This window comes from Haliotis asinina, chromosome 10 (genome assembly GCF_037392515.1).
Source record: "Haliotis asinina isolate JCU_RB_2024 chromosome 10, JCU_Hal_asi_v2, whole genome shotgun sequence".
NCBI classification, from domain to species: Eukaryota; Metazoa; Mollusca; class Gastropoda; order Lepetellida; family Haliotidae; genus Haliotis; species Haliotis asinina.
In genome coordinates, this window is record NC_090289.1 from 16,549,755 (window position 1) to 16,613,385 (window position 63,631).

Sequence of the window (63,631 nt, forward strand, 5' to 3'; positions counted from 1 at the left end):
ATTTTTTAATTTGGCATCTTTACGGAAAGTGTGAGCGAAGAAAATACAGCTTGGTATCTGAACGACATAAATGTATATGAAATGGGTGTATGTGCTAATGCATAACGTCATACTCACAAAATGAAAAATGACCTGCAATAAATGTCAAAAATCGATTTTCTTCTATGACGCCAAACGTCGACAGAGAGGTCATGCACACGTATAAAGATAAGGGGGCATAACTCCGCTATGGTTTACATTAGGTCAATGTAACTCAGATCACATGGAGAGAATTTGCTGTGGATACGGACAGTATATTTCCGTTATGTTTTGTTCACAGTGAACCAAACTATTCCAATACAAAGTTCCCCAATGTGAGAGGATACCTTTTGGTAGTTTCACAATTTATAAGAAAAGATGATAGTGTACTACATGAAAAAGCAGGTAATAGCGATTTGGATGGCCCTATCAGATATATATTTTAGTTCTTAGATTCCTATATTCTCCTGTTTGTGTGGATGTATTTTTGTTAATTTTGCATCATTATTAACGGAGTAACAGCCACATTTTCAAAAGTAATGAAATAACTGAAAATAATGCGCCATTTTAGTTGACGTCATGGTATGTTTCGTGCATTTTGTGACGTCGGAAAAAGACGACACTAGTTTGCTGATTAGTATATACCTAACCTCATATCCACTCAATGTGTAAAAGATCTCGGCTTCTGTGGCAGAACTCAAAACTTTTTAGCCAAAAATTAAAAAAATGCATTTTTTTATCACTGAAATAGGGTCCTGAATATATCAACAATTACACGGTTTTACTACATATCTTATTGTGAGCAACACGCGCACCTGTCTAGCATCAATTTAGCGTAAATTATAATTTCACGACACCTGAATATTTATCGAGTATTCATTTAGGAAATAGACTTTTCTTCTTATGATTATGAAATCATTTCACTTCATAAGTATGCAATGAAAGGTACAAAGAGATCGCTTTTTCAGTACAGAAGTATTAGAATATGGACGTAAGGCTTGTCCAAATTAAGACATGACCTGGTTTATATATTCTTAACAATTTTCGTATAAATATTGTTTAAGTTAGATATTCTGCCATCAGATATATTTTAATCGAATTTGAATTATCGAAAAAAATGATAATGAATCATGAAACGTTTTTGACAAACTTGCACCTGGTCAATCAATATTCATAATTGTTTTGTCTATAAAAACGACACAAACCAATACAATGAACAAGACAGTTCCTTTAAATAGTAGTATGTGTCCCCCTATATTTCATAAAATGTACAAATCATTTTCATTAATATTATCAGTTTTACTTACAAGTTGGAATTAAATCGCTGTTTTCTAACCTGTTCATATGAAACTGCAATATTTGTCCCAACGTACTGAATATTGCACATCACGGGAACTAAAGCACATGTTGCAGTTATGGCTACGTGTGATCTTCCAACACTTGTGTAGAGGTTTAAAATGTGGTATAGTACACTTACTGAGTCAATTTCCCATGTAAATATTATTCAAACAATCAAAAGCTTAAAAAAGAATAAAAACGCATACCTTATATCAATATGTGATATGGTGTTGGACCCGTGAAGGTCACGGGGTAGAATAGGCCTTCAGCAACCCATGCTTGCCATAAAAGGTGACTCAGCTTGTCGTAAGAGGCGACTAACGGGATCGGGTGGTCAGGCTCGCTGACTTGGTTGACGCATGTCATCGGTTCCCAATTGCGCAGATCGATGCTCATGTTGTTGATCATTGGATTGTCTGGTCCAGACTCGATTATTTACAGACCGCCGCCATATAGCTGGAATATTGCTGAGTGCGGCGTAAAACTAAACTCACTCACTCACTCACTCACTGATATGGTGTTGAACATGGATATATAGTCTGGTTCATAATTATTGAGAATTTTTCTTCTTACTTTGAGCTATCCTAACACCTCAACTGATTCACTGATACTTAAAACTAAGTAATGGTATAAGGGAGGTAACTCATCTTGGCCTACTGAGTATAGTACAATTAGAGTTACCTCCCCTGAATTTGTAGCAGACGTCATTTTCCTCAGCTCTGTCAACAATGTCTGCTGAAGATAAAAGAAGGTTGATTTTTGAGTTGTGTAATCAAGGAATTGATGATGTAAATACATTGGCAGAGAGAACAGGAACTCTTCTTTCTACTGTGTATAGGATTAGGAAGAATTTTGAAGAGGGAAAGGATTTTGGGCACCAGAAAAGAGCAGGGAGACCCAGAAAATTGGACTTCTCAGATCGCGTCCGGCTGGGACTTTTAGCGTCTAAAAAGCAAAGGGCAAGCATCTCCAACATCAGGTGTGAAATGATAGAAAGGGGATCAACAGTTGTATCAAAATCTACAGTTAGAAGAAATTTGATTGAAATTTGATGGGAGAAAAAGACTGGAATTCCTTCTCCTCTCATGAACCAAGAACATAAAGACAGGCGTGTTGAGTGGTGTTTGGCACATGAAAACTTTGACTGCGAAAATGTGATTTTTACTGATGAAAGCTCAATGTGGGTATATCCCAATAATGTGAAAATATGGACTAAGTCTGCGTCAGCACCGTTGTATCGATGACCTAAATACAGCCCAAAGTTTCATGTATGGGGAGGGATGTCCTTATTAGGAACGACCCCGCTCTGTGTGTTTGAGGGAAATCTGACAAGTCAACGCTACACTAACATATTAGATAATTTTCTCCTTCCAAGTGCACATGTGTTTTATGGAAATGACTGGATTTTGCAGCAAGATAATGATCCTAAACACACCGCAAAACATGCCAAGCAGTGGTTTCAGGAGAAAAATGTGACTGCATTACCATTTCCTGCATATAGTCCTGACTTAAATCCCATTGAGAACATTTGGGGGATGATGAAGGAATGTGTGAATCAAAAGGGGTTGACAAAAATTGAAGACATTAAGAGAGAAGTGGTCCGATACTGGGACAGCATAACTCACGAGACACTAACCTCTCTGATAGGAAGTATGCCTACCCGTCTTGGACTGTGCCGTGAAGCTCAAGGAGAATTAAATTGTTACCTACACAACATGAAAAGGTCAGTTCACTTTCACAATACATTCAATTTTATCTGATTTGTTCTCGTTTAATAATATGAAATGCTTTAGCTATTCTCAATAATTTTGAACCATACTGTATGTACATACTGAAATCAGTTTCATAAAAAAATATCGGAACGATACGCAAAATATACATCACGATACTGAAAGTGCAATCGGAATGGTATGGGCATTGTGTTTACTCTTGTTCAACCGACCTTCACCTCAAAGAAATTGCCTAATATGTGTAACAATGTTGACGTGTGACATCACTACCGATGACCGATTTCTTTCGCAATGGCGGCTTCGCTGACAAGGGTACACAGGATTTTGCGAGGACGTTTTCCTTGATAAAGGGATCTTTTGTACATAAATGTGAGATGTAAGTAATCAGAATTATTCTGACTATCTGTGTATTGTTATATGTTTTTATGGTTTACATTGTAAATGACGGAAGAAGCCAGAAATGCCGATAAGTACCGTTGTCGTTCTGCGTGATTTTGCGTCGGTCATGGCGTCATGCTGCACTAAAAGTTTGACGGTTTCTTTTGAATTACCAAATTATTTCATTGTAGATCTATCTATTTTTAATTTGCTATTTTTGCTACGGTACTCTTCCCCTGAATATACTAAGCGTATTGGGCCATTATAAGCAATGATTAGACGGCTGGATGTTGGAATATTACCGAAATTGCTTTGCAGTGTAAAATTGGATTTTTTTCTTTGTTTACATTTCAAACAAGCGCTGTCTTTCGAGCACAGCGTTCGTTTTCATACCAATTATCTTTCGTTTCGTTTTACCTAGACAGTTGGTATTGGTGACAAAGGCCATTTGTAATTTGATTCTAAGATGTGTGGGGAATTCAATGATGCATTTGTCGCAGTTGACTATGAAATATACGTGATGTTATAGGCGTCTCAATACCGGCCTTCTCGAAACACTAACCAAAATGGCGGAAAGCGCACTTCGGCGTTCGTGTAAGTGTATTGTCGAAAACATCCCAACCGATTCTGGGTTCATCGGCGACGCTTCAGAATTATCATTACTGGTTACATAAAAACTTGATATCAGTGATCAATAATATGCTATTTTTGAAATTCATTAGTCCCAGTAATTATCCGATTTTCACATTTCAAAAGATACTGCAAATAACGCTGTGAATCTCGATTTCCGTCTCAGTTTGAAAAATGTCTACATTTGCGATGAAACCTATTTTGAAAGGCAATTTTAAGCACTTTAGCTTGGTCTGAGATAGTAGTGGTTGGTATCAAGAAACAGGGAATTTTCCGCAAAATCCAAAACTGTGAAGTGTTTACATATGCGTGGTATATTTTATTGGACTTCAAAGTGAGGGGTGACGAGGAGAGATATATATAAGCAGCATTTACCTGTGTTACCATAATCGTGTCATATCAACTGAACAGGTAAGCGTGTATGATTTGAGCCGCTTTCAGAAAACATCCAATGAACATCACCCAGGGTGACACCAAGGATGAGCTTCACACATTGTACCCAAATGGGGAATTGAACCCGGGTCTTTGTTGGGCGAAGGGCGAACTGTTTGACCACTAGTCTATTCCATGGGCCCACATGTGCAAAAATGTAATATACGTAACAAATGTAATGAACCTAACAAATGTAATATACGTAACAAATATAATGAACGTAACAAATGTAATATATGTAACAAATGTAATGAACATAACAAATGTAATATACGTAACAAATGTAATGAACGTAGCAAATGTAATGAACGTAACAAATGTTATATACGTAACAAATGTAATGAACGTAACACAATGTAATATACGTAACAAATGTAATGAACGTAACAAATGTAATATACGTAACAAATGTAATGAACGTAACAAATGTTATGAACGTAACAAATGTAATGAACGTAACAAAATGTAATATACGTAACAAATGTAATGAACGTAACAAATGTAATATACGTAACAAATGTAATGAACGTAACAAATGTCATTAACGTAACAAATGTTATATACGTAACAAATGTAATGAACGTAACAAAATGTAATATACGCAACAAATGTAATGAACGTAACAATTGTAATGAACGTAACAAAATGTAATATACGTAACAAATGTAATATACGTAACAAATGTAATATACGTAACAACAAATGTAATATACGTAACAACTGTAATGAACGTAACAAATGTAATATACGTAACAAATGTAATGAACGTAACAAATGTAATATACGTAACAAATGTAATGAACATAACAAATGTAATATACGTAACAAATGTAATGAACGTAACAAATGTAATATACGTAACAAATGTAATGAACGTAACAAATGTAATGAACGTAACAAAGGTAATATACGTAACAAATGTAATGAACGTAACAAATGTAATGAACGTAACAAATGTAATATACGTAACAAATGTAATATACGTAACAAATGAATGAACGTAACAAATGTAATATACGTAACAAATGTCATGAACGTAACAAATGTAATGAACGTAGCAAATGTAATGAACGTAACAAATGTTATATACCTAACAAATGTAATGAACGTAACAAATGTTATATACGTAAGAAATGTAATGAACGTAACAAATGTAATATACGTAAGAAATGTAATGAACGTAACAAATGTAATATAAGTAACAAATGTAATATACGTAACAAATGTCATTAACGTAACAAATGTTATACACGTAACAAATGTAATGAACGTAACAAAATGTAATATACGTAACAAATGTAATACAAGTAACAAATGTAATGAACGTAACAAAATGTAATATACGTAACAAATGTAATATACGTAACAAATGTAATATACGTAACAACAAATGTAATATACGTAACAACTGTAATGAACGTAACAAATGTAATATACGTAACAAATGTAATGAACGTAACAAATGTAATATACGTAACAAACGTAATGAACATAACAAATGTAATATACGTAACAAATGTAATGAACGTAACAAATGTAATATACGTAACAAATGTAATGAACGTAACAAATGTAATGAACGTAACAAAGGTAATATACGTAACAAATGTAATGAACGTAACAAATGTAATGAACGTAACAAATGTAATATACGTAACAAATGTAATATACGTAACAAATGTAATGAACGTAACAAAGGTAATATACGTAACAAATGTAATGAACGTAACAAATGTAATTAACGTAACAAATGTAATATACGTAACAAATGTAATGAACGTAACAAATGTAATGAACGTAACAAATGTAATATCCGTAACAAATGTAATATACGTAACAAATGAATGAACGTAACAAATGTAATGAACGTAACAAAGGTAATATACGTAGCAAATGTAATGAACGTAACAAATGTAATAAACGTAACAAATGTAATATACGTAACAAATGTAATATACGTAACAAATGTAATGAACGTAACAAAGGTAATATACGTAACAAATGTAATGAACGTAACAAATGTAATATACGTAACAAATGTAATGAACGTAACAAATGTAATATACGTAACAAATGTAATATACGTAACAAATGTAATGAACGTAACAAAGGTAATATACGTAACAAATGTAATGAACGTAACAAATGTAATATACGTAACAAATGTAATGAACGTAACAAATGTAATATACGTAACAAATGTAATATACGTAACAAATGAATGAACGTAACAAATGTAATATACGTAACAAATGTCATGAACGTAACAAATGAAATGAACGCAGCAAATGTAATGAACGTAACAAATGTAATGAACGTAACAAATGTTATATACGTAAGAAATGTAATATACGTAACAAATGTAATATACGTAACAAATGTAATGAACGTAACAAATGTAATATACGTAACAAATGTAATATACGTAACAAATGAATGAACGTAACAAATGTAATAGACGTAACAAATGTCATGAACGTAACAAATGAAATGAACGTAGCAAATGTAATGAACGTAACAAATGTTATGTACGTAACAAATGTAATGAATGTAACAAATGTTATATACGTAAGAAATGTAATGAACGTAACAAATGTAATATACGTAACAAATGTAATGAACGTAACAACCCACGGGGAAAAGACGTGAGGAGAAAATGGAAGAATGGACAGACCACAATGAAGAACACACGAAGGGGAAATCGTTAAAGAATACTACAGGCAACCATATAAGGAGGAATTGCTTGTTGATGTTATTTTGTTTATTGCTTTTTAGACTCTATACTGAATTGTAGCCCACCCAGTGAGAGTGGTATAATTAATCGACTCTTCATCAGACCACCCATTAGTTGATCAATGAAACCTTTGGGGTTTGATGACACAAAATGAACAAAGACACCGTTTTATTTTAAAATATTCTGACCCGATAGCCCGAAAGTCATTACAAGAAAGCTCTTTGTACAATCCCGCGAGTTTCTAAGTAAAACAGATCATCCCACTTCATTTCCTGGTGTTTTGGGGGGAAGAGGGTGTTCTTGTCAAAGACACTACTTCAAAACATACACAAAGCTAAAACGTCTGCGTAATTTCTTGTGTCAGACCATTTGGCTTAGCGAACATATAAAACGTGTGGCCACTCAGCGGACATGGCGAAAAGATGAACGAACTAAAACGTTTTAATCCAGTTTACAATGCAGACATGACGAGATGGGTCAGAATTGTCCCTGAGTGCGACAGGGTATGGTTTTATCAGCAATGTTTTTTTATGTCTAGTTTATCTCCTCAATAAGATATCTGCGCTGAAGAAAGTTGCAGAGAATTTACACTAGAACAAAACACCTGGTGTCCAATTCAAGAAGGTGACACCACCGAAACCAGCTTAAGATCATCTTTCATGTACAGATTAATGCTTGAACTATGTAAGACACTTTGCCACACATGTGGTGTTCTGCAGCCAACAAATAAGTCAATTATATGTCGCCAATGCCTAATATTCCTTGATACCAATGATATATAATTACAATGTTTTACTGCATTTCCTCCCAGGCAGATGTAGATATCACCAACAGAACCTATGCCAGATGTTGGGGAGAGCTGAAATGGATTTTTAATGTACACAACCAGGGACTGTTGCCATTCCTTTTCTCGCTGCAATCCAAATGATTTCAGTGTGTTAACATATTCTGCGCACTAGTCAAAATTGCAACCCTTGCAACTGAATCGCAGTGCAAATTTCCTGAATGTATGGATAGTAGTAAGTGTTATGACTAGTATATAAATTCACGACACAGATTCAAATGACCACACAGTCACAAATCAGGTATGAACTCTACGGTGTTACTGCACACAGATTTCTACCACCTTTGTGTGTAGTATACAGTACAAAATATACACTACTTTAATCTTTGTTGGTTACAATACTGAAATATTCAAAGGTTGTTCAAATGATATTGTCAGATGTAAGCAGTGTAATATGATTTCCAGTTTTTCACCTAAACGTATATTTATTAAATTTATGCGATATTTCACGGACATTTCAGATAAAAACCTTTGCTCCATGCCATGTAAATAGGGTAACACAGTATGATAATACGTATGGGTCAAGAACCGTGACCCATTTGCTGGTGCACAACTGAAATAGATACTACTAATGTAGCGGCCACAAAATGTCCGAGTAACGTGCTTGGATTCGAAGGACGGACCTTCTAACCCGAAGTCGGACGGCTTGTCCACATGACCACAGAGGTTAACCCCGTCAACATGCTGACAAGGTAATAATGCCCTGCTACATACTCTCCCGTCAATCGAAGGCACGTCCCGACCGCATAGTTAGGTACTGAGGCTTATTTTGTTCACATTTCATATGAATGTGCTCAGCTCCACGTTGGGAGCCAAGGTAGTCGCCGTAAATCCCGTGCTGGGATTCGAACGACCTACCTTCTGATCCCAAGTCGGACGCCTTGTCCACATGACCAATGAGGTTGACCCCCTTAACAAGCTGGCAAGGTAAGGATGTCATCTGTGGGATGACTCCACGCAAAGACAAAACTTGCAAACGAACGGTCTTGGCGAGACTGGGTGGTTGGTTCGAGCCGGCAGATATCTCAAATATATAACGGCGGCCTGTAAATATTCGAATCTGGACCGCACAATCTAACGATTGACATAGTGTGCATCCATCTATTGATTGGAATGTTGTGCATCGAACTATGGATCAAGAAAGCCTTACTATATCCTATCCCCTGGGACTCTTTTTAAAGGGCGGTGGGGTAGCATAGAGGTTAAAGCGTCCTCTCGTCACACCGAAGCCCCGTGTTCAATTCCTCACATGGATACAAAATGTGAAGCCCATTTCTGGTGTCCCCCGCCGTGATATTGCTGGAATATTGCTAAAAGCGGCGGAAAACTATACTCACGCACTCTTACGACAAGCGGACCCATGAAGGTCCCGGGGAAGAATAGGCCTTCAGCAACCCATGCTTGCTATTAAAGGCGACCCAGCTTGTCGTAAGAGGCGACTAACGGGATCGGGTGGTCAGGCTAGCTGAATTGGTTGACACATGTCATCGGTTCCCAAGTACGCAGATCGATGCTCATGTTGTTGACCACTGGATTGTCTGGTCCAGACTCGATTATTTACAGACCGCCGCCATATAGCTGGAATATTGCTGAGTGCGGCGTAAAACTAGAACTCACTCACTCACTCACGACATGCGTGGGAGTCTAAAGACTGGTGCCGGGTCGGATGTTCATGGGTGCGGGGAACCCAGGTTGATGAGTGAATCTGGACGTAAGTAGAAAGGCCACTGACCGTGAATGTTAATCTGTAAAACAGGCATGGTTGTTGTTCGCCTGAATTCACAGGTGATGACGCAAGACCATCGGTAGCCATCACTATAACTTACGTTGCTTTGCAGCATCACTGTGTAAGTACGTCGGTTGTGGACTCGCCACTTGCTGGAAACCCGCAAGTGTGTTAATGTGTGTTAATTGATGTAACACTATGCTGTATGTGATATCTGATGATTTGTTTTATGTTTAATTATATGTTTCGCACATGAGTGGATTTCGAAACACACCTTTTTCGTGTCGGGTTCACACACACACACACACACACACACACACACACACACACACACACACAAAAAAAACAAAAAACAAAAAAACCACAAAAACTAAACAAACAAAAAAACACACACAAAAAAAACAACCAAAAAAACCCCAAAAAACAAGTATTTTCTGAAATAATTCCACTGAAATAATTTTTACCTTCAGGGATCGAGAAGTGATCACAGTGATCACTCCTTGAAGATAAAAGTGAAACATGTTGGAGAAGATCCGTCTCGTGTAATTATTTCAGAAACTAATTGTTATATACTACTGAATGCTCGGTATTCTAATCACGTTCTTCATACTATATATGTGTCTCGATTTGAACAATATAACACCATAACGTGTTGGTCAGTGATGGGTGATGATGACATGGTGCCTTCGATTGCCTCATGAATACGCGTTATGACTAAAACATACCAGGAATATCTAACTTTCAGATCGTGTCCATTTGTCTGAGATAGTAACAGTCCAGATGTAAACAAACAAGAGTTGCTCCCCGTTTCGACCTCTTATTGGGCAAGAACATTTCCGGGTTAGACAATCACGTGCGGTTTCGTAAATTGTTGATTTCATATAGAGTTTTCCACACAACTATTCAGATATGTACTTGGTGGCAGCTGCTGACTTTGCGTGGTCTGTGACAGTATTGGACAAATGACAGATTAAGATGGTCGGTGTACATGACGAACATGTTTATATCTGTTCTAATTTGAGAACAATTTTCCCAAGTATAATAAGTTTCCTAAGAAATGTGAAAAAACATACCACAAAATACGTGAAAGAAAGCAAAACTTACGTTGCAGGGTGTGGTAAACACTTGTGGATAACAACAAATCTAGTATGTAGTTATCAACCCCCAAATATTAATAACTTTATAAGATAATCCCAACATCGACAATGTTAACTGCTTCCTCCTTTCCGTTCACTCCACACATCAGCCTTTCACGAAAGCTCCTCACGTCTGTTGGCATATTCCAAGAAGTGAGTAGTGTGTATATGGTACATCACTACGTTGATTAGCTTTGAGTTCCTAAGTTTAACAATGCAACAGCACAGAAACATATCACAAATCCATAGATATACTTTCATATGAACACACTGACTTTTAATATAAGCTATATCTCATATTTACCGTTACCCCTCAAATTCAGCAGAGGAATTAGAAGGAACGATTTGCCGAAGGATAGTAGTATATACAAAAATCAAGATGGAGGCAGTGCCTAGGCTGCCGATGTTATCCTTCGAATTAAAACACAGCCCAGAATACGTAGAATTTGGACCATCACTGAAACAGGTAAACTCACATATGTGAATACAGAGTGTGTGTAACATTTTCGATCTACTGCCATTAGCGCCACGATCAATTTATCAGTCGGCCTGCATTGGTAATCAAAACACTGACATTTCCGCATTTATTTGACCATCGCACGTTTGTTTTGTTAATGTTATCGTTTGGATACGGAAGCATTGGGTATGGAATAAACCACGCTAGTTACACATAATTATGATATTGTTCCTAAATAATATAATGTTGTTGCACACGTAATAAGAGTACTTTGGCGTGATGACGTGACATAAATATATCCCTTACTGTCGTAGATCACAAAATGACAAATGTCAATGTGATTGTATGATCGATATTCATTTTAAAGTTCTACTATCGGCAAGGCATTACTTTGGTAATAGGCCCGGGACTGCAAGTTATGATCCTCCCCCAACTAAACCGTGTAGATACGGGTTAGAATTGGTCTTCAGTAACCCATGGGGCGACTTTCTCAGGTGGTCAGGCACGATGACATGGTGGACACATGTCATCGTATCCAAGATGCATAGATAGATGGATCATGCTGTCGATAGATCGATTGTCTGGTTCAGACTTGATTATTTACTGACTGCTGCCATGTAGCCTTGATATTGTGGAGTGTTACTTAAAACTAAACTCAATAATTCTTGCTTCACTGATCTCAACATTTTCATGGCACTTGTGTGGCCTTGTAATGGTTTAGTGCAGTTTACTCTCAAGTCTTATCAGACTTCACCCTCAGGAGTTGACAGTTGTTTTCCTTGGAAATGTTATCATGTTTAGACTTTCTTAAAAGTGTACCTACCTAACAGTAAGTCATTGATAAATGGAATTGCATGGATGTGTAGAATATTACATTTATCATGTGTATTTTTCAGTGGTGTATCTTTGAGTGCAATAGTAAAGTGATGTCAAAAGTAGTCAGTCTTAAGGGTTGACCAACATTTTGTTGTGTGTTAAAAAATGCTCAACACTGGATTATTGTGACTCAGTTTACTAGGAAAGGCTTAGCTATGGACAATTGCAGCAGATTTACATGTTGTTTAGTTTGCTTTTAACAAAACCATTCCATTCAATTTGGTTGTAGTAGAAATTATAAGAAACAGCGATTTGCACAAGCTGACAAAGGATGTAATACTGAAACAGTGAAATAGATGGATCTTGGATTTCTTCTTTCTCTTGCTTGTGTAGATGTATTTTATTACTACTGCTGCACCATCATTAGGAGAGTATCATCATTAACTTCAAATGTAATAAATTATGGAAAAAGCCATACCATTCATTATTATTCAAGCAGGCTTGCAGGATTCACCCAAACCTTGATTCAGTTTGATTTTCACTTATGGACCTTCAATTTGATTGTCAATATTGGACCCTTGATTTGATCATTTTCATTTTGATTCTCCATGCAAGTAAAAAATTAAGTTTTATTTAACTCTCTGAGTCAGCCTTTTTGGCATGAAGTCTATCGTCAACTTGCCAATGTCTGCTAACAACTCATTGGATTTTCATTCTGTCGTCAGCTGATCACGTTTCACCTTATTTCAGCACTCGAGACTGTTTTAGTTGCAGTCAAAATTATCTTCCCGTAGTGTGAAAAACATTTAAATAGGTTTTCAAATATTGAATCAAAATAGTGGTAATGGTCACTGAAAAATAAGGGGTCAGATTCAATTTGTAATGAATCAAACCAAGTCTTTGCAGCCATACCTTGTACATGTCATAGTTGACATCAGAAAAATACAACATTCATGTGTAAATTAGTACATAGTTCACTAATTTCATTGAAAGTTTAAATAAAACTGTGTTTGTTGGTCAGAATTTGAGGCTCATTTGACTACACGTGAAATGACTGGTTTTACCATTTGAATAATGTCCTATAGAGATAAACAAGTAATGTGGACAACACAATCACCTGTTAGGTGTCAGTTGAACGTAAATCAAAAAGTTTATTTGAAATATGCATGTTTTAAAACATGTACCTATTTTGTCAGCATGGTCAGGATAGGACTTTCCTTTAATTGTTATTATGTCATGATGGTATGATATTGACCAAGGCCAAACATTTATAGATGATTAAATTTGTTTGTAATTTGTGTGTTGTTTCTTTTTTATATATTTTTCATTTGAATGTAACCTCGAAAAGTAGTCTGAAATGTGATGGACATAGCATCAAGCAGCATGAAAACTTTTAGCAAATTTCATTGGAATTGATCAAATCTTTGTGTTTCTAATTTCCTAATTCTTGCTACATTCATGGTCTGAAAATACTGAATGAATGTATGAAGTTAATAGATGAATGGACCTCTTAAAATTTGAGAAAAAATTGCTAGACATTGTTGAAACTCAATTTTTTGTTTCTGTTTCAAACAAGTTCAAATGTGATTTTCAAAACAATATCTATATGTCAGAAAGTTCACATTGGTGTTTGTATTCAGGAACATCAGTGGTGACTTGAAGATCAGTGATCACTGAAGTGCTGTTTCTGAAAAAAAGTAAAATCTGGGAGCAAATAGAAACCTCAGATGCGGTTATTCCAGGAAAAGATCCCATGTCTGATATATAGTGAGAAGCACCATTCAGGATTTTATTCACTAAACAAAACTTGTTAACCATGGAAATCCCATATTACTAGGCTAGCACACCTTTAGCGTAGGTAACCACTTACCCTAAAACCTCCTTTACAGTTAATATGAGTTATGAGTTACATTCAATCAAACACCCTTGTACAATTCTTAGGATTAAACAGGAACTGGGCAATCTGAATCCATGGGGATTTCTACCTGAACCTTTTCAGCAGAGGTGTACCCAAGTGTTGAAATTGAATGACCCATACCCACTCGTGCCTAAATGACTGAATGACTCATGTCTGAAAAGGCTGAATTCCCAGATACTCAGCCATCATTAACACAGTGACCATTTTATGAATAAACAATGAATATATGTTTCAAATGTAAAGTGAGTACGAGTGTTTGAACTGTATGAAACTTGGAAAAGTATTAGGAATAGAGGTTTCAGAATCGGGTATGACTCTGAGTCATCCTGATTTAGGTGTGAGTAAACCAAATGTGGATATGAGTCATTTAAACTTGGGTACAGGTCACTCAGATGGTATGAATGGTCCAAACAGGTAATGGTATGAATCTGGATGTTAGCTGGGAGTTTGAGTTAGCTATTTTTTTTGGTACAAATCATCATAGATATGTAAGAATGAAGATTTTTATGGATATCAACTTCTTTATGTGAGAACACAACGTTTCGGAGTTAATGCTTACTCCTTCATCAGGTGATTGAGAAAGGGGATACAGAGGTGTATTTATATGTACAGGTAAAACAATAACAAAGTAACAAGTGGAATGAGTTAACGAAAGCTGGAAGCCAGTATAAACAAGCACTGATAGGAAGCCGATAGTTATGATAACAATGATGGAAGCCAATGGTAATGCATTACAGTTGATCGGATATGTTTACATAACACAGATACAGGGTAAGGACGATGTACATGATTGGGGATAAGGATGGAAGCCATCCTTATCCCCAATTCATATAAATACACCTCTGTATCCCCTTTCTCAATCACCTGATGAAGGAGTAAGCATTAACTCCGAAACGTTGTGTTCTCACATAAAGAAGTTGATATCCATAAAAATCTTCATTCTTATGTATTTTCACTTCTAAATGACATTCAAAGAATCATAGATATGGATAGTTCAGTACTCAATTAAACACCCTTTATAACCCTCGAGGAAAACAAGGGTGTTGTTTACTTATCACACCTCTCAAATTCTTTGTAAAGTGTCTCAGTGACTGTGCACAGGCACAAGTAACCGATTTATTTTTGTGGCACCTGGGATAAAGTGGTGGCTAATTTAGATGAAGTCATTCAAGGCGTTACTTCACATCACACATCTCCGAAATTATGTAATGCATTTCTTTCAATAATACTATCAGCCCTTGGGGAAGCTACTTTATGATCTACTTCCCCTCCCCCCACCCCCCAAATATTGTGTATTTAGATTACAATATTGAATTTAAATAGTTCGAATGAATTAATGCAATGTTGCATTAATTCGACTCTTGTGCCTCCTACCAGCTGAAGATTGTTTCAAGCGAACCCTAGAGAGTCATGTCCCTTGGAGCACTCTTTATGATTATATGAATATTCTGCCCACAACTTGTGGATGAAAACAAGTGGCAAACACTGATAAGACCACATGCGACAGTTTTCGATGTAGAGAGTAATTGTTTACTTGCCACATGGCGAGTGTTTTCTGTTTGGAAGCTATTCACCTCAGAGTTTCAGTTATTGATTTGAGGCAAGTCATAAGGGATAATAAGTCTTTTATTGTGTCAAAAGGAAGCTAAACTAAACCAATATAATAATATAATAGAGGCCAAAATATTGTCGAAAATGTGTGAAATTGTGCCTTTAAGTTTAACTTAACTTGCCTTTAAAGCTTGTTAAAAAGAAGTTGATGATGAATATATTAATCATGTTATGTTTTCAGTATATTCGAGAGCACTATGGGGAGGACCCTGCCCTGTACAACAAACCATGCACTGACCTGGAACAGCTGAGACAGGTAGGTCTGAGGTAGATTACCACCCATAGTCAGGGCTATGCAGATAAACAGGCTGGCCCAGAATGAGGTATACTGTAATCACTGACAATCGATATACTTTGTGGTAATTGCAATGTGATAATTTGTACCGGCCTTGTGAGAGCAATGCAGATTATCATTATTTTATGTGTGTTTCATGTATTTTTTTGATTTTGTGAATATTTTCTGTCTGACTTCTTTGAGTAGTATAGGGAATGATAGTCCGAAAACACTTTTCAAAAACCCCTCTAAAAAGCCTCATTTACTAAATGAGGCTTTGGTGGGACCCTTAGCTCTTGCTATTATTACCCCTACTACAAAGCTACGCCATCACGTTTACCGTGACTTGGCAGGCGGTAACACTGTGCCGTACGGTACGATCAATAATTCTTCTCTTACAAATCCCCTACCCGGCCCATCCCTCAAGTAGTACAAGTTAGGTTCGTCGGCTTTCATATCCACTTTATCTATGTTGTAAGTTTTGACCGACCATATAGGATCGGTGGCCCGCTTACGGCTATCGCCCTCGTGTTCCCCCGGCTGGTATAGATACCTAACTAAGGCCCTATCTGGTATCTGTTTCTCCTTTCCACGCAATGGAGCAGACGACTCTGCTAACACTGATTTTAGTTTGATAGCGTCTGCCGGTTTCTTACCAGTGAGCCGGGTTACTTCATGGTTGATTGCCGACACCACCTCGGGTAACCTCGCTACCCATTCGGTCGATCGTTTTCCAGTGGTTGTCATTTCCCTAGCATATTGATGACCGAACAAGCGCTCAGCCAAAGTCCTATTAAATCTCTCAACTATAGCTTGGCTGCGATGGGCTCCGGCCGTGCCACGTCTGACCTTTGTATCGTGTTTGGCTAGCAGTTGTGAAACGGCACCCATGAACTCCCGTCCGGGATCAACTTGCAGCTCTGTTGGCCAAGTCAGCGGGCTGCGTTTGTATATACGTTCTAATCCTTTGGCTACTTTGGCCGAATCTTTCGTGGTCAAGGGTTCGGCTTCCTTGTAACGACTGGCTACGTCCACTACGGTTAAGGCATACTTGTACCTCTTATCATGAGGTAGGAACAGTAGGTCTGCCTGGTGAATGCTATTAGGTATGTTAATTCCGAAACTCCTTCTAGGTACGTAGCGTGGCGCCGGCAAATAGATCTGCCACAGGGCTTGTTTTTCAAGCCACGCTTTGGCTTTCTCTGGTGATACTCGTGCTATTTTAGATAGCTTATCTACTGCGCTAGCTCCTTTCCAATATCCACGCGGGCTGTAATAAATAGCCTCAAATTTTTTCATGTCCATACGCGTATGTGTTTATACCATCAATAGCTATCCAACGTTTCGTGTCCATAGGCGATAGGGATGTCTTGTTTATAGTCAGTCCGTATATCTTATGTCCATCACTTCTAAGCGTGTTCATCTTATGCCTAAAGGTACGGGTTTTGAACAGGGCCTCCTTGAATCTGGCGTGTTTGATGTGTTGTTTCACCACATACTTCTTAACCCCTTTAGCTTTTCGGATCTCACTATTGTCGGCTTTCAATATGGAATACATCTTAGGTCTCAAACCTATGTACTCAGCTATTGGCGTGCCAGCACACTCGTCCTTCATCTTACCTAGGACCTTTTTATTTACCGTGCTGTGTATAGTATGGGTCTTAGGATAGTCGCTGGTGTCGTATAAATCGATGTGTTTTTTCATGTCCTCGTACACGTCCTCGGTTCGAATCTCCATCAGCAGGGAATCCGTGTCAGTGTACAGCACTTCGCACCTGTCGCCGTACTGTTTCTTGAGCTCGTTGTAGTAAAAGTCGTACATCAGGTGTTTGGATAAATCGAGGATACTCATCCCAACGTAAACAGGTCGGTTGAATTTTATGTGGCTTTTCTTCATGTGTATGGCAACTAGGCCGTCTGTGAATATTTTATTACGGTTGAATGCTGGACTGGCTATCAATTTCCTGAGCTTGTCTTCCTCACTAGATCTAACCAGTTTCACGGTTACGCGTTTCCTCAGGTTTTCCATAGTCTTACCAAACACCGAGTTGTTCATGAGCTTGTAGAGATTTTTCTCAAAATCACTGGTGGCTTTTTTTCGTAGGTCTGTGTTCATTCTGATGTAGGGCTCCATCCATGGGCTCTGGTCGAACATGAGCACCCTGTGTATTTTGGTCAGCCTCATACCCAACGACAGGTACAGCTGTAGGTTGCGATAGTGAACTATGTACTTGGTCTTATTCATTAAGTTAGGCACGAGTTTCTCAACGTCCACCACACGACCACCTGACAAGTTATGTTGGTACTCAGACATCCAGTCTGTGTTAACCTTCATACGTTCGGGCGCAAGGGGATAGCTGTTGTGCGATGTGTGTAATTCCTTGGGATACTCTAAGTCAACTTCGAGGATATACCCTTTATTCGAATCTGATGCAATGCTCATAACATCAACGTTTGGTACCCATTCGAATCCTCCTGTAGGTAGATACTGGCTCATGGCCCAGCCGTACAGGTTATTTGCGTCGAGGTAGAGAATGTGATTGGTTGGTTTGTTAGGATCGTAACCTTTCACGTATTGATTATTTGCTTTAGCGTATCGTTTGGATGCCATGGAAATCCCACCTCGCAAGCCTTTCTCAATGAATAGGTGCATGTCGTAATCTGTAAGCAATTCTAAATTAACTCCTGTCTTTTTAAGCAAGGCGTCCCACGACAGACCTGGGCTGGTGTAATACCATGCGGGGTCGAGTTTATACTGCTTGAAACATGTTTGCCGAAACGTCTCGAACACGTCGGCTAACAGCAGTACATCTGTCCTCAAGTACAGATCGTGATAATCGCCAAGGTTCTTACAACCCAGTTTATTCCATACGTTAATCGCGTGCGAGTAATCGTCTCGTGAGACGGACGCCTCATTCAGCTTGCTATAAAAGCAGTCGATAGGAGGTAGTCTGGTCTCGGTGAACTTAGCCCAACTATCCATGTACTCATATGGGTATACGCCCTTCCTCATGAGCAGGTGTCTAGTCTCGGCGTCTGTGTATCGATCTGTGATAGGGAAGGTATTGTTGGCCTTGACCAGACTGTCGAGTGACGACAGGAGGAATTGAAACGAGTCAATGAACCTAAGTCCGTTTAAGCTGAAGGAGATGTATCTCTCCATGTTGTTTGGGATGCACGATATATTACCATCGATTTTCGCGATGGCCTGCATGATCAAGTGAGAGTCGTATCCTCTCAAGTTGTGAAAGACAACGGGGATGTTTATTGTCTTAGGATTGATTTTAAGCTTGAGGTTGCACGCGTTGTGAGCGGCGCCTCTATACTTACCAGTTATGTGGCAGTGATCTCTCACCGAATCACCGTTAAGTGGCGAGTCGCACACGTGACAGTTAGTGCTACTGGCGTGAGCTAGCTTGTCGGCTCTGGTCATACGCATTGGAGCGATTTTATACAATGCATTCCTAATAATTTTTTCTTCCTCCTGCAAGCACTTTAGAAACCTTTCAGCCGCGTCAGGACCCCTATACACTACCGGAGCTTTCGTTTCCCCGTCACAACGGACGACAATGTATCCAAACGAACAGGCTTTATGCTCTTGTGTTTTGTGTGTGAAACTCCCACTAGTGGATGATTCCCCAACCACTAAGGCTTCGAAGTCGGCGTATATTATATAAGGCACAGACATTTGGTTCTTGTGGTTACTGAATTTTAGGATATTTTCACCTTCCTTAGGCATATCGGCTCGTATGGCCGTCTGCCCAACACCTTGGCAATCCTCCAGGTGGGATTCTAATAAATCGGCCCGAGTGAAACAGTGTAGGCATCGTACACAAAAGTGTTTTTCCCCAACGTGTTTCGACTGGTCGTGCAACAACCGGCTGAGATGTTTTATCCACGTGTAGTGATACTTTTCACCTTTTTGAATCATGAATAAATTAATAACTTGACAATCCTTCACCGGGCTGACCCTGTGTACTATTGTTGTGTTACCTTCGTGTCCAAAGACATTTATAGCCAGATTATTCTGTTTTTCTACTTTAGTGATCTGGGATATTGGGGTGGGTTCATCTATACCATCCCAGTTGAGCCCATCGTCCTGTGGATAATTAGAAGGCCTGTTCGGATTAGTGGCAGCTGGAAATAAGGCTGACCTGATAGATAACCTCAGGCAATCGTTTCCTCTATTCTTAACGTTTACTATGGCTTGTTTGTTCTTATAGTAGGGAGGCAAGGCTAGGTATGACCCACCTCTGAACGGCACGTATTTAGCTATATCTAGATAGACATTATCGATTTTATCTACAGCCCACCCGGACCCTAAGTGTGTGTAGCGTTCTAGGTATTCTCGTATCTGCTGAAAACTTGTATCGATTGATGCGTCAATGGTCTCTGCATGTGTGACGACTTCTTGTTTACCTCGGAAGTAAGGCTGAACATACTCAGTGGTACTCCCAACCTGCTTATCGAGCGACATTTTCACTGTGATCTGAAACTTGATACTTCCTAGATTATTTAGTTCCTGGTTGACCTTATCAGCTATCAGAGGCTTGATATCTGTAATGTCTATGTTTCTATCAACACGCATGCGCCAACCTCTCAAATAATTGCCTACGGCGTGCTCAGTGCGCACGAACTGTAGGTCAATAGCTCTATTCTGTCGTAATAATTCTAAAAGCTGTGGTTTTCTCATACGAGAATACCCGCCTAAACCCAAATCGTGTGCCTCGGCTTTCAGTTGTTTTACAGTTGGACGTGCTACTGGGGCATGTGATAACAATGTGGTTAACCCGGCTTTCCCCAGTTTTGAATAACCCGTGTATCCAAGCTGTTTCGCTTGAGCTTTTAACTGTTTTACCGTAGGAGGGACTTCTAAACCTAGTAATCTCAACAATGCTGGCTTCCGCATTCTAGAATACCCGATAACACCTCTCTGCTTTGCGGCCCGCTTGAGCTCGCGCACAGTAGCCATAGTGTTTACACCTAAGAGAATCAATGTCTAATTGGTCGGCAGTAAAGGGGAGGTAACTCTTAAAAAATATTTTCTGGTGGCCGGGTACAATTCTAGACATTCTGTCAAATCGTCCCACGTACCTGGTAAAATATATAGTGTGGCTGTTTCAATCCAGTACTCGCCTTGGGTATAGTATTCCTTGTATTCACTTATACTCGAAAAACGTTCTATATGGTATTGAGACGCGATATCCCGCTCCCATTCGAAGGGGTGAGTATACTTAACACCCTCTTTAATCCATACCACGTCCACTATTATCTTAAATCTGAAGCTGCCCCATAAGGCCAGTTCATATTTGAATATGTTTTCCACAGACATAGCTATACGTAGGTGTGTATAATCTCTAATTGGAGTCTATCTTGAGCAGTCGCCTACGTTCTTTTATGTAGCCTTTTTTATTCTCGTAGATGAGTTGATGTCTGACTACGTTCGCTCCGTGAGCTTTACATAAACAGTAGTGCCCTTTAACCCCGATACCACACACAGAACACGTGTAGTTAGGACTTCCCATATGGAAACAACAGAACCCCTGATTCCTGCATTTCCTACCACAGGCCTCGGTCTTCCCCATAAGTATATATTCGCATCGGTATGGAGCGGGTCTCATGTTTACTTATATAGGTATTTTAGTTTAATTGCTTTGCAACCAACGCAGTAGCTGCTATACCCAACACTATGAAGCCCAGTTCACGATTCATTTGTCCCTTGGATGGTGTGTAGTACTGAGCGAGTGTGGGTTTATTGAGCGGTTCCAATTGTTTACCAGTTAGTAGATAGTATTCTTTCATTGCTTCATCGACATCGTTGAATGTTTGAACGGCATGGTTTTCACGCGTGAGTTGTTCGTTAATAAAATCGATCCTCTGGAGGCGTTTTTTAGCGTACTCAGCCTGTGCTCTTTGTAATTTCTCAGTAGCGAGATCGTGTCGCTTCCTTTCTTCCTGTATTTCAGCCGCGTGATCATCTCGTAGTTTCGAGAAGAGGAAATTACTCCCGGAAAATGCCAGGGCATTCACTAACGCCCCACCGACCATCATAGCTATCGTGGCCATCCCTATATTTATTTCATTATATTATCAGGTATTATTCCTTGTTTTACTAGGATGTCTTTTGTGGCCATCGCCATACCAAGGTTCATTATGAGCATACCCATATCCTGCAGGTTGAAATCTAGCTTGATAGTTGGTTGTTTAAGCACCATTTTAGTCAACCGAGCGTACCCTACTGCTAGACTGGCTACCACTGTGGCGTGGTATGCGTCGTTGACGAACGTTTTCCCCTCAGACATTATGTATATGATATAAAATATTAAAATTATAACATGATATGCGGGTCTACCATGGGGGATACCCCCATACCCCCACTGTTGTGGGTGGGGGGCTCACTGTTGGGTGGTGGCTCACTGTGGGAGGCGTATAACCATGTTATAATCACGGCAGCAGTTACACCTACAGCCAACAACAGTCGGGTTGGGTTGGTCACTTTATGTTGGTTACACCACCGTTTTTTACCGGCAGCTACTCTCTTAGGGTTCTTCTGTCTGGTTACTGTGGGGGGTACCACCACTGGGGTCTTCACCGTCACCTCGGGACTCACTGGTTCCTGTGAATCCACTGGGGTCTCCTCCTGTGCAGCATCCATCTATACTATTATTATTATTCTTTCTCTCAAATTGACAATGTTTTGCCGTGATAATCGCCGCCGTCACTGGAGCCAACAACATACCATATTTGTGGTACAGCCCGCAGCTGATAGAGCTCACGGCGTGTTCGATAAAAGGGTCTTTATCTAGGTCCTCCCACAGGTAAAGTCGGCGCTCTGGTGGAATGGGAAGGAAATGTGACACAATACCGGTGTATATCTGGGTCATAGCCGATCCTATTGTCTTTGTCATTTCTGCTCCGAGCCGGGACTCGTATCTAGCGTACAGCTTATCGATTTCTTCGGCTGACATTTTGTGAATTTTATCCGGAGTGTAGTCTCCAAAGTAATGTTTGGCTTTGCCGCCAACAGCCAACGCCACCAGTTTCTCTCGCTTGGGGGAATCCCCAGTTGGGGAACCCTCCAACGACAATTGTTCGAGCAATTCCTCACACTCCATCTTATAATATAACAAGTAAGATTTAGTTTTAACTATATAATACCCGATACAAACAAAACACAGAGAAATGAAGGTTAAGTTGCACACGACAAATACTTCAAATATCATAGCTATGCTTAGCATTTGCTTAGCTTTGCTTAGCTTTAGCTTAGCTTTGCTTAGCTTTAGTATACTATATATGCTACTGGTTGGTCGGTCTTTAGAACGAGCTTAGCGTGTTTAGTTTCAGCGAGCTGTTTCTTCACCCGTTCCCGTTCTAATTTACTCATCACATCGTTCTCTCTCAAACACTCCTCAAACGAATCCCTATCCTTGCAGTGAAATAAGGCCACCCATCGCGTCTGCTCCCTGAGGTCTTTCAACACCGAGTTGAACTTCTGCGTTAGCACCCAGACGCTGTGATTTGCATGACGGCCGGAGAAGGCCAGGTACGATAGCATGTCTCTCTTTTTTGTTATCTCGCGATTAGCGCTGCAGTCGTCCAGTATAAACAGCGTCGGTTCCCCTTTAAATTTCTCGTGAAGAGCTTTCAACCAGTCCTGCAGGCGTGTTCCAGGGTCGATTTTGTGTACGTCCGGGTCCGTCATCACCCAATGTCGCGCGTACGTTTTATTCATGCCCAGAGTAGGGCACATGATAACGATGTTATCGAACACATCCTTATAGTAACCCTCCAACATATCCAACACGAAAACGGTCTTCCCACAGCCAGTCTGCCCGCATATGATAGCGCAGTGTGGGTCAGTGGGTAACCCCAGGGGGTCTCCCCCATCAGTAGATGGCTTGCACGAATCTCCCATTGTCTATATTAAGTTGCGCGTCCATAATAACGTACAGATATAATTTCAACTTACCAGCGGTTTGAGCCTTCTTAGTAATCTGGATGGTTATCCCTTCGCTGCCGTTATCTATACGACGCCCGCTGCCATGCAGTTTATCATCATCCGTGGATCGCATGTCCAACCATAGGGCGTACTTGGTGGTCAGGTATTCACCGATCTGCACGGAGCCGAGGTCCAGGTCCTTTGTTATGTAATCCCCCACTGGTAGCTTTTTTATCTCATCCCACTGCTGGTGTGGTCTCATACCATGACTGAACAGCTGGTTGGGTACGCCCTCGATGGTAACTTCCACCTTTTCAATCTCGGGGTTGAAAAACTTCTCGCTGTCCCTCCGGAATGGATCGTAATCCTCCACGGGGACGACCAGGATACCTTTCATCGATCGCGCCGGCACGTTCAGGTTGATATTCCACACAGTGTCGCTCTTATCTCGCACGACTGATCTATGTCTCAGTACGCGATCGTACAGGATAGCCATCTTCCCAGAGTACTGGCTTCGAACCTGCCTGGCCAGCTCCGGACTAGTGACCATGTCGAACTCCAGAGAGATGTTGTCTATGGCATAACTGGCCTCATCACCGTTCGGCGTACGCACTACTTTGCTATAGTCGTTAAACGTGAGCTCGTATTCGAGCCTATCACCCAGCGCGGCCTGGTAAAACGGCGCGTGTCCCGTGAGCAACTCGAAGTCGAGCGGCACGCAGAATCGATTCCCGTATGCTAGAGCGATGGCCTTTTCACCGTCCGATAGCTTGTCTTGCTGGTCTGTCGTGAAGACGTATCCTATGCGCGCCCGGGTTGATTTGCTGATACCCTGGTACACATCATTGACTCGTTCTCTCTCGCTTTTCCAGAGATCCTTGTAGCAGTGAAACACGTCGCTGTCGTCGATGCTCAGTACCTCGTTACCGCTGATCTTGACGGTCGTTTTCTTGATGATAGCTCGACCCACGTTCCGCACTAGCTCGCGTTTGTCGTTGTCGGAGGTCAACGTGATATTGAACGCCAGTCGAACAGTGCCTGGTACAATGAGGTCATTCTCACCAAGGTTTGGAAATCTAACCAGCAGAGTTTGGTTCTGGTCTATCTTGCTGGGATTGTTGGTGATGGTCACCGACTGTCGCACGGCTCTGGCTCCTAATGGCTCTCTCAATTTTCTGAAAGGATCTAATTTTCTACCGTACATTGTTATATAAATGAAATATATTTTTAATACTAATGGATGAAGACATACCTATGGATGAGATGCCGGGCGCTAGTGCCCAGGCATTCAATGATGACCAGGAGACCTCATTCTCGCAAGGTGACGAGCTCCTTAAGGGCGCCGTCGACGGATTTTATGAAGGTTTAAAAAAGGATAAACATTACGTATATCCGTTGGAGCGAGACGATTCCAAGTTTTTTGTTGATGGCAATGGCACGCTGCGTTTGAAGTCTCGCCCGGGGATCGATCTTATGAATAAACGCACTAGAGAACCGCTTGCTTTATCAACATTGGCTGGTAAACATGGAAGTAAGTTTGTCCAAAATGAACTAGGCTTCAAAGATTACGGTGGCGCACGACCTAAGATTCCTCCGAAGTTAGTTCAAGGCCTGGAAGGCATCAGGGACGCCACATCAGATCAAAACATGACTTATGATATTAAAAAGGTGTTGGCCGACTACGAGAACGAGCCCTTCCCGGGGCTCAAAAGTACTTTTAGGGAACTGCGGGGGTTGGACCTGTTAATGCAAACCATTCGTGGCCATCTCTGGAAAAGCACGGCCAAAATGAGTGAGATAGACGACCACATCGCCTATGAAAGGAAAAAACTCGGTGAAACTGAGGACGAGGCTCTGAAAGCCCCCATCGAGAAACGAATACGTGATTTGGAAGAGGAAAAGAAGGTCTGGTTGGAGACAGCATCCTCCTTCAAAGAAAAGCTTCGATCCCAGGTCAGCCGTATACGGGAAACCATCAATCAAGTCCTCCACCGAGACACCACGTTAGCAGACAGGATTCGGATATTATTCCGGGAGCAAGGGATCACCATCGCCAGCATTCTAACTGCATTGGGTTTCATTATATCAACCCTGGTGGTGTCACTGGTGGGGGGTGCCCCCACACCCCCAAGTGCCGGTGGGGGAGTTACCCCAGGCGGTGGTGGTGGTGTTAAAGACTGGATTAAAAAACTCGGGGAAGGCCTAGCTAAACTGGCTGGTAAAGCCGCCGAAGCCCTTCCCGGCATCCTGGGTAGCATCGTCTCGTGGTTGTTGAGCGCTCTGTCTAAAACTGCCATGTGGCTCAGTCAAAACCTGTGGGCAGCCATCGTCGCCGTGGCGGGTCTGGTGTACGTAGCGGCTAAGAAATCTTTAACCAAATAAGTCCCAAAGTTACCCCACCAACCACTAGGGCCGTTTTATTATCAATATGCTGCTGATAGGTGGTGGAAACCCCCACACCCCCCGGGGAGTACCCCCACATGAACTTTAGGCTCCGGAGGTGGCGCCACTATACCCTTTTCACGTGGTGGGATGTGTGGGATATGTGGGGTGTTAATATCGGGGTTGATACCCAACTTTTGGTCCGCCGTGGCTATGACTATTTTGTTGTTATAACCCACCACTTTTTTTATTCTCAGTTGCATATCACTCGGAGCCATGTACAACCCCACGCCGAACACGTAGTTGACTTTCGATCTGGCGTATTCTAACACGTTTTGGTAACGGTTGATGGCCCGCGGGAGATCAACTGGAGAATTGATAGCATCCTCAACGTTGGAAACGAATTGTGTCTGAGCGTCGAAAGCAGTTCCCTTACCGATAATGTTGGAACGCGTCATCGACTGAGCACCCAACAGCGCCCACACGTACGTTCGAATCGAGTCGTTCAACCTGACTACCCCGGCACGAGTGAATCCCTTCGACGTGTCCAGCATGAACATTTTCCACCCGTCTGCGTTTGACTGGTCCTGCTCCACTTTCTGGATTGTGAAAGCAACACCACCTTTAAAGTCCATACGATCATCCCTCCATTCATTACTCGACAAAGCAAAGTCCTGCCTAAGTATACCTCGTTTCAGTAAATCATCACTGGCATCTTTCACTGGTTGTGGTCCATATTTGGTAGGTTTAGGAACAATATCATCTAATGCATGGAAAAAATTCTCAGTACTAAACATTTTTCGTTTCATAAAGTTTGCTATTAAATCTTTCTTAAATGCTTTTACTGAGAGCCCATCGCTGTAAGGAATACCCAACCCGTGGTTCAGCCCCGGCAAACGCCAATCCGTCTTAGGGTTTATTTCGAATTCATTGCAAATACGTTCGTAGACCAGTCTATCGTACGGGTTGTTTGTTGCGTCCCACGCTTTGTCCTGTGGGAGGGGGGCGCTGATCTCTTTAAGGATACGTCTGACCTGGTAGTACACGTGGAACTTGAACACAGACTGACTCAGCGGTCCACGCCGAGTGTCGGTCAATGTCACACCACATCCTGTTGTAGCGCACCACACGGCAAAGTTTAATTGATTCTGCCAGAACTGCATAGGGTTGTTGAACCAAGCGTGGACTGCCTTGATGTTAGTCACCGAAAGTTTATACTTATCGAACACATCTAAAAGCTGGGCATTGAAATACAACTCAGGAGCAACCACGATCTTCATGGGGGAGAAATCTACGTCCAGTTTAGGGTAAAACACACCAGGGGAATACATTTTAAAACTATTATATAATAAATATATATGTAATATGTACATAACACTTCCAGGAATAACGAGCGGTGAGGCCGTTCAGCTGACGCACGCGATCGATAACACGTCAGGTCAACTCGAAGTCGCACTCTGCGATATCACCTACCTACCACAATGGACTAACATTAATATCAGCAACAATAAGCTGTTCGTCAGTGGAACTCGCAGCCAGATAACTGACGGCTACTACAGCGTGTGCTCTCTAAACGACGAGGTCTTCAAACCCCTGGGAGCCGAACTCAAGATGAACGACTCAAACGGTACAGTGGTGTTAATCAACAACGGAAGAACCTCATTGAGGCTAGGCCGACCATTAGCGAGGATACTCGGTATGTCTCCTGACGAGATAAAACCAACAACAACCGTCACAGGCACGAAGTTACCCGACCTAGTACCGTACCGAGAGCTGTACATTCATCTCGGTCAGGTGAGCACAACGTATAACATTCAAGGAGGTCACCCTTCCACTATATTGAGAGCAGTGCCGGTGAAAACTGAAAAATTCAACGACGGTAGAACCGAGTCGTTTTCACCACGGCAGTATAAGAGATTAACCCAGGGCAACATACCTGAACTGACAATATCGGTGTTAGATATAAATCATAATCCTGTAAATATAGGATACCTCAGCTTAACGCTTCACGTAACATGACCAGCGCACAAGGGCCCGGAGTGAAAAAATGCGTCAATATCGGGATCTCCGACCTCGGAGACACACGCGGTTTCGACGCTCCCGGAGTAGATGGTAAAACGTACGCCTTGCAACTGAAAAACAACATTTACAAACGCGTTGAAGTCTCCTCCGGTGGAGCCCTAAGTGATATGATAGATACCACAGGAGCAACAGCCAACACTAAGTACGCCCTCGTCAACACCGGTGATGACAACTGGAGAATATACCCATCATTCGGAGGTAAACTGTTCGACTTAGACGATGTTGAGAGCACTACCGTCGTCAAAAACAAACCATATATGCTCGTCTTCACCGAAGATGACAAGTGGGTGTTGTTACCCGATAACAAATGGTTTCTCAATATTAGACTCGTCTCCCCTTACGTGTTCACGGATAACAAAGACAACCACCTAAACAAAGTCGTGAACAATGGAACCCTGCTCGTGGCTTACGTCCCAACTCAGAGACGTAGCATAGTCGTCAGCCCAGTCAACACTATAGCAGCCCACATGCTATCGAGTAAACCAGCCATACAAAACGTGAAATTGCAGTTGGTGTCTGAATTCGAAGGCGTGGTCAAGATACTAGAGAGTCTACCGGCAAACTCAACACTATTCATCAAAGTCTACCTAGGGGAACCATCGGTGAATGATGTTGAGATCGTGAAGGGGATCAAACTCGGGTGGGTGAAACGACACCAGTATCAAGTTTGCAACGTTTACGTGCGGGTGGGTGTCGACTCCAAGACCAGTCTGCAGGGGGTCAACGTGATCGTAGAAAACAAGATATCACTAATCAATATCTTCCTGCCTGACAACATACACTTCATGGGTATTAAGTTAACCCCTGAATTATTATCAGAAAACCAGTTGGAAATTATATCATAATAGTATAATAATGACTAGTCATCATCCCAACACTACACTTAACGACCTGGGAGATACGGAGGGATTCGATCAGCCTGGTGAGGAAGATGAATTATACATCCTGCACTTCAAAGACAACGTGTACAGACCGGTGCCGTTACCAGATTTTAAAAAACCTAAATGGCTGATCAACTTAACACCCACCTCACCTTATATCACAATAGACAAAAATAATTGGGTCACTAAGATTAGGAACAACGGTATCTGGGCCGGGGATTTCATTCCGGAGAGGGGATTATCACACAGACAATCTGATGGTTACGACAAAAAAGGGTTATCAACTTTCTTCGAAAATAAATTAATATTTAGTAATCCTGAAATAATAACCCCCCCTTTCACACTCATCATAGAAGTCTTCTTTACGGATTCATTCGATGGAGACCCCCCAATAGTACACCAAATTTTACCCGGGGTGTCAATACGCTGGTCTTACAGAGACCAATATTGTCGTATTGTTATACAACAGGATACCACGGGTCCTATAAACCACTTAATAAGCCCCAGTGGGTTTTTTATTAGAATAGGATATTTTATTAGCCTCTCACCTATTGCCCTGACTAGTAGTCTAGAACTTATAGGCTTCAAATACATTGATAGATTTTTAACTGAACCCCAATTAAAATATCTTTCAAAATATATATTATAGGATGGGTCTGTACCCAGTCGTAGAGGAAGTAGCTAAGACGTTAGAAACCGTAGATGGGTTCCGCTTGAGGCAGTTATGTGATGTAAAACGTCAACTAGAACAAGACCGTGACACGCGGAAAGCACTATGTAAAAAATATAATAGAGCTTTCAATATCGTGGATGGGGCTGACACTACCCTTATGGCAACCAGCATGGGACTAGGGGCGGCAGGCGTTGGGTTGTTAACCACCATCGTGGCTGCACCTATAGTGCTAGGTATTGAAATAACGGCTGGGGTGACAGGGTTGGTAGGGTTGGCGCTTAAGTTAGTATCACGCAGACTTAATCGTAAGGCATTGAAACACGACGAGATCAGGGTTCTGGCCGAAGCAAAACTCAACACAGTGAGTGAGCGAATTTCCACGGCACTCTCTGACAGTAAGATCTCAGAAGAGGAGTTTAGTTCAATCCTCTCTGAACTCAAAAAATATAACGGAATGAAACAAGATATTCGATCCAAGTCTCGTAAGTCTGCTATCAGCGAGGACGAGAAAAAAAAGTACATAGCACAGGGAATACAAAAAGCCCAGCAAGCCTTTATTATGAACACCAAAGAGATCGTAGGCGGTTCACATTAAACTGTTTCATTGATATAAACATAATATAGGGGCGATAGCCGTAAGCGAGCCACCGATCCTATATGGTCGGTCAAAACTTACAACATAGATAAAGTGGATATGAAAGCCGACGAACCTAACTTGTACTACTTGAGGGATGGGCCGGGTAGGGGATTTGTAAGAGAAGAATTATTGATCGTACCGTACGGCACAGTGTTACCGCCTGCCAAGTCACGGTAAACGTGATGGCGTAGCTTTGTAGTAGGGGTAATAATAGCAAGAGCTAAGGGTCCCACCAAAGCCTCATTTAGTAAATGAGGCTTTTTAGAGGGGTTTTTGAAAAGTGTTTTCGGACTATCATTCCCTATACTACTCTTTGACTAGCTGGTTCATGAAAGTGCGTGTTACAATATTGGCCTTCAGTAACCCATGCTTGTCATGAGAGGTGACTAACGGGATCATGTGGTCAGGCTCACTGACATGGTTGACACATTTGATTGGTTCCCAATTGTGCAGATCAATGCTCCTGCTGTTAATCACTGGGTTATCTGGTCCAGATCTGATTATTTTCAGACCACTGACATACAGCTGGAATATTGCTGAGTGCAGCATTAAGCTAAACTAACTTACTTTCTGACTAGCCCAATGGCAATGGAATAGCCTAGTGGTTAAGGTGTTTGGTAGTGACACCAAAAATCTTGCTGATTCCCACGTGGGTGCAATGTGTGAGGCCTGTTGCTGGTGGCCCCATCATGATATTTTTGAAATATTTCTAAAATTAGAATAAAACATGACTCACTCTTTTAGTATCCATGTTTAACTTGGTTTACTTCTAGGCCGCCATCCACGTGACACGTGACTTCATGGGTTGCAGCACTCTGAAGAAGTACTATGCCCAGCTACAGTTCCTGCAAGGTAGATTCCCCATGGGGGAAGGGGGAGAGGCGGCCATAGCCTTCACATGGTGAGTAGCTGTCCTACTGTAGACTGCTGTGTTAAACTTGTGGTTAGAGACAACTCACTGACCATATTACTCCTGTGTGTTCTAGGGAGGACATTCAGACAGGAAGAGAATACATCCTGGGTGACATCAAATTCGAGCAAGCCTGTATCCTGTACAATATTGGCGCTCTGCATTCTATCCTGGGAGCAGTGGATACTCGCCATAGTGCTGAGGTAATTATATGTCAGTTTCATTGGAAACAGATGTTTGTACTTGGTACAGCCATTCGGTTATCTGAGGACATTCTATTACAGGTCACTTCAGAGCATGATCACAGAAAGGTTGAAATGTTTTCAAATCAGACAACTTAGGATGGGGATTTCCAAATGACAGTTATGGGATGCGTGACTGACTGCTTCACATAGCTCGCATTCTTCTTCCACCCATACCTTGTCCCTCACTTACCCCTCTACGCCTACATACCTCACATACATCAGTCCTTCCATCCCAACACACACACACACACACATCCACCCACCCACTTACATACCTGTCTCTCTTCCCACTTTTCCCTCCATCACCCTCCCTACATGCTTGTCCCTCACATACCCCACTCTACATACCTCGTCCCTCACATGCCCCACCCTATATCATTTATATATACCTTGTCTCTCACATGCCCCACCCTACATACCTTGTCCCTCACATGCCCCACAGTACATACCTTGTCCCTCACATACCCCACCCTACATACTTTGTCCTTCACATGCCTCACCCTACATACCTCGTCCCTCACATACCCCACCCTACATACCTCGTTCCTCACATACCCCACCCTACATACCTTGTCCCTCACATACCCCACCCTACATACCTTGTAGCTCATATACCTCCACCACCCTGCCTACTTCATCCCTCACATACCCCCACACCACATACCTTGTCCCTCACATACCCTCCTATAACGTCCCTCACATACCCCATCCTGCACATACTCCCCGCCCTTGACAAACCTTGTCTATCTCATCCCCAACAACACCTATACCATATGCATAACTCACTTTCCACAAGAACATTTCTCTGTTGAACAAAGTTTTCATTGAAAGTGCCAAGGTAATTAAAATTTTAAAGTGTGGAATCACTTGTTTACATGTTATAGAACACACAATGTGAGGTGGTATTTTTGTGTGTTTGTTAAGATATGAAACATGTCTTGACTTTCTTATAATATATGTTATATCTGGGATTTTATTTTCTCGGTAAAGTACAGATTCTAGTTCATTTTAAGTTTGAGCCCCCATGTGGGATTTTAACCCGTTCTCAGAGTCTGGCAGGATTGATTTTGTTAAATTTTTCAAAATAAAATGTTTTTTTCAGGGCATGAAAGTGTCATGCACACATTTCCAGTGTGCTGCGTGGGCTTTCGAACATCTGCGTGACTATTTCGGGAGTTCGGCAATGAGTACAGACATGTCTCATGAGCTTCTAACATTTCATGTCAGTCTCATGCTGGTAAGTTGTCCAGGTTATCCTATCTCCATTAACTTACGTGCAGGCTGGGAGTCCCTTGCTACAACTTTGCCTTCTCCTGGGATGGGGTGCTCTTGTTTAAGATATGACCATGTGCCAATCATGCTGGCTCACATTTCATAGGAAGTTCAATTTCACCATCAAACAATGACGTCTTATTATTTTTTAAGTGTCACAGTTCTTAACAGAACTGAAAGCTCATTGGTTCTATTTAAAGACTTTTATGTTTGAGGTTTGTCAGGTGTTCAGAATATGTTGGTTGTGCTACAGAGTTATTTACACATTAGCTTAAAATCATTTTCCGTGCTCAAGGCTCAAGGTCAGGAGTGTATTCTGGAGAAGTCAATGATTGACAGTCGGAAGAACACCATCACTGCCAAGGTGTCTGCTCAGGTGGTAGACTTCTATAAGACAGCCATCAAAAACCTCGAAACATGCAACCAAGAAGGCATCGTCAGCTCCAGGTGCTATAAGGTGAGCATTTGAATTGCAGTTTGGTTAAGAGGGGAACAGTTGCCTGATGAGAGGGTGTATAGCCAGTAGATTGGCGGAATGAATTGGGCGGAGTGATATGTGAAGCATGCAATGACTCTCCAAGCAAGCCAAACAGGGTGACATATTATATATATTTTGATGTTTAATTTCACAACCGTATAAGACATCTCAGCCCTTGCCTTTTTTATCTTTCTTGTATCATTGAACCATTATCAGAGTCTCTAATATACTGAACCACAAAATAAGCGTGACATTTCAAAACCAAATGCAAAATTTTGTTTTCGAAAGAGGTGTTTATATTTATGATTGTACCATTTTGTTACCATGTTTTTCAATCAAAATTGACAGTTATTACCAACACATCAACCAAACGCACCCAAAAGGCAGATGTTTTGAAAGGTTTCGTGTGATAATTGTGAGCATGAAAATGCATGTGTGTATATCGTGGCAATCCAACCTATGAAAGCGAGTCCCACACAATCACCATGCCACGATTTGCGAGAGATCAGAGTAACCTGGACTTTGGACCATTGCAAGTTGGTCAGAGGGTAGCCAATCTTTTTAGTATTCATGTTAGGATAATCTACCTATTGCATCAGTGGTATGAGGCTACTTACAGCATCCAAGACAATGAGTGTGTTGTTGAAAGAGACCCATGGGATGTTCCAGGCATCATTCAGTCGGTCTGAAACAGAGATTTGGCACTGTGGTGTTCCAAAATCTCTGTTGATGTTGAAGAAATGACTTGACAGCTGCTTCCCACATTCACCAAGTTGTAACCCCCCATGGTGTACCACATTTTGGACGTCACAGAAATCACATTTTCCAGCAAGGCGACACTCATGGCCATGCTGCCAGAGTAACATTGCACTTCCTAAGACAACCCGTTGTCCAAACCCTACAATAAGTTGTACTCAGGCCAGATTTAGATCCAATAGAACACCTTTAGGGCAAGATTCAAAGACTGAATGTTTCCAGTTAAGGCCGATAGCTGCTACTGGACTCACCAGGCATTTTGCTGAGTATGGAACCAAGCACCTATGGTCTTTGTCAAAAGGCTAATTCATTCCCTGTGCAGATAATGCAACAGTCTCATCAATGTCAATTCAAGTTACACCTTGTACTGACTGTGGGTATCTTTATGGAACCATTTTGTGTGATTTTGTCAATATGAACTTCAAATTCAATTTTCCAAAAATGTGTTAACCATAATTGTCAAGATTATCTCAATCCCCGTGTTGATTGTGTTACAGTGAAGTAAAGTGTGTGTGCTTTAAGAAACCTCTATGGGTATGCTTTTTCTTTTGTGGTTAAGTATAGATTCTCAGGACTAGAAGCAGTCTTTAAGAGTTGAAGGTTTATCATGACCATCTTTGTTGATGTTTACTGTGAGTGTTTGTGTATCCAGGACTGGAGGAAGTCTTTAAGAGTGGAAGGTTTATCATGACTGTCTTTGTTGATGTTTACTATGAGTGTTTGTGTATCCAGGACTGGAGGAAGTCTTTAAGAGTTGAAGGTTTACCATGACCATCTTTGTTGATGTTTACTATGAGTGTTTGTGTATCCAGGACTGGGGGAAGTCTTTAAGAGTTGAAGGTTTACCATGACCGTCTTTGTTGATGTTTACTATGAGTGTTCGTGTATCCAGGACTGGAGGAAGTCTTTAAGAGTTGAAGGTTTATCATGACCGTCTTTGTTGATGTTTACTATGAGTGTTCGTGTATCCAGGACTGGAGGAAGTCTTTAAGAGTTGAAGGTTTATCATGACCGTCTTTGTTGATGTTTACTATGAGTGTTCGTGTATCCAGGACTGGAGGAAGTCTTTAAGAGTTGAAGGTTTATCATGACCGTCTTTGTTGATGTTTACTATGAGTGTTCGTGTATCCAGGACTGGAGGAAGTCTTTAAGAGTTGAAGGTTTACCATGACCGTCTTTGTTGATGTTGATGTTGACTGTTTCTGTATCCAGGACTGGAGGAAGCGCATGGAACTGAAGGTGTGTTTCTACCAGTGCATCACATTCTACTACATGGGGAGGCAGGCAGAGGACCAACAGAAAATGGGGGAGAGACTGGCATACTTCCAGGCCAGTCATGACAAACTCAACGAGAGCATCAAACTAGCCAAGGTCAGGGTCGTTCAACATTGTTCAGGTCTTCTGACAGTAGACAATAGTTCTTTGGTTTCTGTGACATAAGAAGATCGATGACATCTTTGATGGCTTACAGTTATCTGGTCTAGAGCTAGAGTTACTGATTCTGTATGGCTATAGTTTGTCTATTGATAAATTTTTATGTTTTATGTTTTATGATCTGTGCCTTGTATTTACAGAACGAGGTTCCTGAAATACAGGATGCCCTGAAGTTCGCTCAAGATGTGGTTGGGGGAAAGTAAGTGACTGGTAACCATGAGAACATGCTGGAGGGCTTAGTTGGCCAAGTATCCAAGGGCAACACAGAATACTGTGCTGAGATATATTACAATGAACATCTAGTCAGTGCATGTGACTTTCCTTTAGATGATATTGTCTATGAGGCATAGTTTCAAACTGGATCTGAACTTGTGTCATAAACAGGGAAATGCAGATATTTTCATCAGATTCCCATTTAATCAACACAGTGGAATTCCAAGTCTTACTGATGGATATTCACTACGTTTTTTAATCTGTATTAACACATTGCACAGGAGTTGATCAGGAGACTACTCAGGCAACAGGTAATGTTTATGGAAAACATAATGAACATTTACATAAGATTTTGTTCTAAATTTCAGATTCAACTCAGCCAAAAAAGACAATGATTTTGTATACCATGAAAAAGTCCCTGCATTAGACAGTCTGCCAGAAATAAAAGGTAAGTTCATTAGGATTTGTTCAGATGGACTGTGTACTTGATGATATGAGAGGGCACAATGAATGTAGTTCGTTTCACCTAATAAATGAAAAATTACTCTCTAAGTATGAAGTTTTGCTTTTCAAGGAAATACATTGTGTTTCTTGAAAACGTTTGAGAGTTTCTAAACAGTGTGTCTTCAGACTCTATGTTTCCATATTTCTAGGGGCTTCACTGGTGAAGGGGATTCCATTCAACCCAACAGACCCAGAGATTTCTGGTCCAGATATTTTTCAAAAACTTGTTCCAATGGAAGCTCATGAAGCGTCATCAGTGTACAGGTAATACGTATGGAGGAGATAGTGTGTCCATTGTGTATGTATACGACCCAGGTAAAAGGCCCACTGTTTGCTGTCCAGATTCTTGGTCGCTGTGATTACTATTGGTTTGCTCAATCTGGCTTTCTGAGTTCGACAAGATTCTCTGCTACCCCTATTATGCTAGGAGTAAATACTGACTTTGATGTTGTTAGGGATATATTTGCTCATTTATGAACTGAGAGGGGTGGGGTAGCCTTGTGGTTAAAGTGTTCGACATCATGCTGAAGACCTAGGTTCAATTCCCTACCTGGGTACATAAAGTTCATTTCAGGTGTCCAGTGCTGTGGTGACGATGGAACATTGCTAAGAGCAGTGTAAAAACCATACTCACTCACTCGCTCACTCATCATGCTTGTACCTTTGAGAAAGATGAAATGTACTTGTGTAATTTATGTTTGATTTAAGGTTCATGCCTTGGTGTGGATAGTTTCTATAGCTTAAAGGGTTAACCTGATGTAACAGTCATGATTTATTTCAGTGAGGAGAAGGCCAAGCTTCTCAGGAAGATCAGTGGAGAAGTGGAGGAGAAGTCCATGGAACTTGAGTAAGGAACCTTTGGACCCTAGTTGATCCAGTACTCTTGTTAGGGAAGAAACATGCAGGGAATATTCGTTTAGATTATAGTAGGAATTATTTTGAATTATGTGAATGTTTTCCTCAAGGATGTTATGGTGGTTGTAGTGGTAAGGACAGTACTGGCATGCTTGTCTCTTACAGACAATACATGTCGTCGCTGCAACTTGACCCTCACAAGTTGATGCCCAGGATGGAGCCCTTGCCACAGGAACTGCTGGAGAAATGTGCAGCCATGAGCGTCAAAACTGGCGCCATCCAAAGCCTGATAGAGTCAATGGCAGGTTAGTGAAATAAGAGTGAGTGAGTGAGTGAGTGAGTGAGTGAGTGAAAGTTGGTTATGCCACGTACTGTGTTAAAGTCCATATTTTGTCAAAACATTTTTGAAGTATGTGTATTTGCTCTTTGACCAATAGGATCAAACCTCTTTTGTTTTTTAGACAGTGTTGAGAATGGACTTACTCTTTCCAAGTTTTCTGCTATGGGGAACAGTTCTTTTATAAGTGCCTTGTGTAGAACTGTTATGTTAAACGTCCCTTGTGTAGAACAGTTGTGTTATTTGCCCTTTGTGTCGAACAGTTTCACTAATGAATGGTCTCTTTTGTAGAACAGTTGTGTTATTGGTCTTTTGTGTCAAACAGTTGTGGTAATGGTCCCTTGTGTAGAACAGTTGTGTTAATATGTCCCTATGGATACAAGGTATTGCTACTGTTGTGTTTGTGTTTTCATTGTTCACACCAGTTTTATAAATGTTCTTGTGTTGTACATTTGTGTTAATGTGTTCATTGTGTTGTACAGTTGTGTCACTGTGCTCATTGTGTTGTACAATTGTTACTGTGCTCATTGTGTTGTGCAATTGTGTTACTGTGCTCATTGTGTTGTATGTTGGTGTTAATGTGCTCATTGTGTTGTACAATTGTTACTGTGCTCATTGTGTTGTACAATTGTGTTACTGTGCTCACTGTGTTGTACAATTGTGTTGATGTGCTCATTGTGTTGTACAATTGTGTTACTGTGCTCATTGTGTTGTACAATTGTGTTACTGTGCTCATTGTGTTGCAGCTGTTGCTGGAACTGCTACTGAGGTGGAGCTCAACTTGAAAGAAATCTTTGGTTTGTTGGATGAGGATAGGAAACAGGATGAAGAGTTCCAGGTGAGTGATAGAGAACCCGTAACTAGAGAGTCTCTAGATGTGCATACAAAGAAGTGATTTAATTCAAGCGGTCTATATATTGATAGACAGTTGCATTCTGCAACAGCATTTTTGTTTGTATGAAGTATGTGTGAAACTATGATGTAAGTTGTAATGATAAGAAATTGGTACAGCTTTTAGGTTGCCTTTGAAGAATGATCCTGCAAAGTATATTTGTATAACCTGATATCAGCTGGTTCTGTTCTTTCAGTTATCGAGAGATAAGTGAGCACATGATGTCACTCTTTTTTCAAAGAACAGTATTTCTTTGTTTGCTCCATGTACAGGTGACATCAAGTGCTGATCACAAAGTATATTCCTAAGTAGTTAGGAGGCATGTAACATTTTGCCTGAAGTTGTCGGCTTCTATGCAAGAATCTTCTTTCAGAAAACATTCGGCAGCCGGGCACCCAATATTGTGTTGTCTGAGATCCGCAAAGACACTGAGATACAACGAGAGAAACACAAGCAGGGTAGCCAGTCAAATGAGAACCTCCACAAGGCTATGAATGTCCATATTGCCAACCTCCGCCTGCTGGCTGGAGCACCTGATGACCTCCAGGCCACACTGCCCAAACAGGAGTTGACCAACTGTAAGTTAGCAGTGTCCTTGGTGACAATGATAGGTTTTGCTAACACAGTATATTTTTTACATTTTATTTGAATTTGGGCCATTTTTCGAACATATGTAAGTTTTCTAAGTGTAAATTTCATTTTACAGAATATTCAGGTATTCAGTTTTTCAGTATTTGTGAAACTGACCCTTGGTGGACAGTGGAGAAGCCTGGTGGTTAAAGAATGCACATGTTACACCGAAGACCTGGGTTTGATGGCCCACATGGGTACAATGTGTGAAGCTCATTCCTAGTGTCCCTGCCATGATATTGCTGATTCTTGGTTTTGCAATGCCTTGTCCAGTTGGATAAAATTTATAATTATACGCTACCAAGATGAGAATTTAGATCAAGTGATACAGGAACAGCATTCCAGAGTCAGAATCAGTATGTAATACCTTACTTACATCATCCACAACTTGTTTCAGCACCAGAAGATGAAGCTCTTGTACAGGAACTTCAGCGACTTCTGTCCAAAGTTGATGAGATGAGGAAGCAACGTCAGTCCTTGATGGAGGAGCTCCGCACACAGGTCCAGAATGATGACATCACAAACGTACTGGTTACTCAAGACAGTGGCAGCAAGGATGTAAGTTTGGGAATAGTTTTATCCTTGCTGCAGTCTTTCCAGTGTAGGAGTCAGTTACTATATGCTTAATTTTTACTTCAAGGACACAGTGTCAAATGTAAGCCTGCACTGTTAGTTCTGATTATTGCAAGGGTTCTAGGACAGATATGTGTTGTGATTACTGGTTTTATAATCAGTGTAACTGCTTGGTGAAGCTAAGTTGTATTTCACAGATAACAATGCTGATTAATGCTTGGTCATGTATTATTGATTCTTTTTCAGAAGAAGTCCTCCTAGGGGTACATATAGCATTAAAATGTCCATTATTTCTTTATCCTGACTCATGGTTATTATTCTTGTCTCCTTCTATCTAAACCTACTGGAACACTTGAATCGCCTTGAAGATCCCTTCATTGAAGAGGACGTAACATCAGCACTCACCCATGAGTAGCCTCCCTTTAGCCCATGCATTGGCGTGCAAATCGGTCACATGACTGGCCATATTTGTCACCCTCTCCTTCCTCGCCCTAGAGGACACCTGAGTCTGTAAGATGTCAGGGCACCTGGGTCCCGATAGAGCACCATATCCTTTTCACTTTATGACCTTATATCATCTAAATTTCAGCTGTATCTGTCTGTATATTTACATTACCTAGTAGAGTTATTGTAATTGTATGTATTATATGTTTTCTAACTTTTGTTGAAAACATACTTGGGTGGTAAATACCGGTTGTCTGCGGTGGATCCCTGTGGGCTGTCCTCTGCTACAGAAGCGGGCTCTGTCTCCACCCAGAAGAGATTGTCATATACCGAGATTTCGTCATCCCTATGGAAAAGAAGTTGCAGTACTACAATTACATCGACACAACTGGACCAAGATTGCAGTAGAATCTAATGACGCATATACATATAAGATGATTGACGTGTAAACTACACCTTTGTCATCTCGGAACGTTTCCATTCTATCATGTCAAGTTTCAGCCCACATCGTAGAACTTCGGCTCAGACGATTTCATGAACCATGTTACAGTGTAGATGTTTTCTATGTTGGATCAATGTGTGTCTGACAGGAGAGGCGCACATCTGAAACTAACGATGTTGGATAAAGTCGAGAAAGCACTGAAGTTGGATCCTCATCACATAGGCTGTTACAAATGCCATGTTCGTACATGACAGACAGATGACACGAAGTAATCCTGCATGAAAAAGATTTATCAACTTTGCAAGTTTGCTACTAGATACACATTCTTTTTGTCATGTGCGTTGTTCCTGTACAGTTGATCAAGGACAGTTGGGCAGTTGTCACCCATTGGTCTTTTCATTGCGCTGAAAATATCAACTATGAAGACTGATGCAGTCCCAGTCATGTAACTGTTTATTCAGTTGATTGGAGCACTTCAGCAGTAACGATTAACAAGTATTTTGCAAACACAATGACAACTTATTACTGGAATATTTATGAGATATGACTGAAGTCATTATATCTCAAACAATACTCTCTCCATTGACACTTTGCTGTTGGCAGTGTTTACTTGGACTACTGACATCAGCTCAAGACATGACTTGCATGGGGAGGTTACAGTTACGCCTGTTACAGATATTTTATTCAATGATCACCTAATCATTAGTGACCTGTTTGTTCTACCAGTTCAACTTGAGACATATCTGCTTTGGTGGACACAAGAGACAATGTCTGTGGGTGAACCTACCTAACAGACCCGGACTGCAACTTTCATCTATATGTAGATACATCTCTCCAAGGATGAGGCGCTCACCTCAACTAAGAAATATCTTCAGGGAAGTGGCCGAGACAAGATCAAGCTCCACACACCAATCTCTTAGAGATAAAAGCAGTGATCAACACATTACAACACTGGTCAAGCCATCTCAAGAACGCCATTCCAGGAGCAAAGAATGTCACAGCAGACATACTATCACGATCACTACAGCAGTCTCCAACAAAATGGATGATACATCCAAAGGCGTTTCAGCTCATAATACAGACATTAGGATCCCTGATAATACATTTTTTTGTAACAAATGGTTACAGATAGTTGTGTCTTCAATGCTGGATCCTCAAGGCTGGGCTACAGATGCTTTCAGCATACGATGGGAGGGATTCAACGTGTATGTGTTTCTGCCTCAAGTGTTACTGTAAATCAAGCATACAAGTGGACTACAACTGAGTGTGGTCACGGCCTACTGGCCAGTGAGGGTGAGGTTTCCTGACCTGCTACAAGACCTTGGAAATCCTGCCTTAAAACTAAAACTAAAAGAATGGCTGAATCTGTTAATTCATCCACACACCAAGTACACTCTTGGAAATACGTCATCATTCCATCTATATGCATGGACTGTATGAAAGCTTCTTGAAGAAACAAGGATATTCCGTTTTAGCGGCAAAGCTTGTTGCATTTGCCTTACAAACCTTAAAAAGAGATTCAAGTTATGTGCAGAGCAAAAGGGCTTTACTATAACTTATAAGTAAAGCATCTCATCCTCAAGTGGCAGACTCCTTGTGTCATTTAACATTGACACAAGACATTTAAAGGGCACTACGTTATCGACTTACTGGCATAAAGTTGCCTAAAGTACAAGAACTACTAGCGTTAGTACGTTCATTCAAGTTGAAAGATCAAGAAAAGAGTTTCAAGGCTCCTGCATGGGATCTCAACATAGTACTGCAACATGTCACAAGCAATGCTTCTGAACCACTAAATTGAACATCCATTGACCTGCTATTGCAGAAAGTGCTATTTTTGCTTGCCCTAGCATCAGCTGTCCGGTTGTAAAAAATATATGTGCTGGTCTATGCGTGAACATGGTCAAGAAACGGCACATTGCGACAGTGTACAATTTGGACTCATATGGGATTTTGTTGCCAAGAATCAGTTGCCTGGACAGCCTGACAGACAATTTCATATCCCAGCACTGTCTACAGTACTCAATCCAAGTGACACCCAAGATTGTCCTTGTGTTCCGTCAGAGCACTGAAAAGCTGCCTGCAACGGACAAAGACAAGAAGAAAGAAATTCAAGCGCCTGTTTATTCCGTTATCAACTGTGATGCCTACAGAAGTTTCAAGGAATACTATATCAGTCTAAATGAGAACGGTTATATTACGAACATACAAAGCAACAGCCCTTGTGTCACCACAAGCCTCCAATCTACATGAAGTATGAGCCCTAGTGTCCATGCTTGCTCTACATGGAAACTGCTCGATGGCAACAGTTTAGGAGGGCTGATACGGTGTTTGCCAACCACTATCGCAGAGATATTGCTACTGGAGATGTCGATAGCATTCACCAGTTTGGTCTACTAGTTGTAGCACAACAACTAATGGTTCCTGAAAGGTGCTCTGTAAAATCTCACCCTTTAATCATGTGACTTGCTGATGCCGAAAAACTCTGTGCAGTAAAATGGTTGAGAGTCCATGCACATCTGAGAACAGACTAGCATGAGTGATTATATCCTTGAACTTGTATACTATACGTGTACCTGAAGAAGGGATAACATCTCCACTTTACAGATGTGAGAAAATTACAATTTTGTTTCGTAAAATGTTTATTGAAATATTGTTGCAACTGTTGTAGGCATTTTAAAATGGACATTTTAATGCTATATGTACCTCAGGGAAGACATTCTTTAGAGAATTCATAACCTCTATAACTTTGTATAAGTTTAGTGCAGTACTTGGAGATAATAGGTTTATGAAGAAATGTTGAAGGTTTGAACAAAGTTTCTGAATTTGCCTGTCAAAGCACCAAAATCTGAGTCCCAGATTCTTACCAAGCACAAATCAAATGATGGTTTCTTGCTTCAGAGCATCTTTGAGGAACAGCTGAAGAAGCATGACAAGCTGGTATCTCTGATACAGCAGAACCTTGCGGCCCAGGACAACATCCTCCGAGCCCTCACAGATACCAACGCCAGATATGCAACTATCAGGAAGGCCACCAGCGAATCTATTGCCAGGTAGGTTTGTCAGGGCAACAAATATGCCATCATTTAGAATCCAAAGAACATTGGTATGAATCCAAGACCAACGACGATTATGATTCGATTCTTTAGCACCATTCACTGAAGTTATAACCATCTTTAACATGCAGCACCTCCATAAATCCTCCCCTCATTTTTCCTTCTTTATATATGTGCGTTGATGTGTCTATTTTTGTTAAAAGAGTGTTAAATCCAGCTTTCTCCAACCCTCCTTTGACTGGCATTTGCTCACCCCAGTAGCTCTGTGACCTTGACCATATGTTCTCCACAGACGTGATGCTCGCATCAGTGAACTTATCAAGTCATATGAGGTGTACGAGGATCTGATGGGAAAGTCTCAGAAAGGCCTGGAATACTACAAGAAACTGGAGGAAACGGTCGGGCGCATCTTGACTCGGTGTCGATCTGTGTGCAAGGTTCAGCAAGAGGAGAGAGATCAGATCACAAAGAGATTTGCTGTCAAAGGTCAGTACTGAAATAACCAAGAAGGCCCGGGTTAGAATATAGACTTACAGTAACTCATCCTTGTTGTAAGAGGCAACTAAAGGGATCGGGTGGTCAGGCTCTCTGACTTGATTCCCTATTGTGCAGTTCGATGCTCATACTGTTGATCACTGGATTCTCTTATCCAGACTCAATTATTTACAGACCACCACCATATAATGGGAATATTGCTGAGTGTGGCATAAAACTAAACTCATTGTCTTGTTGAGAACTGGGACAGTCATGCACAAAATGGGGATGGAAATGTTCTAGGTAGCTGATGCTGATGGAAGATACATTGTGTATAATCATATACTTACGGTGTGAATCACATCTCACACTTTCAATGTTTGGTGTCAAAGATGTTGGTGAATATTGTCTCTGTCGAGTACAACTGTGTGCTGTAAGCCGTTGTGAGACAAATCTATTTGTACTTAAGATATGACCACTTGTTATTTGGTTCAAAAGGGCATGTAGTGTAGCCTTGTGCAGATAGATATCAACAAAAATATGTTGATACAAGAGCAGATAAATTAATATATTTTTAGTCGTATTAATATGTTAAATCCAGCTCTAGATATCTATGAAGGTAATCCTCACCTGCCACAATTATTAATGGCAACATGGTACTGGGACTTAGTTTGTCTTATACTAGAAATAAATTGACATGAAGGATATAACATGGTTCAAGTGTATGTAACTTTTTAGTGTTTGTTCTAAATCCCTGTGTTGTGTTCCAGAGACTCCATCAAGGCCAGCAGCACCAAAACCAGCATCAGCTCAAATCCCTGGCCCAGCTCCTGGCCCAGCTCCCAGCCCAGTACTACCGGGTGAAACATCTTTGCCTTCCTTTGAAGGTCCCAAACTCAGAGATTATCTCCCATTCATGAAACCTGCAACATTTGGGCCCAAATCTACAGACCGAGTTCCCCCAGACTCTCCAGGAGATCATGTCTCAGGTGGATCTCTACCTCCTAGTCTCTCGGGATCTCCAGTACACCAGAGAGGGGGATCTCCCCGGAGTAGTCCCGCAAGACAGGTTCCTGCAGGTGGAGGTCCTGCGGGAATAGATTACTCAAGTCTTCCTCCAGAAGTGGCTGCCCAGCTGGCAAAACTTCCTGCAGGCTTCTTCAACAAGCTCAAAGAGGGAGGGGGTCCTGATTCTACTGATGGTCTTCAGCCTCAGCAGCATCCCACTGTCCCCAGTGTTCCCAGTGTTCTAGACACTGGAATAGACCCCAACCTACCTCCAGAGATTCAAGCCCAGTTGGCCAAGCTTCCTAAAGGGTTCTTCAGTCAGATGAAGGGCAGTCATGGTTCTGGAGGTGTTAGTGATAACCAGCCTTCTTCCCTCCCTCATCTACCAGTGTCTGGGTATGGAGCTGCTGCAAACATGGGTCAGAATTATGGTTCTTTGCCCAATATGACTCAGCTTCCACAACGTCCAGCAAGAAGGTTTGATAGCACTAGCACTGTCTCATCTGTTGAAACACCTGTTATCTCCCCTACGAAGGGCCCACAGGGTGATCCTAATATTCACCAACACAGCCATCATGGAGGACAGAGTGGAGAATTCTCTGTAGGACAAGGACAGCCTCATCATGAAATGATGACACAGTATCAAAACAGAAACTTACAAAGTCAGTATACTGCAGATCAGATGTTGCCATCTGTTGGTCATGAACCAAGTGCTATGTCACCTCACAATATTGGACAGTTGGGCCAATCGACAAACACAGCACAACCAGTTTCCCAGTCTCATCTAGGAATGCAGCATCAGGCACAACATCATGGCCTCCCACAGCAACAATCTCAACAGCCTGTGGTTCCCCAACAGCAGCCACATCAGCCAGCTCCTGCATCTTCTCCTCAGCCCAGTCAGTATTCAGCCACAGGTCCTCAGAGTGTGCCTCAGCAAACACCACAATATCAATATCAGCAGCAGCCTGGGAACCAGTATCAACCAGGTTATCAGCAGTTCCAGCAACCAGCTGCTAGCCAGTACTACCAGACACCTGGACAAGGAACAATCAACCCTAGTCAAGCAAGGACCATTCCTCCCAACCAGGCTGCTCCATCACAAACTGGTTATAGTAGTCAGCAGTTCACCTCATCATCCCAGTCTCACTATGGATCCCAAGTTGCTGGAGGTCAGACTTCCCAGACACCTAGTGGTCAGGCCTTTCCTCAGAATCAAACATATCCTGTTAATCAAACCCAGCCTGGTTTCCCGCATGGGAGAGTTGGGATGCAGACCTCCATGATGCAAGGCCCAACTAGTGTTGGACCTTCTCAAACAGTATTAACACAGCAGTATCAAATGCCTAATGTGCAGCAGCAACCAACTGCACAGGGAGGTCAAAGAAATGTGCAATCTTGGCAGGGCCAACCAGGCCAACTACCTGTATCACAGACTCAGCCACAGCCTACTGTTAATCATGGTGGACAGATGCCAAATACTGCACAAGCCAAATGGTCACAGAGTCAAAGTCAGATGCCACAGCAACAACAACAGCAACAGCAGCACATGGCAGCCCAACAACAAGTATATCAACATTATCCAGGACAGGCCCCAGCCCCATACAGCCAGGCAGGGTACAGCATACAACAGCCAACTATTGCCAGTTCACAGGCATTCGTGCCACCTCAACAGCCTGGAATTGCAGCTTCCTCTGTGTATTACTCTCAGCAGCAGCAGCAGCAACAGCAACAGCAACAGCAACAGCACCAGCAACAGCACCAGCAACAACACCAGCAGCAACAGCACCAGCAGTCACAGTCTCAGCCTACGAGCACTTACAATCCTTCATTCCATACTCAGCAAACCCAACAGCCAAGAATGCCATCACAGACACAGGTGTATCCTCAATCTGCAAATCAAGCCCCTCAGCAATACCAGACTCAACCTAGAGGTCCTCATCCTGTTCGTCCCCAAGCAAATTACCCAAATGTCCAACCGGTTCAGTCTGCCTCAGGGCAAATCCAGCTTCAGAGTCAAGGATATGGAATGCAGCCAGTTAATCAACAACCACAGCAACAGATGATGAATCAACAGATGCAGTTCCAGCAGCCTCAGACTTCTGTTGGTCAGTATCAGTATAACAAACAAGGACAGACTTTACCCAGCACATATTCTACCCAGCAGGGTGTATCTGGGCAACAAAGTCCACAGATGAGCCAAGGGACATACCCTCAGCAACAACCAGTGAGACCACCTTCTTCTGGCTACACTCAACAAGCTACCCAACCTCCCATGCCATACCAAGTAGGTCAGAGAGCACCTGCTCCTCAAGGCTTCAGCCAACAGATGATTCCACAAACAGGACAAACCAACCAACTCTCCAGGTCACAACCACAACAGCAGATGCAATACCAGCCTGTTCTGCAACCAACCCAAGCAGCAGCTCTGTCAAATCAAGTGTCTGGTAGCTCTCAGCCAACGCCCCAATCTCCAGTAACTCCTCATCCAGTTCCCCAGCAACCTCCTTCCAACACATCTGTCCATCCTGCTCAACCTCCTCAAGGTGCTCTTGCACAAACTCCTTCCCTCCATCCTGGTCAGCAACAGAACCAAGGTCTGGTCAATCCTCCAAACCTGTCCAGACAGAGCTCCTCCCTGGATGAGATTCTCTCATCCAGTCCAGACAGTGCCAAAGACTCATCTATTCCTGCACCTGTGATTGCTCCCAAAGTGTTAACTGCCCAGGAGATTCAGCAACAGAAGGAAGAAGCCAGGAAAAATAAAGACATTTTCGAGCCTCCGAAAGAGCCTTATTCTTCTGGTTGTGAACTCAATAAGTTTGTTTCGGATGTAGAAGCCTTTGGAAAACTTGTTGATGAACTTATGATGGCAAATGTGATGGGTCAGACTAAACTGGATTCCATGTGGAAGGTAAGGATAAGGATCAAACGTTTTCTTTCCTTCCTCAATAATTGATGAACTAACCTGTATTCTTGAATGTACATGGTGGTTGCATGTGAAAATAATTTCATTGGGTTTTTGGTTTTCTTGTATTATTCGGTGTGAACATAATTACCACTTATTTGCAGTTAAGTCCTTTAAAGATCACATATACTCTAGGGGGTGCAAGTGCATGAATGACTTATTGACATTGTTATAAATGTAATCCCAACATTAAAAATGCTCATTTCGATCTTTAATTACTTTAAATCGACCTTTTTGACAACAGTGCACGATTCTCAGCTGCAAACAAAATTTCAACCAATCACAGCAGCACGTCTCTGTGACGTAATAGTAGGTATATATGAGGGTCTGTGCAGAATTCATCTACATTTCAGGGGGTAAACTATTTCGTTCACAGGTTTGTACAAACCTGAAACCTCGACAGCTGTTGTGAAGAATGAAAGCTATATGTTTTCACAATCTACTATCATTTAGTTTTGTCTCCTGCTTTGCCTAGTTTCTGTGTTATAAACCTTGTTTTCATAGACGATTCTGTCAAAATCACTTGGTGTCGCTAGGTTGTAATCCGTGTTTGGTGGTATAAACCTACACGTTATTTGTCATCATTCACTTGATGCTCAGTTAATGAATTTATAACAGGTATAATTAGTGGTAACGCCACTTAGATTACCCGACAAAGGTCCCCATTTGGCATTTCTTGTGTCTGGATTGATCAAAGGATTAACCAATAACACACTGATTGATTAATTGCTTTTATGCGGATTTATATGGGGATTTGTGAAAAGGTAGTGTTTATATATGTACGGTTACTAATCTATACTGAATACACTCTGTCGTGTCTGTGTCTATGTAAAAACAACACCCTTCTTTCAAAGGATTAACAGCCAATACATTGATTGATTGCTCATTATTGGGTAACTAAATTACTTTGGAAAAAGAATGACGCACATTATGCAATTAGTTGCCAGGTGTGCTATCTTGAGTGACCAATGAGACTATACAGCGATGTAAAAAACCTGAAACGATACATCACGTTTTCATATATTAGTTAAAGACCCATCACTTGGGAAATCTGCAGATGAATTATAGATCACTCGTTTTCATGGGTATTGATGGATACATTCCTCGACATTGCACCTATAACTTTAATTTGTTTTAATTTTAATATTTGCATTTTGTTTTTATTAAGTTGTCATAGCTTTCAACAGAATCATTGTTTTTTTCGTGAAGTGTAATGATACAGATGGCATACACTAGGGCGTGTGTGCGAATTATGATTCATATAGGCAAACTATAAAATGTCTAGATATTACATTCCTGTTATACATTCGCAGATCGCTTCTTTTTATTAAGTTTCAAAATGCATACAAGTATGATTGTAAAGTAATTAGGATTATGAGACCAAATATAAAGACGTATATTGACAAGTGCCCACATACTGGTGAGTGAACATTACAAACAAAGTAAATTTAGCAAGTGAAGAAATTTAACACACAGTTTTGTCACTTTGAAACCCAATCTCGCTTATGTCCTGTTACAGGTTGTGTCATGCAAACTCCTTTTGGCCGTGATTCAGATACATATTTAACTACTAGTAGAAAGTAGTTTGGATTTTCTAACTTGATGAAAACAAACCTTAATCTCATTAATTCAAATGGACTTTAGTCCGTGACTTCACCATTTTAAAAAATGGCGGCACCCTGTCCGAGGATGAATGCTATTTAAGTTTGTTTTCACCGACTTACAAAATCAAAATTACTTTCTTCTGGTAGTAAAATACGTATTTTATTGATGGACAGTAGGATTTTACATGACATTGCTTATAACAATTTCACTCTTGGAAGTGAGGTGGAGGTCAATAGAATATTACTTACGATAATATTGTCACTTCGACCACAACCTTGCTTCCGAGGAAGAAAGCGTTATATTTATGCAAAATCCTTTTGATCAGATATGTGTAGTAAGCAGTCTTGATTTTGAAAACTTGATGAAACTTGAACTCCATTTTCTATCCTGGAAGCGTGGTAGGGGGCGAACCATCCGATTTAGTATATACCACAGGCTTCCACAACACTCACAACACAACAACACAAACAACCAATTTAAGCACAAACTACGGGGTTTGATGGACGTCTGTGCATAGTGACACCATCACCTGACCCCAAGGAGCAGTTGACGACAACACAACAATTCGGCATGTCTTTGGTGATGTTGAGAAATCAGCGAAATGATGAGCTTCCTACACATTTTCTATACAACTAACTGAAAATCGTTCCTTCTAAGACGTCACTGCAGGGCTCTGGTGACAGAGTTACGTAACCTGTCTGTGGTTTCGTTTGCAGGCGAGAGAGAAGCAGACAGCTTTTTAGCAACTTTTAAGTGCCTGATATTAATTAACCACAAGTTTTTTTAAAAAAAAGAATGGTGTTCTGTTTATGACCAACCAGAAGTCTTTCATATGCAGTGATAAAAAGAGTACCAAAAAATTGAGTTTATTCATTCTTTAAAGGATGTAGAGATCCCATAAATTTAGCTCACATGGGATGCAGACTCGTTTTGTCTGTATTCTGTGTGAAGATAATTGTAGGTTTAACTGTGATTTTATATAATGTTTTGTGTTATATGTTGAAGGAGTTGTCGGACCACCAGGAACAAGAAGGCAAAAAACATTCCATTGCAATAGCTCGATGTTACCCCATGAAAAATAGAGACCCTGATATTATGCCATGTAAGTAGAGGCCTGTTTCTAGACTGTTAAATCTTATTTATCATCTTGTATGATTATGCAAGTAAAATTAGGCATGTTTATTACTCTGAAAGGCAATATTAAGGTTATGATCATGATGAGGGATCTACATCCATCAAATTTCCTGTTGCAAGTGTTGCTGATGAGGAGTTGGTGATGATGATGTTGGTGATGATGATGTTGGTGATGATGATGTTGGTGATGATGATGTTGGTGATGATGATGTTGGTGATGATGATGATGTTGGTGGTGATGATGATGTTGGTGATGATGATGATGTTGTTGGTGATGATGATGTTGGTGATGATGATGTTGGTGATGATGATGATGTTGGTGATGATGATGATGTTGTTGGTGATGATGATGTTGGTGATGATGATGTTGGTGATGATGATGATGATGTTGGTGATGATGATGTTGGTGATGATGATGTTGTTGGTGATGATGATGTTGGTGATGATGATGTTGTACTGGACAGTGGTTAAGTCTTGTACTTTAAGCTAGGGTACATTTTGCACAGAGTTTTGAAATGAGTAGTGCCTGCATGGCCTCAGGACTAATAGAATAGATGGCATGCTTAAACTTGTTGTACTGTTACAATTATTTGGTTGTAAAGACAAAGCACAAATCAGTTGACAATGACACAAAATGTCGCAAAACGATCATAGCGCAAAGGTGATCGCAGCCTCCCATACTTAAACAGAGAGTCGAAGCACTATGACCTCTTTGTGAAATGTGCCCCTGGTTCATATTCATGGATTGGAATTTATGTAAGTATTGAATTTTGTATGTATAAGTGGTATAAGGTTTGTTTTGGATCTTTGCTGTAACTATGTTTCTGAATGTGTTTCAGATGATGATACTAGGGTGATGCTCTCAACGCTGAAGGATGACTACATAAATGCCAGCTGGCTCAATGTATGTCCACAACAAGACAGTGTACATGCTTGTATTGCTGTAATCTTGATAGTACTGTTTTCAGTCCATTTACAGCACATTGGACTGAGATAAACGTCTCCCTGTGTGCTGTCTCTGTAGCACTGAACTTAGCAGTTGAATGGGATTTGATTTTTCAAACAGCCATGGCTCTCTGCATCCCTAAAGGTTAAAACAGAATGGGAAGATTTAGTATGAAGTGAACTTTGAAGTGAGCTAACAACTGTGCAGATTACTGTAAGGGTTAATCACCACTGTTTTTTAACAGATTGTTTACATTAGAAAACTTTCTTTGCTTCTCTAAGGACTTGGCCCCATCTTGTCCCAAGTTCATCGCAACCCAGGCTCCCATTCCGGTGACTGTCAATGACTTCTGGGTGATGGTGTACGAGCAGGGCATCGAGGTCATTGTGATGATCACCAGTGAATATGAGACAGGGAAAGTGAGTAATTAAGTCACACTCAACTAGTAACTGCAGAGATCTTTTTGATGGCAGACCTGAAAGGCAGGTGATGTCATTGATCCTGACCAATGAAGATCTGGGTTAGAAATATACTTCTGATTAGTAACCCATGCTTGTCATAAGGGCTAATTAAGGGGATCAAGTGGTCAGGCTCGCTTACTTGGCTGACACATGTCATAGTATCCTAGGTGTGTAGATCAATGCTCATTGTGTTGATCACTGGATTGTCTCGTTTGACTGTTGCTATATTGCTGGAATATTGCTGCTATATTGCTGGAATATTGCTGGAATATTTGCTGGAATATTGATGTGTCACTTCTTTCACCAAGCATGGACTGCTGGAGATCAGTTCCCCAGTTCAGTTTGCTTTAAGGCAAGTTTATGTATGTTAGCCATAGTATTGGATTATATTACTAACCTACATATGTGTCAATAAACACAAGAGTGTAAAATATTGAATGTGCATGTCTTTTCAGAAATACCCTTGCTACTGGCCAACAGAGAAAGGGAAGCAGGTCGAACATGGCCATGTTATACTCAACATGCAGAGCGTCAAATACAAGGAGTTGTGGACAGAGAGGATAATCCATATCAAACATTCTGAGGTAGGTCCAGCATCTAAAGGTGTGTGTCATTCCTAGTGAGCAAGCATTGTTCTTCATAAGTGATCTAGTGGATGAGTTTTCAGTGAGAATAGATGTTGTTTGGTAGGGGCATCAGTTCTAGGGAGTGTGTTGGTAATTTATCATGAAAGTGCATCGGGTCCTTGTTACAACCCTCTATTTGACGGAGAATTTGAAGAAGTTACTTGATTCAGATACCCAAAGTGCAGATGTCAAAGATCCGTCTTACATTCAAACACTGGCCAAATTGATCCCGAGAATACTTGGACATATTAGCGCGTTGGTAACCATGGTAACATATTTGTATGCATAAAGTACTAAATTAAGGAGAGGAGGTCAGCTGAAACTATTTAGGAAGTTGAAATACAAAGGGAAGTGTTGTCAGTTGAGAGTATTCCTAGAAGAATGTTATGCTAATAATAGTATGGTTACTATAACAATGTGATTGTAGTGTTTGCTTCTGTACATATTGATGTTGATGTGTGTATGTACTTTACATCCCATCTGACATGCTGTTCCTCCACAGACTAAACAAGGGCGCACTGTGGTACATCTCCAGTACAAGAACTGGCCTGTCAGGTGAGTAGCCCAAGGCAGTAGTAGATGGGGTGGGGTTATGAAGAACTGCACTACAGATCATTAGGACATACTAAATGGACTTTAAGTTAAGTTGATTCATGGGCAGACATTTTCATTGATATTTTAGATTTAAGGGTAGGCTGAAGACAATCACTATTTCCACATACTTCACAACACAGTGACCATTTCTGCTGACTTAACAATAGAGTGACCATTTCCACAAACTTCACAACACAGCGACCATTTTTGCTGACTTCACAACTGTCACTATTACCACATACGTTACAACACAGTGACCATTTCCACATACTTCACAACATAGTGACCGTTTCTGCTGACTTCACAACTGTCACTATTTCCACATACTTCACAACACAGTGACTGTTTCCACAGACTTCATAACATGTGACTATTTCCACACTCATGACAGACATTACTTCATCCCTGCCTATGTTACAGTGGATTTCCAGAAGATGTCTCACACATCGTCAAGTTCATCGAAGAAGTGCACAGTTTCTACAGACAACAACGGAGCTTAATGAAACCTGTCATGGTGCATTGTGGGTAAGCTGAACTCGGAACACTTTTGAAGTGATGGTGTATGTAACTGAGCATTTCAATAATATAATAGTTCATAGGCAAGACTGACTTCCCAGTTTAAATTTTTGCCCAGCTAAATCCCACGAAAGAAAAATACGTCTAGGAATAATCACAGTACTACTTTTCAGACAGACTAAATGTATTACACTCTTCCATCCCATAACATGGATCTTGGGATATATGGATACCGCCATATTTCATTCTTTCATTTAACAGAGATTGTATGAACTTGCTGCTGGTTACCGGTCCTTCACTTCTGTGTATGTTACAACTTACATATTTGCCAACACATGTTTTATAGTCCATGGAAGAATCTGTTCAAACATAGTGAACCTTGCCAGTAGTTTGGAGTCATTTCATGTGTGTTGTTGTTTTCTGTTCAGTAACGGCATTGGTCGGAGCGGTGCCTTCCTCCTCATATACACTGGCATGCAGGAAATTCTCCATGGCAACAGTTTGCCTGACGTTTTGGTAATGGCCAGTCGACTGTTGCAGAAGCGTAAGAATGTGATACAGAACAAGGAGCAGGTCAAGTTTGCCTATGACAGCATTCTCTTCTTTGCAGAGGAATTTCTCAGAAAGAGTAAGTTCAAATGTTGCCCTTCACTGCTCAAACAACTTACAGTCAAGTCCCGTTAATCCGACATTGCCATTGCACAGTGAACAGCTGGATTAAAGAGGATGTGGAGTAAATAACTGAGACTGAATAACATTTATTCAATTTGTTACCAACAAAAGTTGATAAAGCTGATTGTTGGATAAACGGAGGCCAGTTAACGAGACTTGAGTGTATATTATATCATGTGATTCTGTGACAGATTTGGTGTACTGTTTATATTCCTGTATAACAGTGGTTCCTTCTGTGATTTTGAGTTGGAAGTGGTCGCTTTCGGGATTCCGGGATAGAATTTGATCCCTATGGGATTCTGGGATTGAAATGGTTTTCTGAGAGATACTGAGTCAGAATTGGTCTCCCAGTATTCCATGTCAAATTATTGCATGGAAGTCTGTGCTTGCTGTAACAGGCAACAATATCTTTGGGATGGTCAGGTTAGGTAATTTTGTACACTGGCTATTCTCATACTCCAACAGTGATGGTCATTGCTTGCTACTGTTTGTACCAGGCTCATATAATTACATACAGCTTACTGTCATATAGTTAAACCCTTGGAGATCTGGTCTAGACTTGGTCTACGTCAACCCATGCTTTCATAATAGGCAACTGACAGGATCAGGTTTAGAGGTCACTGATTTGGTTGACATGTCATCACATTCCAGTTATGTAGATTGATACTCATGCTGTTGATCACTGGATGGTCTGGTCAGATTTGATTATTTACAGACCACCACCATATCGCAAGAATATTGCTAAGTGTGATGTAACCAGAACGCACTCACTCACTTGATCTCTAATACTATTTTCCTGATACCTGAGCAGTAACTGGAATGATTGGTTAATCCTTGAATGAGTAATGAAATCAATCTGAAACACAGCTTCTATTGATTAGAATTGCGTCTTGACTAGTCAGGAATTTAATATTTGATTTTATTACAGTTTAGTAGTTCTTATTGCCAGTTCAAAGTCATGTGATAGATATGTGGTGTTGATAAGGACATTTTTGTTTTTCAGGGGATATTTTAGTAAAAGCTCCACACTTTCGTGGTCGGAAGAAGTCGACAGATTCCCATGTCTACCATCCAGACAAAGATGATATAGTTCTGGGATCTGTCAATCTTGAAATTATCAAGAAAAATGTTGGAAAACTTGGTGAAAAACACAGCAGTGATATGCATGCTGCTTCCTCAAATGGCGACATACAACCAGCGCAGACAATTCATGAAACTAATATCCCAAGGGAAGACAACTCCATTGGATGTTTGCCAGACTTAATCCAGCAGCCATCGAGAAGTGAAAATGTTGTGGGTGTTTCTGGTCAGAGCAATGTACAGACAGATATTTCGAGCGGTAGTGGCAGTCCGCAGGTACGAAGCAGGTCAGGTTCCAATACATCCATCAAGAGTGGAAGCTCTGTTAGTGCATCATCTTTGAAGGGCTCCCCTCAGCATAAGGCTGAAGGAAAACCCGTTCCAAATTCCCTTGTAGATTTACAGAACCCTAATACATTCACTCTTGGAACTGCAACACCAGAGAAGAAGAAAATAACAAAGGCAAGCTTTGCTGGAAAACCAGCAGGAATAAAGGATAATTTGAACAGGCCTGATGATCCATTGAGTTCACTGGACCCCTTGTGGTCAATTGGGAAAGAAAAATAATTAGTGTTCTTGACTTCCAGAAGTTTTTGTGTGACCTTCACATTGTGATGAATGTAACGTGATATGGTTACTAATTAAGGATGAACGTTAACTAGTCCTATTCAATGTAAAAATTGTTCCTTAGATTAAGATATAGTCTCAAAGCCCTGCAAGCACACCAGGATCCACTAAATGTCTAACCTGTAGTCATGGCAACATTTCATGAGATTTACATTTATGGCTGTTTTTCAGTGTGTGATTGAGATGTGTCATCCATCTAAGGATGATATATTGACACTGCTATTCCTGCCTTCAGAAACAAATTTGTCAAAAGGTGCAAGGAAACCAGTACATAGTCTACTGGTGCTGACCAATATGGCTTTTTTGTTTGAGAGTCTGCTTTTCTCAGAGTTCTAGATCTCCATTTCAGTTTGAAATTTAACATGGACCCATTTGTTTGTTTTCGACTCATGCAGCTGTAAAACTAGCCATGCAGTAAAATTATTCTCATGAGCAAGAAACATTCTCTGTAGAGTTTTGTTAGTGAGTGATGATGGTTTTATGCAGCTTTTAGCAATATTCCAGCAATACCACAGCTGGGGATACCAGAAATACTTCTAGTAAGAGATGAGGAGATAGTGGTATTGCTTCCGAAAAGAAACCATGGTGGTCCTAGGGATTTTATCACAAAAGAACACAGGTGTAATCCACTGGATAATGCATCTTTTCTTGGGTAGAATTATGTAACATGTCATGAAATGTTATGAGCAGTTGGCAGATATGAGTGACCTTGAATGATTATTTATTAAGCACTGCTACAACAAAGAGGAAATATACAATGGAAATACTCTATTAACTCTGATAAACCTGGCTACAGATTTCTTTATGTAAACTTTGGTTTTCCAATTTAGATAAAACATTAAAAGTTGATTATGTTCATGTATAATCCGAAAAGTATTTACTCCAAAACTGTCTGTTGTCAGACCTCTGAAGTGCATTAAACATAGTCAATATTTATTCTGTTATATAAGAAAGCAAATTCTATATATATACTGGTTGTGGCAAGACTTATTACAGCTGATGTATCAGAGTCTTTGAAGGACATATATTTTATTCTCTGTCTTTCAGAATATGTAATGTTGATACTAGTCAGTGGGCTTTTTTAAGAGAGGTTATTGTGACAGACTTATGGGGGGAAACAATGGTGTTCAATCTTCTTACTTGTGTCAAAGTAACAGACTAGGAGAGTGTGTTTCTTATACTGATACTGACAGTGTCATATGAACAATCAGTCTTAGAATTGCATCTGCATGTTTGATACTGTTTGTGAAAAATGTTTGTGTTGTTTCAGTGTCGGCTTCCTGTTGTGACAATAGGATATTATTACTTAGGGAGTGTTGTAGAATTATTGACTTAAACTTAAACATGTCACATCATGATACAGACTTATGCTTTTAATGTACAAGGAGTCATATGCCCTCTGTTTTGCATGATTGATACCTTTTGCCTGGCATACAGGAATAATAAGAAATAGCTTTACTGCTACCCAGTTATGTTACTGCGGCCCCAGTGTAGTGGAGTATTCAGGTAAGTTATAGTTAAAACTGTTAACGATATGATAATATCTGTATTATTGATTGAATACCTATATCATGTTATTGATAAGTATAATGTTTGTGGTGTTATTAAGACACTTAAGAAATGGGTAGTAGATGCTCAGTTATCTGGCTTTGGTATGTAGCTTTTTTTTATTTCTGAAGTGCTTTACATGTTTCTGAAATCACCAAAGTGTTATTCATTTTTACACATCTGTGAGAACATGGTATTTTATTTGGAGTTTGTAGTAGGTAAACATTTTCAGGGCCAATTACTTAAAAAAGCTTAATTATGCTACAGTATTTAATGACAAACAGTCTTAAGAGAAAATGTTTTTGCCTTGTATTGTAGTTAATCATTAATGTTATCTGATAATTTGATATGAGGGTTAAATAGGCCAACTAGTGTACTCACTGAGGTGTACATTGGTCAGATAGTACACTATGGTGGACTTTGGTCAGATAGCACACTATGGTGGACTTTGGTCAGAAAGCACACTATGGTGGACGTTGGTCAGAAAGCAGACTATGGTGGAATTTGGTCAGATAGCAGACTATGGTGGACGTTGGTCAGATAGCACAGTAACATGGACATTGGTCAGATAGCAACGTGTGGGTTAATAAAGTTCATTGTCAAATGGAATTGTTCACCAAACAGTTTGTATCAACTAAATCATCAAATTTGAAAAATATGAAAGTATGAAATAACATATTTACTCTCTTAGATTATATGACAAAAAACTGAATTTCAAGTTTAACATGTTCCGATTCTGGAGTTTAATTGTATTGACCTCTGCATTCTACTAAATAATGACAGTGAACTCATGACAGCATATGGTTATTGCATAATGTACTCAGGTGATCATACCCAATATAAAGCATTTTGTTATTGAGAAATATCACACAAAAACTGTGTTGTATATTGTATATTCTGATATTGTTGGACAAAGTTAGGTCAATGCTCACTAGATTTAAATTTATGGATATCAAAATTAAATTATGAATGGTAAAACTTCCCATGGCATTTTGTTATAAGAATTAGTATGGTTATGGAACAGAGAAAAAAATAATTATAAACTTTTCACAGATCAGAACAGCTCCTAATAAGCATTAGATTAATCAAATCCAAGTGTGCATGATCGGTGTTATTTGTACACATACAAAAAGTTTTTATTTGATTAATTATTTATATGTTAAGTCAGTGTGTTGTGGGACTTTTAGTATAAGTGTCAATATGGATGTTTCAGGCAGTTACACTTCTTGTTTAATATCTCACATAGGTAAGAGGGATTTATTAATATCATTAATGGGTGCCCAAGCTTGAGTAATATTGTTACTGATGAGGGCATAAGCTTTAGTAAAGTCATTTAAGTATTTATGGTGCGAACATGCGCATCCAGCATACATAATGGACACAGATGGACAATCCTGACAAGCTTGAGTCAGTTCATGCACAAGGGTTTGTTGTGCACAAACACTTTGTTATATGTATGCAGATGTGTTACATGAAGATACAAACTTCAGTGTATTCATACAAAATGTATTTGGTATACACACAAACTTGGGTATTATTGTACTAAATGGTTTGGTGTATACCCATACTGAGGTCTGAGCAATATATTCTAAACTGTTTAATAATGAAATCTCGGGACATAAATCCATTTCTGTCTAGATAGAACAAGTATATATGGATGACAACTTCTTTAATTCTAGAACATGACCTTTTGATACAAGTTCAATACAAACAATACAAAAACCTGTATGGAAACATCCTGCTCTAGAATAAAAGAAGTTGTCATCCATATGTACTTTTTCTATCTGACTTCCAACTTCTAGATCACTCAAAGAAGCAATTTCAGTCTGTCTGAAAGAGTGTCATTTAGGAATGATTTGTAATTTACAAAGTTTGGAAGAACTGTGCTTGAAGCTTTGTCTTCCTCTGCATAAATGCTTTCTGTTTGTGCAGATAATTGCGTAATGATGTAAGCTTTCTCTGGGCATTATTGATAATGTGTTGTATCGTCTGTGATTGGTATGCAGGTCAGGGGTATGATGTTATGATGGAACACCTGATTGTTTATTTCATTGTTTACAGACCATATAGCTGGAATATTGTGGATTGTGGCGTTGAACAACAAACTAACATGCCAGGATCCTGTTCTGGTGCTAATGTGTTTTGCACAAGCAGGAAATGCTTTGACCTGCATTGTTTAAATGTCTTGGTTTTTCTTCCCCTCTCAGTCCTCTGTCATTTTACTGATACAGTCTTTGGAAATATGTCCATGGAATTATATCAACCCACATTTAGTGGACAGTGCTCATATGTTTATTTTTCCTTGATTTTGTCAAATCTGAGGTGATAATTAAGTGAAACAACATGTGTTTATTCATTCAATATGTATCTAACTGGCTTAAACTAGTCAACCTGTACATGGAGTTCTGTGTTGTTTAATGGCGGAGTCATCACAAAAACTCTGTAATTCCATTTTTTTAAAAATGCACCTTTCCTTCGTTGTTAAATGGTTAATGTTCAGGTACATTTCTTTTGTTAATGATAAGAATTAATTCTTGTAAACACATTTATATTTTCATTCCCTTCTATGCAGGAGACCTGGAGAGATACAATCAATTAGTTTTCATGTGTGTTGATATTGACAAGCAGTTTCATTAAGGACCAGTTTGAAAGTGTTCCTTGTAGTGTGGTGTTATCAAATTAACAGTAAAGAATACTAAAGGTGCTGTAAAATCAGGAGTAACACCAAGCACATAAGCATGATGTAAGCTTTCTTCATAATAGGCACAGATGCTCTTTGACTCCATTCTGTGTATTCATGGCAAAAGTACCATTCATTTTCCGGGCACATATATTATGATTACATCATCCTGCCCCAACCTTAGGGATTTTGTATTTACTGTTTTTCACTTCGGGATTGCTCTCTCAGACATTTTTTTAATCATTAATATAAACACCTTTAGTCTGGATTAATTTTTTATGACATTTGAGTAAACCCTATTGATTGAGGTAATCAGCTTGTGGTAATCAGCTTGACAACAAGTGTCCATTGAGGCTGTTGTGTCCCTAGCTGTTTTCAAAAGCCTTAAAGTCAAAGTGCATGTCGACATATGAGGGGTGTAAATATGCTTGAATTATTATTTTTGTGTTTTCTTTGACATAATTTATTAATTCTAAGAAGTTAGTAATTAACATTAAGTTGATCAGAGGACATGTTCATGGTGAGTGCTTATTATGTTAATTGTACTTAATCTTCATGTTCATGCCAGTTGCATGGCTTTCAACAGTGCCACATGTTTGATAACTAGCTCTATCTGCTGGAAAAGTAAAATACCATTGCTGTCCAACAGTCCAGCAATCCAACAATCCAACAAGGCATTTCCTTTTTAAATCATTTTTGTGCTGTTGATATTTTCATGCCCTATTCTATGAGCCGAAAATTTCTGTCCAGAAACATATTTTATTGAATTTATTTTGTAACATTGGTGCAGTTTGTGATAACCCTATTTCACCCTGTACAGCTCCAGAAATCACTGGATAGATATCCATGGTTTGATATGTACACCAGATGATGTACATATCACTCAAAGATGTGTATATTTCATTGATGGAACCTTCACTGTTTGAAATCAACAATGCATGTATTCTTGTCAATATCAGTTGTTCATATCATGCTGGCATCATGCTATACACACTTAATTAAAAATGAATAATGTATGTCATTATATATACACAAGATAAAGCGACTCAACTGATTGATGTTGATATCAACATGATATGAAACAGATAACGCTTAATCTGTACAATGTTGTATAAATACTTTATTTATTTGTTACTCTGTTGCATTTCACCCTAATGACATCAATAAACTGGAAAATCACAAGACAAAAGGTTGTTCTGTTGTCTGACAATAACCCTCATGGTGGAAAAGGACAGAAATATCTGTCAAAATGAAACCTGTGTTTAATCTGTTAGCTAACAGCTGGTCTTACAGTTTGTGTCTGGCTACTTTAGTCAGCTAATATCTGTTGATATATATGTGTCATAGTTTGTGACATCTGACTGGGAAATACTTAACACTTTTGAAAATAAAACTGCCTACAGTTGACTTCAATGTGAACATGGCCTACAGCTGACACCTTCAGTATAACCACGGCGACTATATATAGATATAGATTATCCCTGGTATAACCCTGGTCTACAGCAGACACCACGTACTACAATACTGGCCTACAGTAGACACCCTGCAATATGAAACTGGCCTGCTGTAGACACCTTGCAAAATGAAACTGGCATACACCCTGAACCATATAATTCTTCCGCCCCGACATTACGGTAATGCAAAACGCCCCAATGAAGCAAGTCTAGCTTTGACCAGCTCGCAATACCCCACGTCACCGCGGAACCTATAAGTGTTTCTATCAAACATTTGTAGAGATAGAGAGTAAACTTGGCGTTCATAGTTCTGTGTCACGCAGACCACCAGTTTACAACCATCCACTGTTTATTTAATGTCATAACTACAATGGCGATCTTTAGCTTCTACTTAATATTTGTACAGCACAGATGCCACGCCTGAATAGGCTTAAAAGGTTGAACATTCACATCAACAGGACCGGTCCAGGGGCCGTCACCTTACAGGGGAACGCATACAAATACCATGTTAATCCCCTCGAAATACGAACTCTCAACAAAGAAAAGCCACAGAGTAAACACCACACCATGACCAATGTACAAAATAGGCTACAAACATTTATCTTTCGTTCCATACCTTGTGGTCAATATGGAAGCCTCGCCACAGTGAATAGCCATCTTTCCGTCTTAGAGCATTAAGCTATGAAAGAATCTATTAGTGGACAGGTCAGAAGAACGCCGAATCAAGTCAACACGTATGCAACTTACTTACAAACTATAATCCGAGAGGTGGGTTGGAAGCCTTGTGATTAAAGCGTCCGCTCCTCACGCCGAAGACCAGGGTTAACTCCTCACATTAACTCCTCACATTGCTACAATGTGTGAAGGCCATTTCTGGTGTCCCTCGCCGTAATAGTGCTGGAATAGTGCTAGTAGTGGCGTAAAACTAAGCTCACTCACTACATAGAAACTTTGATTTCATTTCAAACAGACGTATTGCTCACTGTAAGAATTGCAACAAAACCATTTTTTTCAACTCTAATTATTTGTCTTATGAGTTTGGACCCCCGAACAAAAAAGTTGTTCAACAAATGGTCATTATTTTGTTGTCACGTACCGGTATTTTTTACTACTACTTGCTGGTAGAATAGTCAGGTAGTCATCAAGCTTGTGCAACGAAATTTCAATTTCACACGTGCAATCGTAAAAAATTGCGAAAGTGACGACAAAATAATGATCGTTTATTTAGCAAATTTTTTATTCGGGTGTCCAGAATTATCAGACAAATAATCTGGTCTGTCGATTTTATGTGAATGTGCAAAATTTGATTTTGTTGTATTTATTAGATTTTGTGTTAGTGAGCAAGATATCGGTCTCAAATGAAATCAAACGGCCTGTAACACTGTGAAAGCGGATGAACATGCTTAGCCTTCACATTTAAAACGTGCACAGGTATATACTAGTATACTATACGTCAAAAGTTTAGCCTCACTTAAAGCACTCACTACACGTGTGAATGTGTCCATTAACTTTGGGAAACCAACTGCAAACCTTATGCAGATGAACTGCATGAGAATCATGC

General features: G+C 40.4%; 1 protein-coding gene across 1 annotated transcript; it reads left to right on the forward strand.

Annotated features, from left to right (window-relative positions):
* The first annotated feature begins 11,325 nt into the window (after positions 1–11,325).
* On the forward strand, positions 11,326–58,592 carry LOC137298904 (tyrosine-protein phosphatase non-receptor type 23-like). Its single transcript, XM_067831270.1, has 26 exons — positions 11,326–11,432; positions 15,950–16,024; positions 31,410–31,537; positions 31,623–31,749; positions 32,894–33,028; positions 33,359–33,520; positions 35,510–35,668; positions 35,872–35,930; positions 36,313–36,392; positions 36,598–36,712; positions 37,230–37,295; positions 37,469–37,608; positions 38,387–38,478; positions 38,906–39,110; positions 39,560–39,720; positions 43,523–43,674; positions 43,970–44,163; positions 44,922–48,073; positions 50,738–50,834; positions 51,706–51,770; positions 52,094–52,231; positions 52,729–52,857; positions 53,402–53,454; positions 53,914–54,018; positions 54,438–54,637; positions 55,685–58,592. The coding sequence occupies exons 1-26, from the start codon at positions 11,346–11,348 to the stop codon at positions 56,326–56,328; spliced, it is 6,720 nt and encodes a 2,239-aa protein (XP_067687371.1). The 5' UTR covers positions 11,326–11,345; the 3' UTR covers positions 56,329–58,592.
* Positions 58,593–63,631: the final 5,039 nt, after the last annotated feature.

Excerpts from the sequence above, each read along its gene's own strand:
- LOC137298904 (XM_067831270.1), top strand. The coding sequence starts at position 11,346 with ATGGAGGCAGTGCCTAGGCTGCCGATGTTATCCTTCGAATTAAAACAC. Across the intron at positions 31,750-32,893 it reads ATACTCGCCATAGTGCTGAG|GGCATGAAAGTGTCATGCAC; the intron begins GTAATTATATGT and ends TGTTTTTTTCAG. Across the intron at positions 39,111-39,559 it reads CAAACAGGAGTTGACCAACT|CACCAGAAGATGAAGCTCTT; the intron begins GTAAGTTAGCAG and ends AACTTGTTTCAG.